Raw genomic sequence first — 72089 nt, forward strand, 5'->3', positions numbered from 1 at the left:
GAAGATGGCAATAGAGTCTCCCTCTCAAAACTGAGTAGTCTGCTGCGGTGTTCGCGAATGCTCACGCGTCATAGCCGTCGATGGCAAAAGTGAGATTGTTGGTCACCATAGCAGCAGTGGCGTTCCGACGGGTGACATCGGCGGAGTGACGGGGGCCCTCCGGCGTTTGTGCAGATGATTTACGTCGCCCATTTACGGGCAACCATACTGCCAGGACTTGCTGTCCTAAGTGTTTCCGGTGATGAGGTGGAGGCGATGGGCCGTCCTGGCGAGACCGGCAGCAGGGTGATGATGGGCGAACGGTGTCCTCGTCGGGAAGACAGCTTAGGGGATGTCGAGTGGCGTAGCTGGCCCTCTATGTCCCGATGTCGCACTTCAAGCTGTGGTCGAGCGTCATTGGGCAGAAGCCCTCACAGAGGAAAATATATTGAACGTTATCTGCTTCGCTGAAATAATAGGAGATGGGTCGTCAATCCACTGTCGTTCATACGGCGGTTTTACTTGGCGCGGGTCGGTCTCGGAGCACGCACTGATGTTGTTTGTTGTGGCGTCGAGAGCTTGGCTTCCTTGTTGGGTCTGGTCACGGCGCCACCGGGTAATGTTCAGATGCTGGCGGCGGTCGTCGGTCAGATTGCCCCGTATTTCAACGTTTGCTCTTTGGGTGCGGCCACGGTAACAGGGGCACCTGGCAGAAATACTCTATGCACCTCATCTCAAACAACCTCCACGATAGAGATCGAGGCCTGGCGCTCAGCAGTCGGGAGGAGCTTATTAAGCTCTTCCCGGACGGCGGCATAAAAGAGCTCATGAATTCCCGTAATATTGTGGCCAACGTGGCAAGCGGACTGAATAACCGCACTGACGCCCGGTAGCCTCTGGTAGTGGCTGACTCTGGCGAGAAGAACACGCTCGATGTCGGTAGCTTCTGTGATAAACCCTTCGATGGTCGAAGGCGGGTTCCGCAAAAGGCCTCCGAAGATAGTTTTCTTCACACCTCTCCTAAGAACCGGCAGCTTCTTTGCTTCAGGGAAGTCAGGATTCCCGCCGTTTTTTAATTCGGCGATCATCTTCGACAAAGCTAACAACGCTCCCTTAGGGGCCTTGAACCCTCGCTTGAACAAGCTCTTTGGCGCGTTCTTTACGCTCTTGGTTGGCGAACGTACCTCGGAGCTCACCCTTGAGCTGGTTTCAAGAGGTGATCGACTCTTAATATTTCATTTTTTTTATTAGGTAGAGGGGTTGCCTTTCGGCATAAAGGTTTCATACGCAAGCGAAAAGCAGGTGGTAGGAATTAATTTCAGCAATGTTTTGTGATATTTCATGAAATGCAACCACGTATGGCAGCTTGTGTTTTCACTGTGCAGTTATAATTAGAAAAGTTCCCCCCGACCATATTATAGGACCAGTTCATATAAGGTGAGGCACATTCACATCCGTCGCGTCTAGGGGACTCTCGGGACATGTCAGCCTTCATGTATCCGGTGGTGAGTTTTAGACGCAGTTTACAGCCATAGTAAGGAACACGCGACCCAGCAGGCTATCAATCACAAACTCAGTTGCACGTTTTGCCTCCAAGGCAAAATAAACGTACTCAAGACTCCTTCTCGGTATCCATCCCTACCGAAAAAAAAACCGTAGAGCTTTCCACTAACAGGAGTATGAAACAGGAAATATAACTGAATTTATTGCTAAAAACCTAGAATCCAGTTTGCAGACCAGTGTCTGCAAACTGGATCCAATTATATTGCCTGTCCCATAATCCTGTTTGCGAAACGTTGTACTGTTTTTTTGGTAGGGCACCCGTTATGGCGGGTCATGTTTTCGTACTACTGGACCCAATCGTCGATATCTTCGCAGTTTTCACCGTTGAAAGGGGTGGATGTCCGGGCGGCAACGAGCATAGAAATGACTGCACGTGTTCTTGTGAACTGCATCATTGTTGTGGTCCTCTTCAGTTCCATCTGCACTGACCCTTCCCGGGAATAACCCAAACTCAGGAGCTTCGTGCTGAAGTCGGCGAACGGCATGGAACTCGGGTACGTCAGCACAAGTCCGTACTTGAATGGGACTCGCTGAACGGGTTCTCGGAGGTGTACGCTTCACGGGTTGCATACCCCGCACCTGCATCATATTTATAGGAATGAAAAGTGATGAGGCGGGGGGTAAATAACGAAAGAAACTAAACATTTAATGTTTAGTTTCTTTCGTTGCCAAAACAAAAGCAAAAGAGGACAACGGAAGGCAACAAGACTATGTCGCGGGCACCGACGGTCGGCGTGAACGCAATGTGTAGCACTGTCGAAAGACTGACTCTGAACGGCGCGGCGCGGATCCTCTTGAGCGTTCCCTCGGAGCCAACAACATTCTACTTAGTTCGTTTTGGAACTATACAATCTAAGCGTGAACAAGCTAGACGGCTCTTCAACTTTCTCCAAGCATGGACTAACATAGTCCATGATTGGAGGTGGCAGGTTGGCAGCAGCGCGGCCGAGATGCCTAATAAGTTGTTCCTTCTTTTCGTTCAGATCACGCTGCTGCCTCATGGAAACTCCACTGATACGACAGGAAATAATCTTTGCTTCGGTGGTACCATCGGTTGCACGCGCGGAAGTTGCGCGGTGACAAGTCAGTACACCTCACCCTACCAAGGCTCGACGACGGCCAGTGACATCTTCGACTACCAGGTGTCGTGGGACACCGAGCGACTACGTGGGACATCGGCGTTGCTGTCCGAGTGTATAAAGGCGTGCCATCTCGACAACTACTTCAGTGGGCAGGTTGGCAGCAGCGCGGCCGAGATGCCTAATACATTTTTCCTTCTTTTCGTTCAGATCACGCTGCTGCCTCATTGAAAATCCACTGATACGACAGCAACTAATCTTTGCTTCGAGAGTACAATCGTTTGCACGCGTGGAAGTTGCGTAGTGACAAGTCAGTACACCTCACCCTACCGTGACTCGACGACGGCCAGTGACATCTCCGACTACCAGCTGTCGTGGGACACCGAGCGACTACGTGGGTCATCGGCGTTGCTGTCCGAGTGTATAAAGGTGTGCCATCTCGATGACTACTTCAGTGGGCAGGTTGGCAGCAGCGCGGCCGAGATGCCTAATACATTGTTCCTTCTTTTCGTTCAGATCACGCTGCTGCCTCATGGAAAATTCACTGATACGACAGCAACTAATCTTTGCTTCGAGGGTACCATCGGTTGCACGCGTGAAAGTTGCGCAGTGACAAGTCAGTACACCTCACCCTACCGTGACTCGACAACGGCCAGTGACATCTTCGACTACCGGGTGTAGTGTTACACGGAGCGACTATGTGGACATCGGCGTTGCTGTCCGAGTGTATAAAGGCGTGCCATCTCGACAACTACTCCAGTGGGCAGGTTGGCAGCAGCGCGGCCGAGATGCCTAATAAGTTGTTCCTTCTTTTCGTTCAGTTACGTTTTAAAATTGACAATTGTTATTCTTTCCATTTGGACTACCGTTTTTTATTGTTGCTGACCTGTTCACGCCACTTGCAGCCTTGTGTTGCGACTTCCGTTTTTTTTATCACTTCTTTGTTGTGGCGACGTTGAACCAAATCCTGGTCTTATGAGTGCAGAGCAGTTGGATGAGTGCAGAGCAGTTGGAGCACACAGATGTTCCGCGTATTGAACGAACTTAATTCTCGGTCACAAAGGTTTGAGACGGGTCAAACAGAGTTAAAAAGTTCCATTGATGATGTAAAACAGGACAAAACTATCGAAGGCAAAATTACAAATATCGGGGAAAGACTTACGTCTGTTAACTATAAAGCGGGAGCAATGGAGAGTCAACTGGATGCACTGCGACGGGAAAACAGAGATCAGAGGAATGTTAATGCCGCCTTGCCCTCACGACTGAATGAAATGGAGGATCAATCCAGGCGAAGAATTCTACTTTTCTACGGAATTCCTGACAGTGTTTCTCAAACGTGGTCGCAAGCGGAAGAAAAGGTTAAAAACACGTTAGCGCTCTGCTTTGACAGGGGTTCAGCTGAGTTGACTGCCAACACGCTGTCATTTGACGTCGAGCGTGCTCATAGATTGGTACAGTTTTTTTGCAAACAAATGTAGACCAGTGATTGTCAAATTTTCGTCTTTTAAAACGAAGTTCCTGGTGATGCAGCTCAGAGCCAAGCTAAAGTTAAACTGCATCGGCATTAGCGAATATTTTTGTTCTGCGACAAGCTTGGCTCGAAGGAACCTAATCGAATTTGGAAAGACTCAGAGTTCCACCTCTAAATTTACTGATAACAAGTTGTATGTAAATGATAAGTGTTATTCTTATAACCAAGAGCTAGACCCAGATCTCAGAGCTCTCTCGACCACGACCCTCCCATAATTTAGTGCAACAACCATAAAGCTCTGAGGGTGCGCCGAGTGCACCCACATCACTTTAGCGTTCGGCGAGGGGTGGTGACCGTAATCTTCCCTCGCCTACTATGTCCATTTCCTCCTTGGTACGTGATTTTTCCTTTCTGCTTTGCAACGTCAGGAGCGTTATCAACAAGCGCGACGCCTTGTCTTCTTTAATTGACGCATGTCTTGCTGATTTTGTGGTCTTGACGGAAACTTGGCTATCCGCAAAAGTAAATAATAGTGAGATTTTAAATTGCCAAAAGAAGTATCGGTTCTACAGATGTGACAGGGGAACTCGGTGTGGGGGTGGCGTTTCGATAGCGGTTTGCGACGAGTTAGTTTCTTTTGGTGTGTCGCTTGCCTCGCCTCTAGAAATAACCTGTGTGCGTATTCGTCTGAACCACAAGGGCGTAATTTTTTGAACTTGTTATCCCCCCCCCCCCCCCCAATTCACCTTCTGGATTTTCTTCTGATCTACCTGATGCTTTGAATACGTTATTCGTAAGGTATCCGTCATCGCCCATTTTTGTTCTTGGTGATATCAATTTCCCTGGCGTTTCCTGGGACGCACCTATTCCCGTAGCAAGCTTCGGCTCTCTTGAGTGCAATTTCTTTCTTACTACATGCTCGGATTTTAACTTGACTCTGCTCGTTAAATGTCCAACCCGTACAACCCCGACAAGTGCCACAGTCCTTGACCTAGTATTCACTACCCATCCAGATATTGTACAATCACTTTCAGTTTTTCCAGGTGTAAGTGATCATTCCGTCATTCACTTTAATATTCCAAACAGTTCGCCTGGCAAATGTGCAGCTTCCAACGTGTCCAGAGACTATAGTAGGGCTGACTACACCGGGATTAATATTGAACTCGAGATATTTTTATCAGATTTTCTTCAGAAGTTTTCTGAGCAATCGTTGGAAGATAATTGATGTATATTTAAATCGAAAGTAACTGAGCTTACTAGCCGTTACATACACCTTCGTAAAATTAGAAATACACAGTCCCACCTTGGTATACACCAACATTAAAACGGTTATCAAACAAAAAAAGCGCCTTTTCCGACGAGCCAAGATATCAATGATCCCTGAGAGATGGGCAGCTTATCATTGTGCAGAGGGTGAGTACGCACGTGCACTGTCTCTCGCCAAATATACCTTTTTAAATCAAACCCTTCCATCACTACTGGAAACTAATCTGCGTAAGTTTTGGCACGTTATGAGCGGAAATGAAAGGAAACCAATTGAACTTCCTACGGATAGCGAATCGTTGGTGCCTAGGGGAAACTGCTGAAATGTTTTTAACTCTGCATTCCCATCGTCGTTTGTTAACAGGAGGCCATGTATGTTTCCCGATGTTCCGGTTTATGATTGTATTCCGATGGACCCAATAGTTATTGACTGGGCAGGCGTAATGACATTCATTCAATATATGAAGCTTCCCTCTTCTCCGGGTGATGATGGCATTAACCCTAAATTTTTGAAGAACACCGAACTGTATTCATCTATAATATTGTCGAAGATTTTTGCACAGTCATTAGAGTCGTGTACGCTCCCGAACGACTGGAAGGTGGGAAAGGTGGTTCCGCTGCAGAAATCAGGTAACACTCAAGGTCCTGATAATTTTAGACCCATTTCATTAACCAGTATACCGTGCAAACTCATGGAACATGTCATATACTGTCATATGGTGTACTTCCTCGAAACTAATTTTTTTTGTATGCATCAACACGGCTTCAAAAAAATATTACTCATGTGAAACTCAACTACTCGCCTTTACTAACGACTTATTCTCTGCTGCAGATCACTTAGTCACTGTTGACTGCATTTTGATCGACTTTTCCAAAGCATTCGAGAGTGTCTGTCATAGTCTGCTCCTCTATAAATTAAGAAAACTTAACATGGACCCTAATATTTTTAAATGGATAGAATGCTTATTGTCTAATCGCACGCAATATGTAACCGCCAATGACCATAACTCCCCTCACTGTCCTGTAACGTCCGGTGTCCCGCAGGGGTCAGTGCTATGGCCCTTGCTTTTTCTTATTTATATTACCGACTTACCTATCTGCATTTCTTCAAGTATAAAGCTTTTTGCTGACGATTGTGTTGTTTATCGCAAAATTCTGGAACCTGCTGATCATCCTGCTCTTCAGTGTGACCTCGATAACATTTCATTTTGGTGACACCTGGCTAATGAAACTTAACCTTGCCAAATGTAAGTCAATGAGAATTTCACGTCATTCAAATCACATCCTACCGTGTGACTACTTACTTAACGGCGTTCGCCTAACGCAAGTCTCGTCCTACAAATACCTTGGCATTATCATTTCTGCTAACCTTTCATGGCAAGATCACGTCGACTACATCACGTGTAATGCTAATCGCGCACTCGGTTACCTACAGCGTAATTTTTCTTTAGCCCCAACTAACCTGGAACTCATACTTTATAAAACTTTAGTGAGGTCAAAGCTTGAATATGCATCATCAATCTGAGGCTCTTATATTGACTCCCTTATTCTTCAAAGAGAAGCCATTCAAAACCGTTCAGCGCGTTTCATCTTCTCAAATTACTTTCGAACTGCCAGTGCCACTTCTATGAAATCTAACCTTAACTTACCCGATCTTTCATTGCGTCGTAAACTATCTCGTGTTTGTCTCTCTCATAAGGTTTGTCATTTCAATTCTCTACTCAGTGACTCTCTCTTTCTACCACCTTCATACATTTCTTCCCGCAGCGGCCATCAGTTCAAGATTGGCGTCCCAAGCAGCCGCACCAATTTGCACTTCCACTCATTCATTCCCAAAACCTGCACAGACTGGAACCACCTCCCCGCCTCTATCGCTTCAATCACTGACACCGACCGTTTCAAAAGTGCCATTTGAAACATTTTTTTGTAATCCCCCTTCTGTGTTTATGTTCATGATGTTTTTTTGTTTTTTTTTCTTTTTCTGCTTCACCAATCCTCTTTGTAATGCTTCGGCCTTGAGGGTAAATAAATGAAATGAAATGAAATGAAAGGTAAAATGACATGCAGTGCCGGGAATGACATGCAGTGCCGGGCGTCCCCGAGCGACCTGCGTGTGAGCCCAGCGTTTTGCCCAATCAGTCAATTAAGCGGGCGGCCTTACAATGCGGCCCAGTGTCATGCACGAGCTGCTCTGTCGTTCCGTCATTTGTTTTTTGTTTCAATCTATACCCACGGTAAATTTTATCGGCTGACAAAAATGGCGTCCCTTTGCAAGCTTCAGCTGCAGGTTGATGTCTGATTCGATGTGCCCGGATATGCACGTCGCGTATAGCTCCGAGAGCGCCGGAGACACGAGCAACGCGATCGTCCTCCATGTCGTCTCCTTCCCAAACTTCAGAAACCAATGTTCTGCAGCGTCGCTTGTGTTATAAATAAACACAATTTTTAATGTATTTTGTGGCTACACATAACGTGCAATGCCTGAAAAACCTTCCAGATTTGGTGTTTATTGCGGAAAAGCAAAGCCAGAAACATGCGCTGCCCAAAACTCGCTGCCATCAGGGCGGCTTTTCTCGTGAATTGTGGGTCTAGTTCGGCACACTTGAGAGCATTTCTTCAAATGCCGATTTCACGGCGATGATAACACGAATTTGATAATCTGGCTTTGCAAGCACAGACCATGCAAGTACTCTAGCCCCATCCTGATCCTGCAGAACCTTCTAAAGGCACTTCGTAGTAATTAGGCGAGATTACTATCGGTGTTTTAGGCCGAGACGTAATCTTGACTCTTGACTACATGCGGCGGGACACTCGCCGTTTCAATGGTACGCACATCCTTGAATAGCTAATTTTCATAATCAAAGAACCGTCCTTGATTGCGTTGAAACAAGAACACACGACAATGAGCATTGCAATCTGCAGTGCAGAGCAATTTCGACGCGTGAATTTGTTCCTATCGACAAGGGTAATATTTAAGTGCCGTATAATGTTTTCCTTGATAAAACACATGGCGCAATGCCAGTGTATTTTATAAAACAAAGACCCTTCTATCAAAATTTTTAATGACGTCAATAGAATAACTAAGCAGAAAATGGCACTAAAATACTCAGCGCCTGCGTCTGCCCGAGTAGTCGCCGCGAAGCCGCGACTTCCTATGAAGGGGCGGCACCGTTTTCGTAGCCCGACTACTCAGGTGGAGAAGGTAAAGGCAGCGCCGTTGTCGGTGATTCACAAAAATAACATTAGTCGCGAATACTAAAAATAACCTAGCCCATTCCTCCCTTTAAACACTGCCCGCATCCGCCGTTACGAGGCACCATAGGTGTCGATCGGTCGTCGCTCCGTCGCTCGTTTTTTTATGCCATGGCTCTACCTACAGCATTTCATACGAGCAATGCACTTAAATAACCTCCCGCATACAAATACAGACGACAAAATAAAAACAGAGCCATCCAGTAATTAACAAATCTACATTAACTATTACGTATCTACACAGAATGTATATGCACATTCCATAGCATTTCACGTTCGAATAAATAAAAAAAAACACAGCCCAAAAAAAATATCTGGCGGAAAACATAAATCGACTACTAACTTACGCTACAATGTTCGCAAATCAAATAATTTACTCCCATTGCTTTTCGTCTTAACGCCCCCTAGCTGTACTATTTAGGGAAAGCACAGTGAGAATATCGAATATTTGACTGAATCAGTAGCACACACGACAAAATGACAAACTACACACAATGCCTTCCAATAATAAACGAAAACAAATGCAGATCATTGCTGGGGGCAGCTATATGGAGGTTTAATAAAGTTTACGCCGCGTTCCACAAAGAAAACAAAACGAGCTATTAAGGTTTTTTTTTAAGCTGTTAGCACATTACGGTGTCTGTTTTTAATCATAGATTCCATGTTCCTTCCCCTATTTTATTTATTTAATTTTACGTCGTCGTATATAAGTCATTTACATACAGTTTCGGTATTGTTAAGATTCGAATAAGTGTCTCATGAATAAAACTGCCAGCTACTGTATCTTTTTTTCTACGAATTTTTTACGAATTTTGGGAATCGTAAAGTCCCAGACACACCGCTCATACGCCACACAAAAGACAGGCTGAAGACACTTCCCGACGCGTTTTTCTGTTATGAAAGTCTGGTTGAATTGGTGATAACACATGTCTGTATAGCTGTTCGAAGCATATAGATGTTTGAAAAAAACGTGCGTCGAGCATGCTTCTAGCGTATCGTAAGAAATTCTGCCATGCCTGTTTGTAGCGAACAACACACCTTCTATATATATATGTATATATAGAGAGAAAAAAACGAAGCGCAGGATGACGAAAAGTATATACGGAAGAAAACGCACCTGAGACGGTTGTTGGAGTTTTTAAAACATATTATTGGTAAAGTTGGTCGACGTTTCGGCCTGAGACAGACCTTTTTCAAGACTGGCACATGAGAGGTCACATTGACGCTCCTTGACCACGTCACGTGGCATTCCACACATCTGGTTTCTCTCAAGAGTTGACGGTACCCCCCGACGCAGGCGTCCCCCCCCCCCCCCCCCCCCCCCGCGTAAACCTGACCCTGGTGAAAGAACTCGCACCATGTCGGAAAATCTAACTGAAGCAAAGCGGTGGAGGAGGGAGGAGGTCCAAGATAACTGCCACTGAGAGCACTGGGAGTCGGCCATGCGGAAAGTCGGGATGTGGGGTCTGCCCACACGTAACACCGAGAAACTCCATAGAGAGTACAAACTCCAACTTCACCTACAAAATTTATGGCAACTTAAATTGCGACACCAGTAATGTAGTATACCTTTTACAGTGTAGCACTTGCGGCGCGCAGTACGTGGGCCAGACAGAGACACCTTTCCGATTGCGGTTTAATAATCACAGATCACATGCAAAATCAAACCCCACACTTCCCGTTTCAAAGCATGTCAGCGATCCAAAACATTCATTTGATGAGCTCCAAGTCACATTTTTACAGTCTGGTTTCAAAAGCAACCGAGATCGCGAACAGAAAGAATCTTACCTTATTCACAAGTTCAAAGCCGCGATCAATAAACATCCCGGCATTATGTCTTTCATTCACGCGGTTAACATTCACGATCCTCCTGTATCAGCGTGAGCGTACACATTCCAAAGACTTTAGGCCATCCACAATTTATTTCATATAGAGTTAGTTCTAATAATATTGTTGACTGAACAGTTGCGAGCAGAGAGAATCGTATCTTATTAACAAATTTAATTCAATCCGGGCAGGTATTAATGAAGATCCCGGCATAATGTCATCTATGCATGCAATCTACCTTAATGAACACCCTGGAATAATGACGTCCATGCTCGCAGTTAACACATCTTGAGCAGTCCTATCGGTTTAAAAATCCAGAACCTCCCCTCGTTGAAGTTTATTATGTGAGAAAAGGGATATGTATGCCTGTGTGTGTTGTTTTTTTACGCACTGAGGAGGCGGCTCGCACACCGCTCGTGCACCGCTTGGTGCAAGTTTCCTCAAAAACTGCAACCGTTTTTTTTGTTTTTTTTTGGCGAGGAGGTTTAGGACCACCCCTCGTCTTCCCTGTCTTGAAGTTCATTACGTGAAGGGGGGATGTGTGGATGTGTGTTTTTTTCACGGACAGAGGGGGCGGCTGGTGCACCGCTCGGACACCGCTCGGGGCATTTTTCTCAATTTTTTTTTCTTTTTTTTTTTTTTTTTGGCGAGAGTTTGCCGTTTGCTGTTCTTGGGGCTACCCCTCCTCCTTCCTCCTCCACCGCTTTGCTTCAGTTAGATTTTCCGACATGGTGCGAGTTCTTTCACCAGGGTCAGGTTTACGCGGGGGGGGGGGGGGGGGGGGGGGACGCCTGCGTCGGGGGTACCGTCAACTCTTGAGAGAAACCAGATGTGTGGAATGCCACGTGACGTGGTCAAGGAGCGTCAATGTGACCTCTCATGTGCCAGTCTTGAAAAAGGTCTGTCTCAGGCCGAAACGTCGACCAACTTTACCAATAATATGTTTTAAATCCTCCAACAACCGTCTCAGGTGCGTTTTCTTCCGTATGTATATATATATATATATATGGGAGAGAAAGATAGACAACAGCGAGCACAGTTAACCGCGGTGCCGTGAAGACACTCTAATGCTGCCCGTGATTTGTTGTTTATTCTTCCCACAGACTTGCATAAAGAACCGTATGAAAAAATTGCAACAGGTTGACGGACTCAAAGAACCAATACTCTCGGAGCCAGAGAAGGAGGGTCGCAGATAAAAGTTGTTTTTAATGCTCCGGCAAATAAAATGGTTCAAGCGTAAGAGCACTGTGGCCAGTCGGTACCAGTGCTAAACTGCAAATAAAATAAAATTTCCCGTAACAAGCTCGTGTTTGTAGCTTCATTTTTTCTTACTGTTTATTATTAGAGTATATTTGGTGTTACATTTTAAATCAATATATAAGAAGACGAACATTTTTTTGCCATAATGTTCATATATAATCAGCCGAACGAATTAGGATTGAAAACTGTGATTCTTAGTAATCACAAAGAGCCTACGAAATGAAAAGCTCATTCTGTTCCCAATTGTTGTAAGGCGATCGGTTCCTTGGCGCTCATATCTGCTGACGAAACAATCTTGTTGCAGCGGGCAGGTAATGCTCAAAACGTGCCCCGCTCTGCCTTTTTTTTATCTTGTCGGCGACTCTAGACGTTTTGCTCACGCACGAGGTTACAGCTGCATTTTCTGACCTTCTCTCGTCCTGCTGACATACAGAGCCACTGTACCCGGCGTTGTAGGGCCTTCCCAAAGGCCAATGCTCGGGGCAGGACACGATCCAATCTAAAATAGGATGTAATAGAACCTTCAAACGTTCCTCAGGTAAAACTGAACGATTACTTCGTGCTGCTATGTTCACAACACGTTAACAACTTTGGAGAAATACAAACCTGCAGCTGAGCTAGACAGAAAAAAAAAAAAATCAGTATGCCAAGTTTCAATATTGTAAGCGTAAGCAACCAAATATAATAATTAAGGACCCCAAGCAATTTTGAAATATTATTACAAACATATCAAATCATTCACTCGCGGCACTTGTATGCCACTTGTAGCGTGCGCTAATATTTTTATAGCAGTCCTTGCTGAATCAATATTTTCATGTGATGATGGCCATGAATGCCCAGTACTGCGTATCTTTGAGTTTTTGCCCTCTGTCCCTTTTCTGTTTGATTATGTTGGGGTTTAACATGTCCCTCAGGGGTTAAAGTTGTCGTCTCCTTGATTAGCGTTTTTTTTATCAATACTGAGATTTTGAAAAATACCAAAGTCTATTCGTCAATTATACTAACCAAACTGTTTGATCAATTTGTGCAAGAGTCCGTTATCCTTTTAGACTGGAAAGTAGGGAAGGTGTGTTTTATTTATATGGCAGGTGAGAAAGGCCCCCCTCTTAATTATCGGCCAATTTTCATTATTAGTATTACCAGCGAAATTCTCGAGCATATATTTCCTCGCCTTGTAATTTTCTTGGAAATTAACAGCTCTCCCTACCTATCTCAACATGGATTTCGAAATACATTTTTATTTGAAACTCAACCTTTATCATTAAGTCATGACTTTCATTTAGTTTTAGACGGGGATCCTAATCTGACTGCAGATCTTCGGACTTTTCCAAATATTTCTATTAAGTCTCTCATTCATTTCTTCGTAAACTTTTAAAGCTGAATATAGCCTCTAATATTCTCGCACGAATTCTATATTTCTTAAAAAACAACAATCAATCCGTATCTGTCAATAATTTAAATTCTTCCCTCCCATTCGTTTGTTCCGTTGTTCCTCGGGATCTGTCTTAGGACCATCAATAGTACTAGATATAGGGATCGCACACTTTACACCTCCTCATCTTTATTATTATTTTCTGATTACTCTGTGATCTACCGTGAAATGATTTACCATCGTAAAAGATGTGCGCTCCAGTTAGATTTTAACAGTATTGTTCAGTAATGTGACTGATGGCCTATCAGCCATATTCCTAAAAAAGTTAGATATCTGTGCCTGTCCCGTCAGTTATTTGAAAATTATAATTACCTTCTTAATCAAGCCACCTATAAAAATGTTACATTTTTTTAAATTTTATACGGCCCTCAAAGGACGTATGCAAAGGTTAAAAAAAGTCTAAACAGCCTGGAGTAGAAGAAAAACTAATAAAACAAATTTACAAAAAAAACATTTAGAGCTCTATTTACGGCGCTGCACAAATGTGCATTTCGCGTCGGAGCGCGGAAAGGTGTCCGCGATGGTCACGTGACTGGCCGCTATGATCACGTGGTTCAGCGTGACCATAGTTGATTTAAAAAGTATGAGCGAACTAGTATCACGGAGCACAAACGCCTAGAACGCATATGGGTGATGTCAAAATTTTGACCGTACCTTAATAGCACCCTATTTAGATATGTCAAAGATGATGACGCCCTATACTACTTAGCCAAATTTAACGATCCGTCCGGCCGCCTGGGACCATGGTCATGAAACATTTACGACTGCAGTTAAAGCTTTGTACACACATTTTTAAAACTGCTATCTCGATGCCAAAGCGATGTCGTACTGTCCCTTTTTCAGTGGCATTTCTGCTCAAGCTTCAAGCGAGCACACTGCTTCCATCGCCGTATTAGACGGAATTGGCGTCGCAGAATCCCAAGCGTCCAATCAATCTTTCAGGTTATTGACTTAATGCTTAAGATGATTTATTAATCTACCACAAGGCACATTGAGCAGCGAGGCCGTCTCTTCACCCTTCTTGATAGAGTCCAGTTCAGAAGCTATGTGCCATGTGGACAGCCTTTTTAGAGCGCAGCTCTTAGGGGCCCGTTCCCGGCTTGAGCGGCGTCGCCGTCGCCGTCGGCGTAACCAAGGTCATCCCAAGGTCACGTGACCCCTCCCAAGGTCACCTCAAGGTCACGTGACCCCCTGAAGGTCACGTGACCCCTCCCAAGGTCATCTCAAGGTCACGTGACCCCAAGATGACCCCACGTGACCCTTTGAAGGTCACGTGACCCCCAAGGTCACGTGACTCCCAAGTCACGTGACCCCTCTGAGGTCACGTGCCCCGAGGTCACGTGGTCTCCTCCCCAAGGTCACGTGACCTTGAGGTCACATGACCTCTCCCAAGGTCATCTCAAGGTCACGTGACCCCAAGGTGACCCCCACGTGACCCCCCAGGTCACGTGACCCCTGTGAGGTCACGTGACCCCTCTGAGGTCACGTGACCCCTCTGAGGTCACGTGACCCCCCGAGGTCACGTGACCCCTCCAGGTCACGTGACCCCCAAGGTCACGTGACCCCCTGAGGTCACGTGGGGGTCACCTTGGGGGTCACGTGACCTTGAGGTGACCCCCATGTGACACCCAAGGTCACGTGACCCCCAGGTCACGCCTCCCCGAGGTCACGTGACCCCCCTCCCCGAAGTCACGTGACACCCCCCCCCCCCCCCCGAGGTCACGTGACCCCCCCGGAGCATATTAAAGAATGAGGGGAGGAGGAGGAGAAGGGGTAGGGGTCTACCCTCCCCTCAGTACCCTTCACTCCTCCTCCTCAAGAGCTGCGCTCCAATTCGGCGTTACAGGGATTTGTAAACGGCTTTCACTTTTTTCCCATTGTTTCTTGATGCCTTCAGTAAGACATACTCCAAGCACACCACCACGACCCCTTGGAGAGGCACCTCGACTTTGATAAAAAGACATAATTCCGCTCACGTTCAAGCTACTTCCGGAATGGCGTGTGTCGCACCATCAATAAGTATGTTAGCGCATGTCATCGATGTCAACTGCACAAAACCGGAACCACCCATTTGTAGAGCTCTCTGCAGTTTATTACACCTCCTGACCGACCCTTCCAGACGTTTGTAATTGATATTATTGATCCTTTTTTTATTTGCGAACAAATCACTAGCGGTTCATAATTATCACCGTTTATTACCTCACCAGACACGCCAAAACGTCTTCTGTTCCAGCCTCCTCAGCCAAAGAAGGTGCGAATTTCATTTTCCCAACATAATGCTGCACCACGGAATCTCTCATTTTACAAGCCATTTGTGCACTTGATTTATGTGTAAGCTTCCCGGGAACGTTTTGTGCCTTGCTAACACCACTCAAAAATTTGCCAGCGACTGTCACCCCAAACTGCCGGGTTGACAGAACGTCTCAACCGTACATTATAACAAATGATGTCTATGTAATTTGCAAAGAAAAAAAACACAAAAAAAACTAAGACGTTATCGTCCGAGTTTTGCTTAAATTTCCTTACAATACAACCTGTCAGGCCACGACACCACAAGCTTCTCGCCTTATTGGTTTTTATTTGCGTTGAACCCTTTACCATCCATGGCACCATATTCCCTTCAGCCAATGAACTCCAAAATTCACAACCTTCGGAAATTCTCGTCCGCGTGGAGGATGACGGAACAACTGCAGGCTTCCAATTTCTGCAATCTGAAGAACAAAAACATTTCTGTCACGTAGAGACTCATGGCGAAAGTTTTGAAAAGTTGACTTTAAAGATCATCTCGGCCACACTGCTCTGAGCGTAAAAAACGAAAGATTTAAAAACTATGTTGGAAATACGTTGCTACATTTTGAAATCTCCGTCGGCTCTGTCCTACATACTACAAAGGGAGGCGAGTCGCACATTCACGAGATCGCCGCACTAAGTCTCGTGACACTCTTCATGTCTCAAGTCTCAAGCCTTTTCACGCGGACCATGTATAAAGACATCAATCCCGGTATACCGTCTCCAATCCTACACGGAGGAAGTGTTTAGGTAAAACCACACTCTCACTTAGTGTGATTATAACATAAGAGATGGCGCTGGCATCGTCATTCAGGCCTAGACATGAGCAGATAAAGTAGCGTATATTGGCGCCTTGATAGGATATGCAATTCCCCTTCTCTCTGATATTGCCATTCCTGGTCCTTGTTTTGTTTATCCAAACACGAACGTTCTACGAAATGGATCGGGTTGTTTGCGCTGTCAAGCAGATGAAGGATTTCATAACCGACGGCACCATGCGTGCAAGCGCGTCACTTTCTTTAACTTTTTTATTGTATTAGTAACCACTCCATTTGAATAATGCTTTGATCATTATCTTGAAAACCTGTATGAAAAAAATTAGTTTGTTTATTGTTTTTGGCATTGACGCAACGCGCTTTTTTTTTTCTCGGCGAATCTGCCTGCAAATGAATTGCGTGCCCCAGCAAGGAGCCTCCCTTTGTCAAAGTCGACAGACTACGCCGGCTTTCATGCAACAGAAGCATCCGTTCAACTGAGACAAAAATAAACTGCAACAAAAGTGTCAGGAAGTCGTGAACAAGTGCAAAATGTCCCACTGCCATAGCTCTGGTGGTTCGGCATTAATAAAAAAATCATGTTACAATAAATCTGTTGTTTTTTTTCTTCTGTGTTTGCTGTCGTGGTGTGTGCCAGCTATTACATTTTATTATTATACCGCCAGTTGTCTAGACTTGCAAATTACAGATGCTCTTTTTTAATTGATAATACACCAATAATTGGCACAAAATGATTTTTTTTTTGTTTTGTCTGGAGCCTGGTTCAAAGCCTCTTAGCTGTTTATTTTTTACAAAACGCTGATGGTGAAGGAGCACCTATCGACATAAAAGTTTTATGGTACCATATTAGGTCAAAATGAGCTCCAGAATAGCTCGAAGTACTTCTTTTTAGCAAGAGAAATTCTACGTTTAATGTTGCATTGTTTACTTCCGCAATTTTGAGTTTGGCTAAAGGGCTGGAGAAGCTGTCGCATGCTTTACAGCAGAGAAATAAAAAGAAACGATCTCAAAATAACTCGGGACACAATATTATTCAGCATGATTTGATTACCTGTAGGCGGCTCGTCAAAGATAAAGAAATACTGTTGGATTAATCAGTGTAGCATTTGTTAGGGCTTGTATTTTCGTAGACCACTAAGGAGTTCGCACATACACAAGCAGCACGTAAAAATGAATGGCAAGGTTAGAAAAATTAGTTTACACATTTCGCACAACTGCTGAAGAGGTGCGCGACACCAGCTCTCAGTTTTTTACGCTACCTCTGAGCGCATGGAAGGTCAAGGACACGAAGTCAAAGCTGTGGAAGGTAGTGAAGGAATATGTGGTGTTGATTTTCGCTTCTCAGGAGTGAGCCGGACAAGTTAAGTATCTGCAGACAACTAAAAGAAGGCGCCCTCACCCATCTACTTTGACAACACAGATGGTTCAAATGAAGCAGCAAAAAACTCACAAGTGTCGGGCATGGGCTTAATCGCTGTAGCACTTTGAATAACCATCGGACACGAATACTTCATCACAACCTGCGATGAGCTAAACCCTAAGCTGCGGCCCGTCAGTTGCAATCACGAGATAATAAAATACATGGGGTTTGTGGTTTTGTGGATACGCAGGTCTTACCAATATATCACGTGGCTTCTAATGGGCTCGGGGTTGGAAAGGCAGTCCGTAGCCTGGAGGCCGTGTAGTACATCGCTGGGGCAGACGAACTATAAATGTGTTATTTGAGTCCACGGTGAGATCTTGACAACTCACGAATGCCGCAGATGGCGACGTTCAGTCGGGCCCGTCTTTCCGAGGCGAGCTTCTCGTTCGTGACACGTCACGCGCGGCACTTGACTGGCAAAATGTTTTTTATTAGTTTTCTGTGGGCTGCATAGCGCAACGCTTTGTTTTAAGACTGATGCCCTGTTATCGAGTACCGTCACTTTTGAAGCCATTTGAAATGCAAATGTCGTGGCGATGAGCATTTTACCACGTGCTGTACAGTACGTTTTTGGATGTCAGCTGCGTCATAATGTTATGTTTTTATCCGTAATGACTCTTGGCGTAGCAACAGGTAAAAGCCATTTTTGGGCGGCATGGTTCTTCGGAAGATTTGCAAGATAATACATGTATTTAACTTCTTTCTTTTCAATGTGTATTGCCAGTGTCGATTATATGTTACTCATTATAGTTTTGTGTTATATGCAGAGTAGCGCATTTTAGCGTATTTTGTTTGCTTGGCTATAATGATATGCTGGAAGTAAACTACGTCGTTTCATTCTTTCATGCGTTTTGTTTGTTATACCTCGCAAGCGTTTTAACTCGTTGCTAAAACTACAGACTATAAACATAAACTTCCGATCTGTCCTGTTCCACGTTCACAGCATAATTAAGGGCTTTCATGTGCAATTGTTATAAAAATTTCAAATGGCACTTCCAAAAAACGTATACAATTCACTTAGCATAACAAAAAAAAACTAATTATTTGCATGCTTGGAATGTGCCGACTTGTACATTATTGGCTCTAGCTGACAGACACCAGATTTCATAAAGAAGACGTGAAACAATTTTTTTCTCTTTTCTTTCAAAAACCACTTAGAAATAATCGTTGACGCTTTAACCTAAGCGATGCAATCGTTTTTTTTTTTCTTCACACGTAGACACTTATTAAATAAAAAAAGAATAGGTGATCACCCAGGCAGCACCGAGTTCTGGGCCAAAACTTGGCTTGCGTCTGGCAGTTTAGGGCATTAAAAAGCCCAAAGAAGCCAAAGTAGTGCCAAACCTGACCTCCCATGGCAACAGTCTGGGTATCTTGGCCCTAATTTGCCAAACAAGTGCCAAACTTAGGCTTCGCTGCCGGGTAGTTCGGCTGTCGTCTGGCATCTTCGGGCCTAAATCGCCTAAAAAATGCCAGATTTAGGCTTACTGCCCGGTAGTTCGGCAGATCTTTGGCATTTTTGGGCCAAAATCGCCAAACTAATGCCAAAGTTAGGCTTCAATTTTCGATAGTTCGGATATCACCTGGCGCATTCGGGCCAAAATCGCCACAGATGTGCCAGAGTTAGGCTTACTACCTTGCAGTTCGGCAGAGCTTTGGCATTTTTGGGACGAAATCGCCGAACTAATGCCAAAGTTAAGGCCACGGTCCCACTGAATGTGGCAGTTTAGGTACTTTTTGGCAGGTCATTACTCATCTCCTTTTAAATACTGTTTTGTGGGATTAATGTCATTCGAAAGGCAATCCAATCCTCTTTCATTTGATATTATGTATGCCTTGGTTTTTACTGTTCATGCGTGTTTGTAGCGTTGCGAATATGATGGCGCGGACCCTCACTTGCTCCGCTAGTTCATGTTTTATGAACAATCCATTAAAGATGGCACGGTTCCAATATAGCAGTTTTGTTAAGATGATGTCGGAGCAGAATGTAACGATACACTTTTTCAGTATTTGCACTACTTTGTTTTTTTCATCCCTCCAAATATTGCCCTAAAATTGACATTTTTCAGCACAAATATATTTTTAATGACAAGTGCTAGGGCAATGAAATTAGCTACAGATGTAGTGCTTATAATTGGTAATATGAAAAAAAAAATTTAATGTTGTGTAAAATTTTTTTGTTTAGACATTTTATATCAAACGTTGCACTTTTTAGTGCTTCGAGTCATGGTACTTCAAATGCCGCTGAGGAAATAATTAAGCTATGACAAAATATTTTATAAACTTTAGAGCTACAATGGTTGCCCAAGAGGTGGACGATGGCTTTTTTTCATTTTCAAAGTCATAACGCTCCAGGAGCCCTTCAAACTTACCTGTTTTTTATGCATATCTTTTTTGGACATCAAACAGATTTATTGGCATCTAATAACATTTATTGCTTGGAATAGATATACACTCCGATGTATTCAATTTTCACAATGATCTTGCTTTGGTTTCTTAATAGGTGTAGAGCTTAGCTAATTTTAAAAACAATTAAAAAGTGATAATGTAGTGATTGCGCAGGCGAGCTGGTGGATGTTAACCATTTTGTTCTTAGCCCGAGACTGAGGCAGGAAAAGAGGAAAGTTTCGAAGTAGAAGCGGATGGCAGACAAACTGCTGATTTCTAGTGTTCAAAACATTTCCGAGGGCGGCGTTGGCGTCTGTATCATCATCAGTCTCCGTGTCTTTTTACCTTCACATTTAAAAAATATATTGGAAGATTTACTATCGATAAATGAATGGTTTAAGTACTGGGTCCGATTAATAAATCTAAGACAAATAATTACACACGTGTAGCGTGATATAATGTGTTCATTATTCTATATGATTGAAATCAATAAACAATAAAGGCGAAGAGGAAAATAATACACCCGAGTTCACTTCATGTTTAGAGTCACTAAATGAGCTTTAAAGTATCGGCATTCCGTTCCCCAAAATTGTTTTCGGCGCCGCCATTTTGGGTCTTGTTCAGAGCAAACGCAACTGCCGATCGTCATGTTCCAAAAGTACGACTTCCTCAGCATTAGATGCGGTGCTAGGAAGCTGATGCAATATTGCAATGCTCTCTCGCGGGTTGTTTAAACATTTGTGGGGTACGGAAAAGCGTTTCCGGTGATTTTAGATAAAGCTTCGGGTAACTGGCAACCATGATTTTAAGCCACAATATGGCCAAGTGTCGTTACTCTGAACCGTAGCTAATTTATACCCGTTACACGAGCATCCTTAACAGTGGTTAACTCAGCTTTAACTGATGTTACGTGGCACCACAGTTACCGCACTATACTCTCGGACAGCTATTTCAGAAGAAGTGGAGAGCGCTCGTGCACTGCTTCGATGTGTGCTCAAGATGCTCAAGCGCACGTTCGCCCATAGCTTTGACTGCATAGTCAAAGAATGTTGTCGGCTAGTATTGTGCGCTAACTGCGGCTTAGCGTAACTGCAGTCAAGTGCGCCCGTATAACAAAAGTCTTACTGGCACAAGCGGGAACAATGAGGAAGAGGCAGGTGTCAAAAGGTAGTGGCTTGTGGAATCCACGGGGCTTACGTCATGGCCCCTCCAGGTTTTTACAAGCCTCTTGAACAAGAGTATGAATAGTGTCATTAAATAAGCTACGCGTCAGAGTAGCGACACTTGGCCATATTGTGGCTTAAAATCATGTTTGCCAGTTATTTGAAGCTTTATCTGAAATCGCAAGAAGCGCTTTTCCGTCCTCAACTTTAAACAGTGTGCGACAAAGCAAAGCAACATTACGTGAGCTTCCTAACACCAAATATAATGCTGAGGATGTCGCACTTTTAAATCTTGACGATCGGCAGTTGCGCCTGCACTGCACTGCACAAGCACCAGAATGGCGGCGTTCACAACACTGACGGGGAAGAGAGTGCCGATACTCCAAGCACAGCTCATTTATTTGCTCTAGTTCCCGCAAAACTCCTTCTCCCTGACTGAAACTGAAAGTAAATATGAATAATACACTATTATTATAGCTTATTTAGTTATAAACAACTACACATAATGAGAGGAGGAAGCGGCCGGGTAGGTGAAACGTGGGTTTTATGTGCGACCGTACTAACCGTCTCAAAAGAGAGAACGCGCGAGCTTGCGCTGGTTTAAAAAGAGGCATCCAAAGAAAGAGGCGGCACGCTGTGCTCTTTGTTATTATGCGTCTAATTGGAAATTGTTGTGTGTATGTTTATACAGCTGGAGGTTAGTCGGCCTTAGTGGGCGTTTGACTCTCATCTGTAGATGAGCAGTTTAGCCAGTGCGGTACAACCGCAAACCTGGCGTCTTTAACGTGCACCACGCAGTACTGATACACACGACCGCACGCCGGTACGCTGCTCTTCCAGATCGAAACGGGCAGGGGCGGGGTGGCTTCTGCAGCGCGAGCTTTCGCTCCAAGTGCTCCGAGCTGGTGTGCGCTAGACCATGCATTCGGCCACCGCCCCCCCCCCCCCCCCCCGCCTTGTGCGTCTAATTTATATACAGGTATAAGCATATGAAGATCGACGATGGACGTCGATCGTCTCGAGGTAATGTAACGTAATAGCATTATATAAATAATAAACTTGTTGAAGGACTGAACAACCCAATTTTTCAATTCTTGGATTGTAATATTGCCGCGCCCAGGGCTGAGAAAGCAACGCTCGGTCACGGACCTCCAGAAAGTTCTCGTTTATTCATGTACCGCATGTAACTTCTATCATTTATTCCTGCTTTTGTTTTCTAGAAAGTGCGTGTTCATTCTCGCCCGATCACGCGACGCTCGAGCCGCTTTCGCCGAATCTTCGAGATAGTGACTCACTCTAGATAAGAGGCCGCCCGCGACCTTGTCGAGTCAGTCTCGCCTCAGCGTTTGATCGTGCTGCTTCGCCGCCTTCGACGCCCGCGACGCTCTGTTGTTATCTTTCTTTTGTACCCTTTTATTTTTGGCACAAGTTCGCCACATTAAACGTTTATTTATTCCTGTTTATTTCTTGATTATTAGTCACCACCCGTGACATTTTGGTGGAGGTGCGGGGTACCGCAGGTCCGTGCAGCGCAGCCCTCCGAGTTCCCGCAGTACAAGTCCAAACCCCAGCTCCGGAGGACCCGACGAAGACCAGATCGAGACCCGGTCAAGTCGCCGCATCCGAGGTCTACCCCCGGAACACGGACTTCTGCCACCCACGACCAAGCCGAAGACGACGATGGCCATCCAGGCGCAGACCCCGGCCGCTTCTGCCGTTGTGTACCTGCCGATCGCACCCCGGACTCCAACGCCTTTCCACGGAGACGTCCACGAGGACGTTGAAGACTGGCTGCAACACTACGAGCGTGTAGCCCGCCACAACGGATGGACGACTGAACAATACCTCCACAATCTCTACTTCGCGCTTGAAGGAACTGCGAGGCATTGGTTTGAAAACCACGAAGCGTCCTTCACAACGTGGGAGTCCTGCGCCGCGGAGTTGAAGCGAACGTTCCTCAACCACCACCGTCGGCAGCGAGCGGAGGACCTTCTCCAAACAAGGGTGCAGGGCCCCAACGAAAGCGTGACCAGCTTCGTAGAGGATGTCATGCGCCTATGTGCCCGAGCCGATCCGGAGGCAGCCGATGAGAAGAAGCTCCGCGTCCTCATGCGTGGCGTGAAGGCTGAAATTTTTGGAGGCCTTGTCCGCCATCCCCCGACAACCGTCGACGGTTTTGTGGCTGAAGCTACTAACATTGAGCGAGCGCTGTCGGCCCGAGCAAGCCATTACCATCGACTCGCCGGCGTGCCTGCTCCTCGAACCGCCGCATCTTGCCGACTAGACCTGAACGCCACCGGTGTCGACGGCCTTCGGGAAATCGTCCGCGACATCGTCCGGGAGGAGCTCCGCAAGCTGCTGCCTGCTGCCAACCAGCCGGCTGAGCTGTCGATCGCCGAAGTGGTGCGCGAAGAAGTCCAGCGGGCAATTCAACCGGAGGCTCCTGCCTGCGTAGCACCACCCGAAGAGCCCGCCCTGACCTACGCCGCAGTGGCCCGACGGCCACCGCCTCCTCGCCGCACCTATGTCACGCCGCCCCGACGTCAGTCTCCTGCGCCGCAGCACGACCGACGCCACGACGACCAGGTCCAGTACGCCTGTCCGGAGCCTCGCGCACCCCGCAAGACCGACCTGTGGCGAACGCCCGACCGACGCCCTCTGTGCTTCCATTGCGGGGAAGCGGACCACTCCTACCGCCGATGCCCATACCGACGACTCGGGCTACGCGGGTTCCACCCGAACGACCCGCGCCCCCGTCATGGTGAACGCCCTATCGAGATCGACGAGTACCTGCGACGACCTCAGTCCCCCGAGCCTGCGTCCCGCCGAGAGTTCCGGTCGCCGTCACCGCGATGTCCAGCTTCGCCGATGCACCGACCGCGACGTGAAAGCCTGTCCCCCCTCGCTCCTCGCCGGGGAAACTAGGCGCGGCAACCCCTGGAGGTGGAGTTGCCGAAGACGACCGACGCCAAGATCCTCCACGAACGTCGGGGGGCCCCCACTCGAACGCCACCAGAGACCAAAACGACGCCGCTGCAGTAGTGTCCAATACCCTAAACGTCGTCATCGACGGCCACGACGCATCCGCACTCGTGGACACCGGAGCAGACTACTCAGTCTTGAGTGGGAGGCTCTCCCGCCGCCTTCGAAAAGTCATGACGCCGTGGGATGGACCACAAATAAGAACCGCCGGAGGACACCTCATTACACCAGTCGGGAGATGCACCGCTCGCGTCGAGATTCACGGCGAAACATGCCCTGTGAAGTTCGTCGTTCTGCAAGACTGTTCGAGGGACGTCATTCTCGGAATGGACTTCCTGTGTGAATACGGCGCCATCATCGACCTTGCGGAGAACAAGCTGACGCTTCGGAAGCCTGCCCCATCGGTGGAAAATACCAAACCGACGTTAGCTGCAGTGCGAGTCCTCGCCAGCCACGTAAACCTGCCGCCGCTGTCGAGTGTCTTTGTGCCCGTCGGGACCGAAGGAGCCACCTGCGGTGTAGCACTGCTGGAAGGAAGCGTCCAACTTCTCCTCGGACGAGGGATTGGCATTGCAAGAGCCGTAACCGAGCTCCAGGACGGGCGTACAGTAGCCCTTGTCACCAATTTCCGGCAAGAGTCGCAGCACCTTACAAAGGGTACAACTGTGGGCTACGTCGAGGAAATTGAAGACTCAGCCGCGATCGCCGTGATCTCAGAAGACGCCTCTCCGACGCAGAACAAGACAATCACGTCCTCAGAGCTCGACATCGACCCATCCCTCCCAGCCCCACAACGACGACAACTTCGTGACCTTCTCGCCGAGTTCAGTGAGTGCTTCTCCACGTCGTCGAAAGTGCGCCAAACGACGGTTGCGAAACATCGGATAATTACTGATGACGACGCACTCCCTGTGCATCGGCCGCCGTACAGGGTCTCCGTGAAAGAAAGGGAAGCCATCCAGCAGCAGGTACAAGAAATGCTTGACGACGACATTATCCAGCCCTCAAGCAGTCCGTGGGCTTCACCGGTAGTCCTGGTGAAAAAGAAAGACGGGACTCTTCGGTTCTGCGTGGACTATCGCCGACTGAACGCCGTAACAAAAAAGGACGTCTACCCACTGCCACGCATCGACGATACCCTGGACCGACTACGCCACGCCCGATACTTTTCGTCGATGGACTTAAAGAGCGGGTACTGGCAGATTGAGGTCGACGAACGAGATCGTGAGAAGACGGCCTTCGTCACGCCGGACGGACTGTATGAGTTTAAAGTAATGCAATTCGGGCTGTGCACAGCGCCGGCAACCTTCCAGCGCGTTATGGACACCGTCCTTGCCGGCTTGAAATGGCAAAGCTGTCTCGTCTACCTCGACGATGTTGTGGTCTTCGCAAGCGAATTCGACAAGCACCTGAGATGACTGCGAGCCGTTCTACAGGCCTTCAAAGCTGCTGGGCTGACCCTCAAGCCTTCCAAGTGTCGGATCGCCTATGGTGAGCTCAAATTCTTGGGCCACGTCGTGAGTGCTCAGGGTGTAAGCCCTGATCCCGCCAAGACGTCCGCTGTCGCCGAGTTCCCGAAGCCATCGGACAAGAAGACCGTTCGAAGATTCCTTGGGCTGTGCGCCTATTACAGACGTTTCGTTCGTGATTTTGCGCAAATTTCTGCACCGCTGACGCATCTGACGAAAGACGACGTGCAGTTCCAGTGGGGAGAGGAGCAAGAGCAAGCATTCGACGAACTCAAGCGAAGGCTCCAGTCGCCCCCTATCCTCGGACATTTTGACCAGTTGGCGGAGACTGAAATCCACACGGACGCCAGCAATACCGGTCTCGGTGCGGTACTCGTTCAGCGACAAGAAGGGGCAGAGAGAGTAATCGCTTACGCAAGCCGGGCGCTGTCTAAGGCAGAACAAAATTATTCAACGACCGACAAAGAATGTCTTGCTGTCGTCTGGGCGATAACCAAGTTCCGCCCGTACTTGTACGGGATCCCGTTTCGCGTGGTCACAGACCACCACGCCCTCTGCTGGCTCGCAAACCTCAAGGATCCGTCCGGACGCCTCGCCCGCTGGAGCCTTCGACTGCAGGAATTCGACGTAACCATTGTGCATAAGTCCGGCCGCAAGCATAATGACGCTGACTGTTTGTCTAGGGCTCCAGTCGAACCTCCAATCTCCGGCGCGGACGACGATGACGACTCCCGTTTTCTAGGCGCAGTTGACGCTACCGACATGAGGGCACTGCAACGCGACGACGCGGAACTTAGCTCCGTGATCGACAGCCTCGAAGGTCGAGGAGGCTCTGTCCCACGGGTCTTTTCTCGGGACCTACCGAGCTTTGTCCTGCGGCGAGGCGTGCTCTTCAGAAAGAATTTCAGAACCAGCGAAACCCCCTGGCTACTGGTTGTCCCCGCCAGCCTCCGAGAAGAAATTTTTCAAGCGTGCCACGACGACCCAACGGCCGGACATCTCGGCTACAGCAGGACCCTTGCCCGGATTCGTGACAAGTACTACTGGCCAAAGCTTCCGAAGACCGTCCATCTCTACACACGATCGTGCCATGAGTGCCAGCGACGCAAGAAACCACCGTCAAAGCCAGCAGGTCTCCTTCAGCCGATTACCCCGCCAACCAAGCCCTTCCAGCAAATTGGAACGGATTTGCTGGGTCCTTTTCCACCGTCGACGAAGGGGAACCGCTGGATAATCGTCGCCACCGATTATCTTACTCGTTACGCCGAGACGAAAGCCCTTCCTTCGGGGACTGCTGTCGAAGTCGCCAAGTTCTTCATCGAGTCCATCGTCCTCCGCCATGGCGCCCCCGAAGTACTGATCACAGACCGAGGGTCATCGTTTATGGCACAGTTGACCCAAGAGATCCTGCGTCTAAGCCACACGGAACACCGTCGAACAACGGCATACCATCCGCAGACCAACGGGTTGACGGAGCGGCTCAACAAAACAATCGCCGACATGGTCTCTATGTACGTCGACGTGGAGCACAAGACCTGGGACGAAGTGCTGCCCTACGTCACGTTCGCCTACAACACAGCATTGCAAGAGACCACAGGAGTGACGCCCTTCCAGCTGGTGTATGGCCGGGCAGTGACGACTATGCTAGACTCTATGTTGCCGCACGAGTCAGTCAACGACGGGAGCGATGACGCCCAGGTGGTTGCTCAACGGGCAGAAGAGGTCCGCCAGCTAGTCAGACTACGAATTCAAGACCAGCAACATTTCGACGCTCGCCGGTATAATCTTCGCCGCCGCGACGTCCACTTCCAGCCCGGAGACAGAGTTTGGGTGTGGACGCCGATTCGTCGTCGCGGTCTCAGTGAAAAACTCCTGAAGCGCTACTTTGGGCCCTACAAGATCATCCGACGCCTCGGCGATCTGAACTACGAAGTTCTACCCGACGGAACGCGCCCATCTGCAAGACGTCAGCCGCGACCCGAGGTGGTGCATGTCGTCCGGCTGAAGCCGTATTACGAACGATAGGACTCTCCATTCTCGTCGACGAGTGAACTGTGGACTGTGAACTCCGGCTAGCAATTCTGCTGTCCTTTTGTTTTTTTGTTTTCCGTTTTCGTGCTGCATCGGGACGATGCACTTTTAAAGGGGGGGATAATGCCGCGCCCAGGGCTGAGAAAGCAACGCTCGGTCACGAACCTCCAGAAAGTTCTCGTTTATTCATGTACCGCATGTAACTTCTATCATTTATTCCTGCTTTTGTTTTCTAGAAAGTGCGTGTTCATTCTCGCCCGATCACGCGACGCTCGAGCCGCTTTCGCCGAATCTTTGAGATAGTGACTCACTCTAGATAAGAGGCCGCCCGCGACCTTGTCGAGTCAGTCTCGCCTCAGCGTTTGATCGTGCTGCTTCGCCGCCTTCGACGCCCGCGACGCTCTGTTGTTATCTTTCTTTTGTACCCGTTTATTTTTGGCACAAGTTCGCCACATTAAACGTTTATTTATTCCTGTTTATTTCTTGTTTATTAGTCACCACCCGTGACAATATGGCGATAGCCTATTGTACTTACTATTGATGAAGAGCAATATGAGGCGATGAGGTCATGATTAAATGATGAGGCTCTATGGGGACGACGACATTAGTGGGTGTCGAACCACAACGTACAGTGCCAGACTTGTTTCAAGTATCGTGTACCCAAAGACTTTCTTCACTCGCAACAGAATATGGTAGAATCAATGAGGATGCTGCTTTACAACTGCACTGTGCAGAAGTGCGGCTTATTCGTTAAAAGAAGGGATGAATTTCTAGGAGAATTCCCTGATTGACTACTTGGAACAAATGGCCTCGTTGACGTAAAGTGTCCCCGTTCCAAAAGATTCTTGAAGCATACTTAAATCGCAAAGGAGTATGAGGCGAAAAATAAGAAAATGGAGCCTGGTGCGTAAGGTCCAAATCACCACCATAGCTTCTTCTATGAAATACAAGGGCAGTTACACAATACACAAAGAGAATTTTGTGATTTAGTTATATTTACACTCAAGGGCATTGATATCCAACGTATTCAGAGAGATGACACCACCTGGTCAACCAACATAGAGCCTTTTCTACTCAAGTTTTACATGGAAGGCCCGACTTTCGATGAAATTCCTTACGTAGACGAGTTGTCCGACCGAATAAACTGCAATTACTCCCGATCTGGGAATCTTTCGATCTTTGTTCGTAAGCCATGGTATCATGAGATCAAGGGGTGTGGCTCTTCGTCGGCTGAATATTGCTTCGGCGGGTGTTTTTACCGTGTAAGATGAGACCGTCGCTTGCTCCTGGAACAACAACCTGGCGATTCTTCACTGAACTGCTTCTTCCGTGAGCTTCAAAAGGGCTTTTTTATTTTTTTTTTATTTCGCACACTATCTATTTTTCATGCCCGTTAGTTGCAGGATGGTATGGTGCACTAATGTCATGCCTGATGCCGTTTTTTTTTTTCTTGAAAAACTTGTTTATTTTGTTTGAAGCAAGATTTGGCGCGTTATCAGAGAAAAGTATTTTCGTTATTGCAAAAGTAGGTAAAACAGACCGTAGAACGTCAATGACGTGTTTGGACGTCGTGGCAGGCATCGTGTAAACTTCCAACCACACAGAGTACGCATCGTCCATGACTCCGCAGATGCGGATACGTTTCGCCGCCCACCGACTGAATAGTGGATCGTTTTCAGTTACTGTTCATGATGGCGTTGGACTCAAGGAAGACTTCGAGTCTTTCCAGAAAGTTAGCCCAGGTGGCAGGACTTTTGTCAAAAGCGGTAAGTGTTCGAAACGTCGACAACGTCGGTAGCCACGTGTTGTGCTTGGCACTGGACACTTACGATTCGCTGAGAAGAAACTTGCATATTCGTTTGCCTCGAGTCGTCCGATATCAGGCCATTACCGCAACACCATCTCCCGACAAAAACGCATGTCCATAGTTAGCAATCACGTGAACTTATAAATTCCCAAACGCTCATAACTTGCCGTCGCTAAATGCCGTTCATTCATAGCGTCAGCATTGCAAATAAACGTCTTCCTATTTCTTCTGAGGGTTTTCATCATATTCCTCCTAAGCTGTACTTACAACATCATGTGTGTCGGTACTTCCGAAAATATTGAAGCGGCGTTTGTTTTCTGGGAACCTATAATGTAACAACCTTTACAAAATCTGCCGGACCCCGTGAAACACAATATTTCGTGACGTTATTTTAGTCGTCATTAAAATGCTGAGGTAAGCACCGTAAATCGCGACTTGACGTCCGCTTCCACTGGTGTCTTGAAAGATTGGGTCTACTGAGCGTGCATTCCTGCAGAAGAAATTTTCATTGATACAATATTAACACGTCAATCAACATTTGATTCCTTTTTGGTAAGATTTGTTGCGAAAGCCCGTTAAGGGGTATTCACACAAGGGAGAAATCCCGGAGATTTCTCCCCGGCACGCGCGCATCACGAGATGAAAACGCGAGGCTTTTGCACATCGCAAAGCCTGGCGTTTTCGTCGTGGGATGCGCGTGCCGGGGAGAAATCTCCGGGATTTCTCCCTCGTGTGAATACCCCTTTACAACCGCCGAACCGCATCTCCGCATACATCCGTTTGCTGGGCCACGCTACTTGAGCTAGCTGAGCACAGCTGGCAGCGGCGCGAGCAAGGCCACGAGGGGAACAGGATGGTGCTCGAGCCATCCCACTGTGAACCAATGTTTCGGCCACCCCCCACGGGTGCGTGTCGCCATCTATTGGTTGAACTAAAGCCGTGTTCAAGATGGCTGCCGTGGGACCGCAGCCTTAAGCCTCACTTTTCGACAGTTCGGCTTTCACCTGGCACATTCGGGCCAAAATCGCCACAGATGTGCCAGAGTTAAGCTTACTACCTTGTAGTTCGGTTGAGATCTGGCATCTTTGGGCCCAAGTCGCCAAACGAGCGCCCAAGTTAGGCTTCGCTTCCCGATAGTTTGGCTGTGATCTTGCAGCTGCGGGCCAAAGTTGCCAAACAAGTGCCAGAACTAGGCTTACTGCCTGGAGTTCGGCTGATGAGGTATTTAATGTACGCGGGTGGTCTTCATCTTAATTAAATAGAAATCAAGTTTTATTCGGCGGGCAACTTTATCTTATTTTGGGTGTCTCTTGATTTCTGCAGTCCAAAGGTTGGCTGAATGTTTCGACGCGGCTGGAGCAGGCTTTCCAAACGCAAATTGTGCCAGATGTTGCACTCGCGCGTAGGTACACAAGCCAATATCGGGACGCGCCGTAAGACTGGTTTGACATTATGGCGCGTTCACACCGGCAATGCGATCTAGTCGCGCCATAACTTTCATCGGAAAAGCGACCATCGCGGACAAAAAGTGACGGGATTTGAGCAGTCGCTTGCTGACCCGACTTTTTGCGATGCACTCTAGTCGCGAAGAGGCCGAGCCAACCAACGGCGTTCGGAGCGAGAGTTTTTGAGAAGCGACTCGCCAACGAAGGCGTTGGACTCGCTTATGGCGCACGCCAAACTAACCAACTAATTAATTTTTTTTTTGCAATGCGATTTAGTTGGATCGCGCGACTGCTTACATCCCCGGTGTGAATCCGCCTTTACAGAAAGTGCTGCCATTGAGCTAACACTGCGCAAGACGGATGTACGCCCGTTTCCACAAGAGATATCATTATTAGGCGGCGCATTGCAAAAGCGAGCGTGGCTCTGTGCGTGTCTTGCATTGTGATTGAGCACTGTCAAATCCTAGCGATAACAAAGAGCGGAAACGACAGGGGCTCTGTGGCGCGGCTCCCGCATCACACTTGGGGAATGAAAATAAAATCCCGGAAATTGTACTATTTTAGTGTGTTGATACTTCGGAAATTAAAAACAGCGCGGAAAGACGAGGACCAGACAAAGAAGTGACACGGACGTAGCGCTGACTTACAACCTAGTTTATTGAACGCAAACTCGCAATATTTATTTGCGGTCCTCGTCTTTCCGCGCTGTTTTTAATTTCCGAAGTATGTACCAATTCGCCCAAGCCTCAACTTTAGTGTTGATACTTTTTAAACATTAAAAGTGGAGACACAAGAGGGACGATACAGGCAGGACAATCTGAACTTTCAAGGCCGCTGTACAAACGGGACGTTCTACAGAGAAGAACCTTCTCTCCCGAAGCTGGAGGACGGGGAGGGAAAGGGCCATCGTTGGGTGGAAAGAGCGTCTAGAGAATGGCATTAGCCTCGGGGCGAGCCATCCTCTCGAGAGGGAGTGGGGACGGAACAAAGCTGCCGTGGGGGTTCCGGCTAAAAGGTGGAAGAAAGCTAAGCTTGTCAAACGGCGACCTCGAATCTGAGGACGGGCACGTTAGAGAATTTGAAAGAAGCTGCTTGATTAGCCGGACGACACAGTGCGGCTAGAAGGTGACTCAGATGAAGAGAACTCGTTTTGCTCGAAAACTCTAAAAGCATTCTGGACGTGAACTCTTGCCACAAATAAAAATAACACATGCATGAAAAACTACGAAGGCAACTAAGCTTTCTCCTACGATGGGAGAATGCGTGAGCATTACAGGCGGAGTTATGTTGGCGCAACTTGCTATAAAGAAAGAAAAAGAAAGTTATGTTGGTGCAACGGACAGCGCGATAGTTTCACGATGAAAAGGGCCTAGCTTCAAAACCGGGCAGAGGATGTTTTTTTTTCTCATGTTCTTTTTTTTATTTCGTTTATTTATTTTTTTTGTTTGGTCACGTAACAAGAAAAATCACATGAACAGAATTTTTTTTTGGCCACGTCACCAGAGATTTTTTTCTTATTTCTCCTTTCCTTCAGCCTTTCTTTTTTTTTTTCCTTTTTTTTGGTTTACGCTTCCTATCGCAAAACGTTTTGCACCTATTTCGCGTTACATTGGCGTTAGCCAAATCATTTTATTTATGGCAGAGAACTCTGAAGTACGTACCTTATGTTACTACTACCAACCCTGGCTTGCAATTTCTGCTATCCAGAAGACTAGACTATGCCCTTGCTCCACGGTACGTTCCAAAACGTGACTTCATAATTGAATTTGAAGAGAAACTCAGATGTGTGCACGATGTCACAGGGGTAAATCTCGCGAGAAGCCGCGTTGTCAGTGTTTTGAAATATGCGAAACCGGCCGGGTCAAATTTAGATTAAAAAGAACGCATTGCTCTTAATGAGTTGAAGTCAGACAACTCCATCATGATTTTAAAGGCCGACAGAGGAAAAGGAACCGTTGTGCTTGATAGGGATTGCTACATGAAGAAGATGTATGAAGTTATAAATGACAGTCGATATTTCATGAGGCTATCAAGACATCCCGCTGCTAAGTCCGAAAGAGAGTTAGTTGACCACCTTCGAGAGCTGAAAAAGAAAGGACGCATCAGTGACGACCTATACCGTCGTCTCTTCTCCTTTGAATCCGCGACACCCAAGATGGATGGACTCCCCAAAATTCACAAACCGGGTTGCCCCCTACGCCCGATTGTATATGTTATTGGTTCATCCACTTACAGCCTTTCCAAATATCTGGGTTTGATTCTGAGCCCTCTTACGGGAAACAATGAGTTTAGTGTGATGATCGCTACCGGAGGTAGCGGTTACACCACCCTTGGGGTCCCTTTTGGGGTAGAGAGGAGAAGAAATGCCACGAGACTCGGATTTAAATTAGGACGTTTATTGCCCGACTGGGGACGTAAGGTGTCCGCTCACCCGCTTGGGCCGGCGCTTGGAACCTGGCAGGTTGCACGTCATTCTCTCGTGTCGTGGCCTCTTGTCACACGGCACGGGCTGGTGAGGTCTGGCTGTGGCTGCTTGTCAGCAGGCACGGGCCGGTGAGGTCTGGCTGTGGCTCCTTGTCAGCAGGCACGGGCTGGTGAGGTCTGACTGTGGCTGCTTGTCAGCAGGCACAGGTCGGTGAGGTCTGACTGTGGCTGCTTGTCAGCAGGCACGGGTCGGTGAGGTCTGACTGTGGCTGCTTGTCAGCAGGTCGCTCGCCGACGTCCGTCCCGGGACAAGCTTCAGTCGCCGAGCCCTGACGGCCGATGCCTTTCAGTCCTTCGTTTCGTTCCCTCCCTGGCAATCGGGGCAGGCCTCGATTGGGACGCTCTTGATCTCCTCCTCGTTCTCGAGCCTTTTTCCCCTTCCGGAACCTCCGTGACGCTCTTAATCTCCTCCTCGTTCTCGAGCCTTTTCCCCCTTCCGGAACCTTGACGGACGCCAACCTCTAAACCCGTCAGGGTCACCAATTTTTACAGTCCCCGGAGACGCCACCCGTCGAAGATGATCCGCACGTGCAACACAAAAAGTGCGGAAACGCGCCAGACAAAAATAAGCCTCGCGTCGCCAGACAGCCGAAAGTTAGCCCTCTCCTTGACCCCATACCTCGTCTCCTTGGAACGGAGGGCGCGCTGAGGATTAAGATTAGCCACGGTGTCCCCACGTCCGGTCACGGATAATCCACCAAAGTGGTTCTCGGGGAAGGTCCCCAGTTTGTGCGCACTTCACAATCGCCACCACTTTTTTTTTTTTTTTTTTAAAAGCAGTGTAGTCAAGCTTTTGTTCAGGTGACAACAACAACAAAAAAAAAAACACATCACTGCACGTCGCTTCGCTGGTTTTTCCCCTTCTTTTGTAAGAGCGGAGACACACAAAGTCCCCAGTCTGACTCAGAATCCAAAGAAAAGGAACACGTTTGGTCAGGTGCATTAAAAGAAAGAAATACGCTCTAAACATACAAACATGCTCTATAAAACTATCATGCCTGCATCCGAGTAATGAATCTTGAAGAATATGCGCAAACGGGCATAGACACCCTCCATGTACTTCTCTATTGTGGAGTATAACTCAGTTCCCAAACATTCGGATCGATCGCGACTGCGTGACCCTGTGGCTGCTCCAAAGACTCTGGAGCTCCTTCCGTCTGATTCGCCGTCGGACTTCCCTGCTCCTGAGACAAATGCGCTCGCCGCAGCTCACGCTCGAACTCCTCGACGGCCTCAAAAAACTCCCGGTCTGATGAACGCGGAGGGCTCTCGTCGGGTAATGTTGGCTGTTCCCGCTGAAAATCTAGCTGCCTTGTTCTTGGCCAGTCGGCCGCGGGCGCTTCTCCGTCGGCCTGAGGGTACGGGCCCTCATACATCATTCTCTTTAACCTGTTGGCGTGAACGGTGAATGTACCCCTTCCCCCATTACTACACCTCAAACGGTAGACAACTGAGCTCAACTGTTCCACCACCCGATAAGGACCTTTCCACTTTGGGGCAAGTTTTCGGGACAGGCCCTGACCGGTTTGCTCCACGCGAAGGTAAACTCTTTCTCCAACCTCGAAATCGGCATCTGCCGAGCGCTTGTCATATTGCCCCTTCCGACTCTCTGCTGCCATGGAGGAGACCTCGCGAGCCAGCTCATGAGACACCCGCAGACGAAGTTCAAGCTCCTCCCTGTAGTTCTCGAGTGTGCCGTAGTAAGGAAGCTGAGGGCGCGTCAACAGCTCCTGCGGGAGATCCGGGTCTCTGCCATACACAAGGTAGAATGGAGTCTCGTTGGTACTCTCGTGTGTAGCGGTATTGTACGCAAACATTACATAGGGAAGCCAAACGTCCCAGTCTTTTTGGTCCTTTGCGACCAGATGTGAAAGCAACCCCTTTACGGTCTGGTTCAGCCTCTCGACTGCTCCGTTAGCTTCGGTATGGTAGGGGGTTGTCCGAAGCCTCTCTACCCCAAGAAGCTTGCAGACCTCTGTCATTAATCCCGACACGAAGTTACTGCCTTGATCAGTCAGAAGCTGGTGCAGTACCCCATGCTTTAGCACGATCCTTTCAACAAAAGCCCTCGCCACCGTCTCCGCTTTCTGATCAAACAAAGGGAGGGCCTCGGCGAATCTCGTGAGGTGGTCGACGAACATGAGGATGTATCGGTGACCATCGGCCGTACAGGGCAACGGTCCCACAATATCCATTGCCGTTCTCTCAAACGGCCGAGTCACCTCACCGAACACCTGCAGAGGCGCCCTCTTTCTCTGTTTCGAGGTCTTCCGGAGTTGGCAGGATTCGCAGCATGCGCAATAGTGCTTAATTTCCCTCCTCATGTCACTCCAGAAGAATGACTTTTCGATCTTTTGTCGTGTTTTCTTTTCTCCAAAGTGACCTGCGTACGGGGCATTGTGAAATGCCTTCAATACGTCAGGCACCATACATGCTGGCACAACGAATCTCTCCGAGAGGCACCCTCGGCGACTGCCCTCTCGCTCTTGGGAAGTCTTGCAAAGCAAGCCCTGGTCATTCATTTTGTACTCCGATTGGAGTGCTGGCTCCGAGGGAAGTCGCCTGAGCAAGGCCTCAAGAGAGGGATCATTTTGTTGTTCCTCCCTTAGCCTCTCTTCGCTTATGGTTGGGACGTAAGATGTTACCAACTTAACGTGGGCCGGAGGGTCACGCTCGGGAGTTCTGCGGCTCAGGGCGTCTGCATTAGTGTGCGCTTTTCCCGCTTTGTGCTCTACCTCGAAGTTGTATTCCTGAAGCTGCAGGTTCCACCTCGCCAGCCGAGAACTCGGGTCTCGCATTTTCATTAGCCATTTTAGAGGGCGGCAATCCGTGGTGATCTTAAAATCGCGACCATACAAGTAGCATCGAAAATGCCGGACCGCCCATACCAATGCTAAACATTCTTTTTCAGTCGCGCTGTACGACTGCTCGGCCTTGTTCAGCTGGCGACTTGCGAATGCCACCGGGTGCTCGTGCCCATTGTGTCTCTGGGACAGAACCGCCCCAAGGGCGTACTGTGACGCGTCTGTGGCGAGAACAAACGGAATACGGAAGTCGGGGTACCTCAGGATCGGAGCCTCGACCAGTCTCTGCTTTAAACTTTGAAAGGCGCCCTCGGCATCGTCAGTCCCCTCGAACTTTACATTTTTGGCCGTCAGGCGTGTGAGTGGTTTCGCTTCCCTAGAGAACTGGTTGATGTGTCGGCGGTAGTACCCGATAAGGCCCAAGAACTCCCGGACCTCTCGCAGGTTCGTCGGGCGAGGAAAGCTCTGCACGGAGCTTACCTTCTCTGGGTCCGGTCGAACTCCCGCCGCGGACACCATGTGTCCGAGGTATTTCACCTCCGCCTTCAGGAACTGACATTTTCTTGGCTTTAGTTTTAAGCCCGCGCCCCTAAGACGCCGAAGCACACTTTCGACATCTTTCATGTGCTGATCAAAGGTCTCGCTGTATATGACAATGTCGTCCATGTACACGTGGCAGACCTGACCCACCAGCCCTTCTAGCACCACGTCCGCAGTTCGCTGCCACACCGCGGGGCTATTTACGAGCCCCATAGGCATCCTGGTCCACTGGTAGTGCCCGTTAGTCGTGTTGAACGCTGTCTTTTCTTTGTCAGTGGGATCCATTTCAATCTGCCAAAATCCAGAGGCCATGTCTACCACAGAGAAATATCTGGCCGACCCCAACTGAGACAGCGTCTCCTGGATATTTGGCAGAGGGTATGAGTCCTCACGTGTCACGCTGTTCAACTTCCGGTAGTCGACGACAAATCGAAACGATCCGTCCGCCTTCTCGACCAAGAGCGCCGGCGACCCCCAGGGCGACTTGGAATGCTCCACTATGCCCGCCTTCATCATGCCTCCCACCTGGCGATCCATCTCCTCCCTCTGTGAATACGGAATACGGTACGCCCGCTGATACACAGGCGTGGCGTCACCGGTGTTAATCCGGTGCTTGATCTCCCCGCACTGCCCTAGGTCTAGATTGGTCCTGGCAAAGACGCCCGCATATCGTCTTATCACCTGCCGGAGCTCGTCCAACTCCTCTCTGGTCACATGAGCAATGTCGAAAAGGGAATCAATCTCCGCGTCTGAGAATGCCTCGGCGGTCTTTTGAACTGCACGAACGCATTCCACCTCAGCACTGAGCTCCGCGCCATGAAACAGTGCTACATTCTTGTTCCGAGGCAGTGTCAACTCTTCCAACGTGAAATTGGCTATCCGCACAGGTACCCGGAGGTTTTCAGTTACGTGGACCAGCGCCGATGCTCCCGCGAGTCCGTGTACCGATAGCGGGCCGGTCTCCACAACGCCCAGCTCTCCCGCAGCGATTGGTTTGGCCAGTTTGGCCCAACACACGACTTCAGACATCGCAGGTATAGTGCAAGGACTGGCAAGGCGCACCGAAACGCCCGCTGGAGTAACCCGCCCCGCACCAACACTGTCGCCATGCTCAGTCGCAGGAGCAGTCCGCCAATTCCAGATGGGAATCTCGTTTTCACCGACCCTCAAAACTTTTCGCGTTGTGAGAAGGTCGATGCGCTGACTCGAAAGGACGTCCTGACCCAAAATCCCGTCAACGGGAACGGCCGGGCCGTCCGCAACCACGTAGCATGCGTGATCAAATCGGTGCTCCCCCAAAGCGAACTGCATCAAGAAACACCCTCTGATGTCAATTTCCTCCCCGGTTATTCCTACTAATGGCCCGTGGCTCATGTTCGCAACGGCCGGAGATTTTTCATTTGCCTCAGTTACCTTCTGCAGCACGCTCTCACGAATCAAAGTCACCCGTGATCCAGTGTCAACGAGCAAGTTAACGCCGAAACCATTAACACTGCACGCGATCACGGGGCTCGTCTCCCTTGAATACCGGATGACAGCTACCGGCTTCGCGACCACCTTGGGCGCCGGTTCCCCGCGCCCTCCTGCCCTGTCTTTCGCCCTTTTTGCGCCTTTCCCTTTCCGACTACTAACGGCTGCCGCCCCCTCTTCCTCCCTAGCAGAGGGGACGTCTATACGTTTTTTGGACACGTTTGTGAACGATCCTCTGCGGGTCGCTCTCCACAGCTGCGAGCCATGTGCCCGACCCTGCCGCACGCATAACAGGTTGGAGGGCCGGTCGACCTGCCTGGGCGTCTGTTGAACGACGGCAATCGCGTTTGTTCCATCAACATCTTCTCGATGTTACTTAGCCTTTCTTTGAGTTCCTGCAACTCGGTTTTCTCCTTTCCGTCACCCTCACTCACTAGCCGGATTCCCGCGATGCCGTTGCTCAACGACTCGTTCGCCTCCTCCCTAGCAGCAAAGTCTACCGCGTCGTCGAAACTCTTAGGGTCCCGTGACATGACAAACCTCCGAACGGGATCCCGGAGCCCAGCCACAAACTGAGAGCGCACCTGCTCGAGCAACAATTCTTGTCTCATTTTCGACTTCCCGTCCGGAGAGCCGTCCGAATCCATCGCCGTAGCCTGAGCGAGTATCTGAACGCGAGTCGCGAACGTTCGCACGTCTTCACTCGGGAGCTGCCTAACCCCCGTAAACCTCTGCACGCGAATCGTTAGCGGTTCGGTGTCGAAACGGCTCAGGAGAACCTGTTTGTCGTGTGGCTTTTTTGGGGTTTTGATGCCAATAAATGACGCAGTATTATTTGCAGTTTGAGCTTCGTGAACGTCTTAGCCGACCTGGCCTTCGCGTCATTCCATACGAATTCTTTCGCAGCCCCCAACATCTTACATTTACATAAGCACAGCGTGGTGGCGTCATTCCACAGTCCCATAGTAGCCACTTGCTCCACAACAGTCAAAAACTCTTTAACTGAGCCGTCACCCCCAAAACTTGGGATTAGGTTGCTTAATGCAAGCAGACTAGGAGCCATTGCACTACTGCTTGCGGCAGAATTCCCGGAAAGAGCCATGCCGGCCAACACACAGACCAAACGTGCTCGAAATCCCGTGGCACTCCTCCAGCTCTCTCCGGCAAAGGGGATCCAGACAAGTCGGGTCAATGCCAACCGCCAAAAGTTAAATGGATTCCACCGCTGCCACCAATGTGATGATCGCTACCGGAGGTAGCGGTTACACCACCCTTGGGGTCCCTTTTGGGGTAGAGAGGAGAAGAAATGCCACGAGACTCGGATTTAAATTAGGACGTTTATTGTCCGACTGGGGACGTAAGGTGTCCGCTCACCCGCTTGGGCCGGCGCTTGGAACCTGGCAGGTTGCACGTCATTCTCTCGTGTCGTGGCCTCTTGTCACACGGCACGGGCTGGTGAGGTCTGGCTGTGGCTGCTTGTCAGCAGGCACGGGCCGGTGAGGTCTGGCTGTGGCTCCTTGTCAGCAGGCACGGGCTGGTGAGGTCTGACTGTGGCTGCTTGTCAGCAGGCACAGGTCGGTGAGGTCTGACTGTGGCTGCTTGTCAGCAGGCACGGGTCGGTGAGGTCTGACTGTGGCTGCTTGTTAGCAGGTCGCTCGCCGACGTCCGTCCCGGGACAAGCTTCAGTCGCCGAGCCCTGACGGCCGATGCCTTTCAGTCCTTCGTTTCGTTCCCTCCCTGGCAATCGGGGCAGGCCTCGATTGGGACGCTCTTGATCTCCTCCTCGTTCTCGAGCCTTTTTCCCCTTCCGGAACCTCCGTGACGCTCTTAATCTCCTCCTCGTTCTCGAGCCTTTTCCCCCTTCCGGAACCTTGACGGACGCCAACCTCTAAACCCGTCAGGGTCACCAATTTTTACAGTCCCCGGAGACGCCACCCGTCGAAGATGATCCGCACGTGCAACACAAAAAGTGCGGAAACGCGCCAGACAAAAATAAGCCTCGCGTCGCCAGACAGCCGAAAGTTAGCCCTCTCCTTGACCCCATACCTCGTCTCCTTGGAACGGAGGGCGCGCTGAGGATTAAGATTAGCCACGGTGTCCCCACGTCCGGTCACGGATAATCCACCAAAGTTGTTCTCGGGGAAGGTCCCCAGTTTGTGCGCACTTCACATTAGCGTCCGGAACTCCCGTGACTTTGTTGAACTTATACGCGCTCAGACCCTGCTACCGCGCGAGGCTATGGCATCCTTTGATGTGATTTATTATTTACGAATGTCCCCAACGCCCTGGCGGTTGATGTCGCCCGTGACCGGTTGTTGGCAGACCAGTCGTTGTCCACTCGCACAACCCTCCTTTTTGATGACGTTATACTCCTTTTGCGTTTTTGTCTCAACCAGTGTAATTTTAGTTTTAATGCGGACATATATCATCGGGTCAGCGGATGCCCTATGGGGAGTCCAGTTTCCGTAACCGTCTCGAATCTCGTCATAGAATATGTTGAGGAAAAGGTAATGTCTGGCTTTGATTTCCCCGTGAAGTTCTACCGTCGCTATGTCGATGACACTTTTGTAATAGTTAACACAGAGAACGTAACCGATTTTCACCGCAATTTCAATAGTGTCCACCCCTCAATTCAGTTCACCTGCGAACATGAAACCGATAGTACCTTGCCGTTTTTGTATGTACGTGTCCATAGAACTAGTGAATCTTTCTTTAAGATGCAGATATTCGTATATGGTAAACCATGTGACAGACAAAACTTTCTTGACTACCACTCTCATCACCCTACTCAACACAAAAGCTCAGTTGTAAGATCGTTGCCTTCATCGTTCAGAAACAGTCCCATCTAACTCAACACTTAGCGATCAAGAACTTAGCCATGTGCGGGAGGCTTTGAAGAAACGTAACTACCCCGACCGGTTTATCAATCGCGTTAAAAAACAAATGTCCCGTCGGCGCCCGGATCGAGCCGAACGAACACGTGACGTCGTGTGTATCCCGTACGTTAAGGGGGTTTCGGAGGCATTGGGACGCGCCCTTAGGCCGTTGGGGGTGCGAACTGTATACAAACCCTACAGAACAATTGCCAATGTTATCTCCAAGCCAAAAGACCCGACCCCGCCAGAGGCAGAAAGGGTCCTGATCTACCAGGTGCAGTGCAAGGAATGTGACGCTTCCTACATTGGAGAGACGGAACGAAAAAGAAAAACAAGGCTAAAAGAACACGCACGGGATGTCGCCAATTCCACGAACGCCACCCGCTTCAAGTCCGAACTGGTCGACCATGCATGGACGTCAGGACACCAAGTTGACTTTCACAAGGCGAGGGATAAAAGGTGGGGACCGAGGAAGCTGCTGGAATCTTGGTTCATCCAGAACGACAAACGCGGAAGTGATTCATCGCTGGTAAACAAGAACCGTGGCCCCCTGCCGGACGTGTACACAAACTTTATGCGTAAATAGCCGAACTTTTTTGTGCGACTCTCACTCGCTCTGCGCTCTACTGAAGATGCCTCCCGCATGGGAGGCGAAACGTTTAATTAAATTGTTATTTTTGTTATGTCAAGCCGTTTTTGTTATTACATTTATCATGTCTTCGCCCGGCTTCTGGAGTATTTTTGCGCTCCTAATTTCACCGGCACCACAGCCATGGGAGGCCACTACGAGCGAGTGGGGACAGAAATAATTGAGGCCTATCGGATGGCGACAAGCCCGAATAACATAACCACCCCGTCCATTTCGCTCTCAAGAAAGGAGATTATCTTTTTGAGGCCCTCAATGGAATCCGAACGCTGACAGACTAGGTAAGGCGACAAGGTCATCGGCAGAAGCGGCCTTTCCTTTTATGCGTTGTTGATTCCCCTTCGACCTCGCCTTTTGCAAATCCTCCCCACCCGCTTTTGTGTCTTCGTGTGGCTGTCAGCGAGCGCGACAGCCGCTTTAAGCAAATCAAAAGGGTGAAGCGAAACGCATGACCCAGCGTGACCTCTCTACGTAGGACGCGGGGGACAAAAACGTTTGGACGAAAATTTTTCACTTGACTTTCTCTGTCACGTTGATGGGATCTCTGGGGCTGTCGTTTTCGCCGTTTGCCTAGTTATAGAAATAAGCGGGCTACGTAGGTCCGGTTTTCGAACTGCTCTTCAGTGTTCTGTTGCTTTCGTGCGTTGCAGACGCGGCCGTGTTTTTTCGTCGTAAACGGTCGGAATACGTTCATGCCAATTTTTCGGTAACAGCCATTTTTTGCACCTGAGTTCGTGGAATACTTGTGATGTGTTGGTTGGACACGCTTCGACAAAAACTGCTCTTCGCCGACGACGAGACGTCAGCCCTCGAATCCTAGAATGTGTTTGTGGGGTGCCTGAGTTGGATTATGCATCTATCAAGGATTACATGATATCGCTCTTTTATTAGTAAGCGCACTGCAAGCATGATTCTTATAGTCGTCCTGCTTTCCTCTCAATCTCCGCGGTTTTCGTGTGATGAGTTTTGCTTGGCATGAGGACAGTGCTAATCGTATTTTATAATTTGCTTTTCGTTTTACAGAGAAGTGTGGCATTGTAAATATGTGGAGAATACACTGTGTGCAATGATAGTTGTTTAATAAACTTCTGGGAGCGATCGAAAAATATTTGTTTGTCCGTATAAGTGATTGGATGTGCAACAATTGACATGCAACGCACACATACTTGCACGACGTTCGGCCAATACGAAGCAGACGCATCGTAGAGTTTTCGCACAATATTCCGTGAACGGTAGGCCGGGGCAAAACAGCTGTATGGCAATACCTGCCGGGTATCAAACGGTGGTGCAAAACTGGACAGTTGAGCGATATTGGAACCAACTTTCGGCCCGCACTGGCACGATACTGCAAAGTATTGCCGTGCTGCTTGGGAACGGAGGGGATGACATCTTACCATCGTGTTTCCAACGCTTATTTAATTTATTTCTCTTCTGCGACGCGTGATAGAGCGCTTTTGTGACACACCAAAAATATTTGAAACTTGAGCTGGCCTCTCGGCTTTCTTTGCCACTTTTGACACTTATTTGGCACTTCAGTGGGTAGCCAGAGAAAAGCCAAACTTCGGCATGCCCCGAATTGACAAATTAAGATTTACTGCGGAAGTTATGGCTAAAGTCTGGCACTTACTTTGGCACAACTGTGGCGGTCCAGAGAAAAGCCAAACTCGGCGAGGCCGAAATACCAAAATTAGGCGTTGCTTTGGTAGTTATGGCTCAAGTATGGCACACTTTGGCACTCCTTTGGCGTACCAGAGAAACGCCAAATTTTGGCGTGTCCGAAATACCCAAATTAGGCGTTGCTCTGGCAGTTATGGCTGAATTATGGCGCCAACTTTGGCGCTCCTCTGGCGGACCAGAGAAACGCCAAACATTGGCACGTCCCAAATACCGAAATTAGGTGTTTCTCTGGCAGCTATGGTTGAAGTATGGCACCAACTTTGGCGCTCCTCTGGCGGACCAGAGAAACGCCAAACCTTGGCATGCCCCGAATTCCCAGATTAGGATTTACTATGGCAGTTATGGCTCAAATCTGGCACCAACTTTGGCGCTCCTCTGGCGGACCCAAGAATAGCCAAACTTTGGCACGTCCAAAATACCGAAATTAGGCGTTACTGTGGCAGCTATGGCTGAAGTATGGCATTAACTTTGGCACTCCTCTGGCGGACCAGAGAAACGCCAAACCTTGGCACGTCCCAAATACCGAAATTAGGCGTTGCTCTGGCAGTTATGGCTGAAGTATGGCACCAACTTTGGCGCTCCTCTGGCGGACCAGAAAAACGCCAAACCTTGGCATGCCCCGCATTCCCAGATTAGGATTTACTATGGCAGTTATGGCTCAAGTATGGCAGCAACTTTGGCACTCCTCTGGTGTACGAGAGAAGAGCCAAACTTTGGCATGCCCTAGGATCGCCCAACTAAGGCTATACTTAGGCACCGTACTTTGGCACTGATGAGTGCCATGGTGCAAAAACCTAACTGCGCCAAAGTTGGGCCCTTATGTTTGCCAGACCTTTGCCCAAGTTGGGCATTCCTCTGGCGTGCTACCTGGGCGAACTTAACCCCACCCCTCTCCACATTCGTAACCTGAACGGGTGGCCAAGTTATCCGCTGCCGCCAAGGTACACCCCATGCCTATGTCAACACAGCAATACAAGCGATTGAATCATCAACCTTTGTGAAGACAATGACAAAAATGGTCCTTTTTTATCTTTGAAATTACCCCCGGAATGACTCTGCTGAGTCAGTGGCCTGCTGTGTGACTTTTGTTAGTATGCTTATGTAAAGTGAGAATTATTGCAGCCCAGTATCGTCGCATAGCCTCTCCTTGAGATATAGCCAATAAATTGCTGCGAGAATATGATTAGACGGGGCTGAATATTCATACTCCTCGCGTATTGAACACCGAACTGTCATAGACGTTTGCGAGCTTAGGTTAAGGCATAATACTGCTACTATAAAAATAAATAAATAATTATATTAATATTATTACACACTGTTCACCTTTAGGAAAAAAACAATTGACGGAATATTTTCAAGATATCATCACCTTGACAAAATAAAAGAGCGGAAAAGCCTGTTGCCGCGTCTCTTTCTAATCGAAAAGCTACCGATGCACTGCGGAACGCATGGGCGTATACGCCTGCATCCACATGCAGCGTCAAACTTGTTCTGATATCGCGAGCCCGCGCTCCGCGCAAGAATTCAGACGTCTGCCACCCGGCCCTTGGAGCTATATTGGCTTTCATGAAGCGCTGCAAGCGCTGCGCGTCTAAAACACGATTAAAAACCATTCGTGGTCAGGTTGCGCCATTTGTGTATGTTATCACGAAACTGTGGCTTGTTGTAACTCAATGTGAAAAGTTTGATGTCCTATAATGAAATAGGCGTGCAACCCATCGATTTGTATTTTTCGTCAATGCAATATCAAGGTACTTTTCCACTTTAATGTCTCAAAATTTCCTTTGATTCACAAACAAACGTTTTTTATAATGCACAGAAGTCATCCTCCTTTTAACTTTATTTTTATTTTGAAACTTGACGAGTTTATTTATATAAATACTTACGTTTTCTCACTATAACGATCTTTAGGTTGTGCATATAAAGTTTCACATGAATTTGAGAAATGTGGCTCGACAAAAAAAATTTTTAAATTTAGGAGTGAGGTCAACTAGAATTTAAATGAAGAAAAGGCTGCTAAAGATAACCTTAACTTCTACACAATAAGCTGTTGATGAATGGCAGATCTTTAATTTGGTATAAGGTATATAATTATAATTCGCATACATGAAAAGTTTAAGGCTCTCAAAAACAAACAAATTAACATGATCGGTGGGGTTGCACCTTAAGGAGAAGACAATGAAGCCGAAGCTGAAGGAGGCCGTAGTAAAACTGCGAGGTCTGCCGACCGCGTCGGTTTCTCCACAGGAGTTCTCCTAGTCGAAATGCCCACAGAGCTGTAGTGTGCCATCAAGAAGCTAAATGGCGCAAGAAGTCATGGTGTGTCGCGCTGCAACTAGATGGCGCCACTTGTCTGTGTTGATTTCCGCGGATCTGAATGTTTGTATGCTGGTTACGAGAATAAGACAGTCTTCACAAAAACTCCGAGCTGGTTTGACGATATCTTTATTTCGACGGGGTTCCCGCCTTGGGCCCCGCACCTCGGCCCTCCGCGGTCCACGCGCCGGCAATGGGCGCGTTCAGTAGCGCCTCCCTTGCCTCCGAACGGAGTGCCTCGAGTTGGAGTCATCGGAGCGCCTACTCAACAGCAAAAAAACCCGCGGCTCCAAACCTGCTTCTACGCAACTTCCGCTTCCTCCCCTGTGCCAGACAGTCTCCGAATAAACTGGAAGCAGACGATCGCGAGCACGACCGCTTTTATTTGACGCCGGTATTGAAGAAGTCTTGACAAAGTCGTCGAAGAAAAAGCGGGTGAATGCACACATGAGCGCTGCTGTTCGAAGCGATGCAACACGATCGAGCCCTTCGCTTGGTGGTGCAAAGGCAGCTACTGTTACAAAAGCCGACAAAAAACGTCGTCAACACACGCAAAATACAGAGTTCAGCGAATCTACCCCGCCGGTTGCGATACTTTTATACGGCCATAAGTTCGTTCTGCACTTCGTAACGAACTTCATATAAAATGTATTCGGATACAGACGGGAAGTTCGGCCGCGCTCGGCGATCAAGGTTTTGTCGACCGAAGCGAGCCTCAGCCAACGTGCACCCCGATTTAGCTACGCAAACAAAACATTAATCGGTATCATGCACTGCGTGGGTGTCCAACCGGCTTCCAAAGTCGCGTTCATACCCTGTTTTGCTCTGTTGAGCGCGGACAGGACTATCGTTAATATTACCGAGTTTCCATGCAACGGTGATCAGGACACGGCGTCAAATGAACATTTGCGCTGTTTATTAGCATAATTAGCATATTCAAACAAACAAAATACGGTCCAATGCATTTTCCAAAAGAGCCTTACCTGAAAAAGATATTCAACCGCGTTATTCGTCTTACCTTGGGCACTTTTCATTAACAAAAGCGAGCAAACCGCGCACCCACGACAGAACCGAAGCAGCTTATCCCGCCATATTGTTTTCTTTTTCCTCTTTTAGCGCCGGAGATTGTCACCACTCAGGAAATGACGTCATTTTAGCTCCTTTGACTCTACGTGCACCGTCTCCGGACTCGGTGCTTCGGAGCTTGTCTCCGAAGCCCCGGAGTTAAAGTGCAACTCCACTGCATTTTTACAGTTTTTGGGTTATGATCTATTTAGTCGAAGTCGGTGGCCGTGAATCACGAGATACAATTTGTTTTTCGGTAGTGTGTATAGTTTTGTAGATAACGCGAATACAAGTATCGTTACGGCGGCACAGCGAAACCGAAACTACCGGCTGAAGCAGCCTGGCAACATTGATACTAGTGGCGCGTCGTCGGCATGACCTAGTTTTGGTCCCGCGCTCCCGTGCCGACACACCGACAATGTCGGCTCAGTCGCACAAGGTAAGTTGCACATTTTCTTTTTTACCGCTTCACTTTGTTAAAATGCACCAAATGTAGTAAGTTTTAGTGTGCATTTATAAATTTGACGTCCAAAAAGCGAATCCGACTGTTATAAATATGACGCGGCCAGTGCCGGCGCAGCGTGACTGTATTTGTTTCTTGCTCGCGGACCGAGAGAAAAAGGAATAATGGGAGATATAGGGACATATGTATCCAAAAGCGGTCTAAGTTGCTAAGGTAAGGTGCGCCTTTATGTGCACGCTACTTAGATCAGCCGCGACCTGCTGCGTCCGGCCGCTCGTGCTGGAGCAACCGGCGGACGGTACGCGAACAGCGACGGCACCGCATCGTTCTTCGAAGACGCGTGTTTCGTGGAGAAACACGCAACAGTCAGCAGCCGCAGATCCCGTGTATAGACAATTGCAAGCATGCAGCCACAAGTGGTGCCCCATGCGTGCAAGCGCGTGCAACGCGCGGGTGAACGTAGCTTTGGCAAGCTCGTAATCGCACGGGCGTGCCTGCTCGAGCAGACACATGGCGGCGGCAGGTCGCCCAGCTTGCAATCGTCTATAGGTGTCTGACGCAAAGTGCTGGGACCAGAGCTTCGCGTTGGAGCTCGAAGTCGATGGTCTTCCGAAGTCTATCCTGCGAACGGCACCGACCCACACCTTGCGCCTCTTCCGGTCTCTTGGGAACTTGTGAAACCGCAGCTCCGGGTTGCGCACCGGATTGTTGGTGCAACCCACAGCACTACAAGTCATGCTCGACATTGCCCAACGCGAGTCCGGCGAGTCTCTCCGGCTCCACGACACGCGCGTGAGCGAGCAGCACCGCTTCGCTCTCTTCCACGCTGTCGCAGAAGCAATGGTGGAGTTAAATGAACTGCCTGGACGCTAATAAAAATAGGAGAACACAGTATAACGTGGGTAAGCACCTCTTGAAGTCAGCAGAATCGTAAAATGCCACGGGAAACGAAGCGTCCGCGTCGTCCGTACGATAGCGGAGGACTAAACCTACGTCATTGCCCAGTGTTGCTTCACTAGCTCACCCGGTGCCAGCGTTGCTTACCCGCTTTCGGGCAGCTAACCGAGCCGGGAGAACATTTTTTTATATTGGTTTTAATCGGTAACGCGGCGTCGGTTTGACGTGATATTTTGCGTATGACCGTATTTTGCCCCCCTAAAGCGATATCAGTCATTTTGATAGGGTCAATTTTCTGAATGGAGTTGCCCTTTAAGTACACTGGAAGTGACTTTTGGCCGTCCAGTGGAAGGAGTCAGTGACTCTTTGACTCCAAGGCCGCTACTGAACGCGCCCAATGCAAGCATTTTCAGCATCTTTACAGCCCTATCGGGGCGCTGTCTTTATTGTAGCTTTTCCTGTCTCTTTCCACCCCTTCATAATGGCCCTCCGCGACCATTATATTTTGGCGACGAGGTGTGTCTTGCATTTTTTTTTAATTTTCGCCCTGGTGAGTTTTTGGTGAGATTCCGTGCCGGAGATGAGTGGTGGCAGCACCGGCATGTATAGTTTTCTTTTGTGTGTTAGGTAATATTGTAACGTCCGAAATGTAACGAGCTCCTTTTGAATATTTCTATCCACCACATCTTGTGCATATGTAGTACTTAAAAATACTGTCGACGCATAGCGACATTCAACATTTCATTTAGAACGTCAACGTTCCATTTCGAACGTCAATAGGGGTTAGGGGTAACGCCATCCTTTGTTCTTTCTTCGAACGTCGTAATGGCCGTTCGAATGGTTCTTTTCCTTTCACGCATGTAGTCGGCATCGCACTGAAGCGTCATTTTCAATTTTCCAAGACTCGACGAAACTTTCTCGTTTCCATTTCGGTGGAATTTTTCGAATTTTCACCTTTGTTTCAACTTTGTCTCTTAGCCATAGCGGATGATAGCGTCGCTATGTTTCATGTCCATGTATACATCCCAAGTAATTTTTGGAAGGGGGAGTGAATAGATATTTTAGTTTCAAAAATGACAACGGCTCCTTTTCCGACGCCTCCACCACTTCTTCCCACGCCAGGTGCCCCTGTGCAGCCTTGGCCAAGTTGGAAAACATCGTTTTTCAATTATCCTGTGGTCATAGAGGCCGATGAATGCTCGCCGAAGCGTAAGCGCGCGTTGTTATGGTCTCTGCATGGTCTCGAAGGCCAAAGAGTAGTTTCGACGTTTCCATCCACGGCCCTCGCCCATAGCGAGGCCGTTTCCAAATTTGACGTTCTCATAACCGTGCCTGATCAGCACTTCGATGCCAAAAGAATGTTGTTGTCGAATGGAGGTTGTTCCTCACCCGTGTCCAGTCGCTAAGAGAAAGTGTCCTTGAGTACCTTGGTGCCCTACGGCACCTCAGCTCTTTTTTTTTTTCTGATTTTGGGCAGTCGCTTGAAACCCGCATCGCGGAAGTTTTTTCGGCCGGTTTATTATCATCAGAGGTGCAAGATCGGGTAATCCAAGAGTCTGCGGGAGCTGGACTACCCAGCCTCGAACGTGTCGTGTTTCTGGCATAACAGTTCGAACGGACTGCTCGAGATTGGGATCGGTACCGCCAAGTTTCGTCATGTGTTCCGCGTTCCGAGACTGTACAGGTCGTTGAGGTGATACAAAGGGTTGCCGTTGAGCGTGGACAAGATGACCGCTAATCATATTCAAATTCGGCCGTTCAACGTCAAAATGGAGGACGGCCTCCTACCGGTTCCTCCTTTTTCGGAAATGTTTCCTCCTCACCTTCCAAGATTTTCTTCTCGCCGCGCTACCAGTCTCGCGGACATACCCGCGTTTTCACCAGTCGAGTACCGCGTGATGCGCCTCCGGGCGCGCCCGCTCTTGGGCGCGGAGTGGAATCGTGCCAGTTTTGCGGTCGCCGACCCCATCCGCGCGAGGAGTGTCCAGCATCCGGGATGACATGTTTTTCTTGTGGCAAGATAGGACATTTCTCAAATGTTTGCCGGATTCGCCTTCATCGTCTGAAGTCATCGACCCCCGTCGCCTGGCGTTTCCGCAGGGACTTGGCCGCGCCGCCGGTCGCCGGTACCAGCGGCTTGGAGCTGGTCGTAAGCAGACGCCGATCCATGCAATCGTGACGTTTCCCGACGACGACGACGACGATGAGGAGGAACAACCGCCAAACAACGTCTTCACCGTCGGATCCCCGGAGCTCCTCCCCGACGGACGTGCGGACCGGCGTCCACGGAATTTCACCGCTGATGTTCAGGGGAATCGATTTACCATAACCTTACTCATTGATACTGGCTCAAAAGTGTCAATAATTTCCGAGAGCATGTTTACCAAGATCAACTCCAACTAGCAAATCCGGCTAAGGAAACCGCCACGCACACTTGTGCACTACCCATGAGGGTCGAGCTCAGTCATGGGATGTTTCCAGACCAAGGTCGGTTTCAAAGACCACTCCGCCGACATTTTTTTTTACGTTGTTCGCACTGGCCGATCCCTGCTTGGGACAGATACCGTGCATGGACTGCGTCTAATTTTATCGGGCGTGCCACTCAAGCGCTTCCATGTCAATGCAGCTGACCCTCGTTCGGCCATCCCGGGACATGTAAAGTCGGCTGGAGTCCCGCAGCCCCCATGTACGGTGGAGCCCAGTCCTCCACCGCATCCTTCAATTGCTCCCTGCAAGCACACTCCATCATTGTCCACTGTTCACGGCACTCAGCCGTCCACGTCATCCGAGTACTATTCAAGTAAACGCGTCTTCGGAGACCAGCCTTCAAGAGATCCGTAGACGTCGGGACCATTTTTGCAACCTTCATCGGCGAGCGATGCATCGAAATTACCTTCTGGTTTCGAAGAATTCCAGAATCTCTTTTCACCTGAGTTAGGGTTAGTTAAAAACCAAACTCATACAATCACTGTCCGACACCATGTCCCGCCGGTGCAGGCTAAACTTCGCCGCTTACCGATCACGTTGCGTGATGCCGTCAGCGCAGAAATTCAGAAACTCTAGTGCCAAGGCGTTATCAAGCGCTCTAAACGCGTCGAAGTGGGTGTCTCCCATTATAGTAGTTAAGAAGAAAGACGGTGGAATACGTATGTGTGTCGATCTGCGGGCGCCAAACCAGGCTGTCGTTATAGATTCGTTTCCGCTTCCGCACATTGATGAGCTTCTGAACTCCCTCAGTGGAGCTTCCCATTTTTTTTAACTTAGACCTTGCATCTGCTTTTCATCAGGTCCGTCTCGACCCCAAGAGTCGTGAATTAACGGCATTCATTACCCATGAAGGACTGTTTCGTTTCAAAGGAGTTTGTTTCGGTCTGGCGTCTGCACGAGCGGTCTTCCAGCAAGTCATGTCAAAGATATTAAAACATTGTCCGGGAGTCCAGTTTTATGTGGATGGTGTCATTGTCGATGGTTCCTCACAGAAGGAACATGATCATAACCTCAGACAAGTCCACAAATATACTAGAGAGGCCGGCATAAAACTAAATAGAAAAACCGTTTTCAATGTTTCTGAACTGTCATTCCTTGGTCACCGTCTGTCTGCGAAGGGTCTAGCACCCCTTTCGTCGAAGACAGGCACTGTCCTTAATTTTCCAGTTCTATCGGAACCTTCGGAGTTCCGATAGGTCCTTCCTAGGTCTAGTAGAATATTACAGTAAGTTTGTCCCTCACTGTGCTACTATCGTAGAGCTCCTCGAAAAGGCTTCTGCGCAAGGGAGTATCTTTAGTTTAGTTGTTCGACGCAGAGGCCAGTTTCCAAAGTGTAAAGTCCAGTCTTCGACAGCCACCCATTCTTGCAATGTTTGATCCAAATCTTCCAGTTGTCGTCTCCACAGACGCGTTCAATTACGGACTAGGTGCTGTTCTTCAGCAACAGCACAAGAAGCTACTAAAGACTGTTGCCTTCGCTTCCCGCTCTCTCTCTCTGAAGCGGACCGGATGTACTCAGCAGGAGAGAAAGAAGCTCTGGCAATCATCCGGGCTTGCGAGAGATGGCACGTTTATGTTTGGGGTCGACATTTCGAAATTCAGACAGATCATCAAGCTCTCGTCACACTAATGTCCACCCAAGGGAGAGGTGTCCGTCCACGACGCATCAGTCGCTGAAGTGCTAGACTTTTCAACTTTAATTTCACAATGAAGTATCGTAGAGGCAGGGGTAACGTAGTTGCCGACGCTCTATCTTGCCTTCCGGTCCCAGATACCGAAGGAGGTAAGTCTTTTGAAGAAGAGGTAGTTTCGATTGTCTGTGCCTGTCTCACACAGAAGGAATTCAAGGAAGAAACTCTAAAAGATCCTATATTACCAGTTGTCATGACATATCTTTCAAACACATGGCCCTCAGAGGACAAGTTGCCTCCTTAATTCAAGCCGTATTTCGTTGTACGAGACCAGCTCTCTGTCACCGATGCATTTTTGTTCCAAGGAGAGAAGATGGTGGTTCCGTCCACTCACCGTGATCAAGTTATTGATGTTGCACACGAAACACACCAATGTTGCTCTATCACCACCAGCATCATTGAGGAGCTTTACTGGTGGCCGCATCTAAATCCACATTTCAGGACCAAAGTGCAGAACTGTTCGGTATGTCAGGCGACAGACAAGCCTGCAAAGGCACCTCCTGCACCTCTTCAACCAGTCATATTCCCCACTTGTCCATGGGTAAAACTGCGCATGGATATAGAAGGTCGCTTTGAACGAGCCCCTGCTCTAGAGAGGTTTTTCATTACACTTGTAGACTACCACAGTATGTGGTCTGAAGTGGCACCAGCCCAGAACGGCACGACTGCTACAGACATAAAGTTCTTGAAGTCTCTTTTTGCCCGCGAAGTTCTGCCGCAGGAGATCACGAGAGATAATGGTCCCCAATTCATTTCAAAGAAATTCATCGAGTTCTTAAAGATGCATGGCATCAAACATGCGAAGTCATCCCTCTACCATCCCCAAGCTAATGGGCAGGCAGGAGATCTTATAGAGTTCTTAAGTCTGTCATTCAGTTGGCTCCCGTCCAACATCGTCCGCTTTCCAAAGCCATTACAGAATTTCTCGGTGTATACCGGAGTACGCGACACGCCGCGACTGGAGAAACGCCAGCTTTTCTTTTACATGGTCGCACCCACTGGATGCGACTGCACCTCCAAAGGCGAGGGACCCTAGAGTCCGCCGTTCCTTCACATGTCGTTAAGGAAGAGCTTCCTGATAGTCAAGGAATATCAAATGAAGATGAAAAAGTGTTCCGATGCCAGGCGAGCAGTCAAGCACCCTGCTTTTGCTCCTGGGCAATCAGTAAACGTTTTGAAACCCAATATTAGAGGGAAAATGCGCAACAAATATGCTCCACCACAACGTATAGACGCTTTGCAGCAGCTGTGCATGGGCGCCGTCATAACTGACCTTCAGTTTTTGTTCCCCCTTATCACGTTTACTTCACTTCATTATTATCATAGCAGGTTAGGTTATTGACATCTTAGATTTTATTATGCCTTGCTGCCCAGCATTGGCCTTTGTGGAGGCTCGTCCTCACCAATTTCAGTGGCTCGGTATCACAGTAAAACAAGAGAAGGTCAGCAATGGCGCCTGTATTCTGGCGCGTGCGTAAAGCGTCTATACATGAGCAACTAGGACCAGCCACGTATAGATTAGATTTATTTATTTATTTATTTATTCGGTTACCTACAGCGCCCTTAATAGGGCATTATTGTAGGGGGGAAGACAGTACAAGATATACACAGATGCATAGTACATAATAAACAGCAGACTGTGTGACGCGGGAACAATGACAATGACAGCAATAGCAAACTATGTAGGTGATACCACCACAGCAATTTTACAACAAAAACACCAAGAAAAAGATGATACGAGATTGACAGCAAAAACTAATTTAACAGAAAATTTTGCAGCGTTGTAAAAAATGAGAAACATGGAGCAGAGACAATTTCAGCTGGTAAGTTGTTCCAATCATGTACTGTACGGGGAAAGAAACTATACTTAAATATGTTTATTCTGCACCTGTATTCGTGGACTTTCAGAGGGTGATCTGTACGGGGAGACACATAAGTTGGTTCTTTTATGTATTGTTCTTTATTAATGCCATTTCTGTTATTAAATGTGTTGTAAAATAAGGACAGTCTAAGATATTTTCGGCGGTCAGCAAGCGAAGGCCACCCTAATTTAGTACACATAGCAGACGAGCTTTTTGAGAAATCATAATCGCCAGTCACAAACCGCGCTGCACGTTTTTGTATGCGTTCGAGCTCATCTATACTTGTCTTAGTGTAAAGATCCCACGCGGTGCAAGCATATTCTAAAATCGGACGCACGTTTGCCATATATAAAGTTTCTTTGAGTTTTGCAGGCGCTTGCCTAAAGTTGCGTTTAAGGAAGTTTAATGTGCGGCTGGCTTTAGAGGACAGGTAATTAACATGAGAGTTCCAGGATAGTTCGCTGGAAAAGAGAACGCCTAGATATTTATATTGTAAAACAACAGATAAGCTTGTGCCACCAAGAAAATATTCCGTGAGAAGCGGTCGTCGTTTGTTAGTAAACCTGACCAGATTGCATTTGTTTAGGTTCAGAGTCATCTGCCATGTTTGACACCAGGATAGAATAGAGCTTAGGTCATTTTGCAAAAGTTCAGAGTCCGCTTCACATGTTATGTCACGGTAAACGCAGCAATCATCGGCATATAATCTGACGGAACTAGAAATATTCACAGCTAAATCATTTATGTATATCAAAAAAAGAAGGGGACCGAGCACAGATCCTTGTGGGACACCTGATAAGACGCTTACATATGACGAATTCAAACCGTCGAGGACAACATTTTGCTTCCTGCCAACGAGATAGGCTTCAAGCCATTTAAGGAGTGTATTTGGAATATGAATGGTAGATAATTTTTGCAGCAATAGAGTGTGTGATACTGAATCAAATGCCTTTCGGAAGTCTAAAAAGACACAATCAACTTGGCTACCATGGTTTATCGACGTAGCGATATCATGGGTAAACTCTACTAATTGTGTATCGCAAGAATATCCAGTCCTAAAGCCATGTTGCGTTGGGTGAAAAAAATTATTACCTTGTAGGTGACTAATTAAGTTAGTGTAAATAATGTGTTCTAGTGTCTTGCAGGAAACGCTTGTTAGAGATGGATTCATATGGAATGCAGCCCAATTGACACGTACAACGTTGAGACCACCCCAACGTCAGCCTTTGTGACTTATGGACGATGACATATTCCCCACTTCAACTAATGCGGCTCCAGCTGTAAGCCTGGGCCATGTGACACCTGAGGATGCGGCACCTGCAATTTTGCGTGCTGCGATTTCTGTTTTTGAGGCCCCTGCTGCCGTTCCCGTTTTTGCGGCCTCTGCTGAGGTTCCTGTCCATGCGGAACCTGCTGTCGGTCCTGTTTTAGTGGCTCCTGCTGCCGGTCCTGTTCTTGTGGCCCCTGATGCCGGTCCTATCCGACGGCCCCTGTTGCCGCCCATGCTTCTACGGCACCCGGTCCTGGCCATGTAGCTGAGGTACCTGGTGCTGCCCATGTACCGGCAGTACCCGGTGCTCTTCCCGTTCATGTGCCTGCGGCACCCTGTGCCGTGCAAGATGCGGTGGTCTTCGGTGGCCTCCTCGCCACCACAGTCCCATGTGCCGTTCCTGATTCCGGTTTCCAAGCGGCCTTCCGCGCCGCCGTACCAGCCACTCAAGCCAGCAGCCAGCCACCAGTCCCGCCGGCTGCCCCGGCTGCAGTCTTCCAAGAGGCCACCAGGGTCGCTGTCCAGGAGGGTCCTGAACCGTCTGTTCCTTCAAGCGGTGCAATAGCGAGCACCGCCTCAAGTCCATCCCAACTGGGACTCGGGTATTCCAGCGAGCTGCCGTCATCCAGCTCCGCAACGATCTCGGCGGAGTCCCTGAACTTGGTGGGGCCAGAGGTTGCTACACCTTCCGAGCGTTCAGTGGCTCATGATTTAGCAGAGGACCCGGAATCAAGTCCCGAGGCAACTCAAGAATCGACTCCTACATCAGGTAACGGTGGTGCAGACACACCACCGACGACATATCGTACTCATCCAGTATCCCCATCGGACACTCCACAACGCCCCACGCGGGTTAGACGACTTCCTGGAAATTTCTGTGATTTTCTAGTGGAATGTACTCCAAGGATTCCCCTTAAAAATAACTCTGGGACTTAAGTCATAATGGTTTGCAATTTTATAGAGTGCAGTGTATTTTTATAGGATAGATGTGAACAAATAGGGGGTTATCTTTGCATTTTTCATGTGTGTTCAAATGTCAAATTTTCGTGTTTTGCACATGGAGGTTTTGGACAAACTGCCTCAGATATCTTTTTATACGTTGTGTAGTTACCATCGAGTGAGCTATTATAGTTTAATTTTCTTACATTCAAACAAGTCACGCTGTTTACCTGTCAAGATTTTCCAACCATTTTTCTCCCAATTACCCATGCACTGGGCATTTTCAGGTGAGAGGTTGTCGAAGTTTTCCAGCCGTTTTGTTGCCAGTTGCCCATGCACTGGGTAGTCTTCAGCTAAACGGAAATCAGTGGAATGGACGCATGGTCGTTTATCCGTTATCCTTGTGAGCCGCCGAGCTCGGGCTTCATTTTCATACATGGGCGTGATGCGCTATACGTTACCAGATAATAACGGAAATAACCATATGTTAACAAACCTTCTAAAATGATAAATGGTGAGTGATAAGTGATAAAATACTGAGTGATACAAATGCTAAACCCACATTTCCATATATAGTAAACTGCTTCATTGCCATAGTCATAAGTTGCCGGAGTATGGATGTTTATTTTCAGTTATGTACTATCCCTGGTATTTATCTTTTTTGCCTGAGGTCCAAACCTTCCTCATTGTCAAGCAGGTCCACAGTGCGAAGGGACACACCAGCTACAAGTCTTTCTAAAGGATCAGGGTTTCCAGCAGCGGGACTAGAGTTCACTAGATTTGTGTCTTGTTCAAACAGGTTTTCTACAATAATAGTCCGATCTCCTTTATCGATATCAAGGATGAGTGCGTCTTGATATGGTTGGTACCACTTTTTGTCTTAGGTCTAAGTCTTCTTCATTGTATCAGCATTCCTGATACAAATCATTTGGTCATAAGTTTAAGACATTCTTTTGGTACTGAGTTGTCGCTTCCAGCAAGTCTTCATTTCTGAAGAATTCAGTTTATCGTCCTCATCACATCAAGGACGAGGGTGATGGATGGAACATGTCTGTGACTTTTTCATGAATTGTGACTGCTGAAGTCTTTCCATTTTAAATGTTCATTTCAGTAGTGGCAGTCGGTCGGACTAATGTAATGCCACATTTCTTTCATATTGTGGAATTGTCCCTGACAATGCTAATTAAGGTTCCAGTCTGTTACCTGTCAGTGCAAAATGGCTGGTACTGTGGTAGATTCCATACTTTATTTCCCGATAGTACACCGAGGGTGTACACGTCAGTCAATATGAGAGCGAGGCACGTTCGATTCGTCATAATCCTTACGCAATTAAAAAAAGTAAATGACATAGGTAGACCTTAATCATGCAAAGTAAATGACATAGGTAGACATTAACCATGCAAAGTAAATGACATAGTTGGAGGCATCTAAAAGTAAATTACATAGCCGATGGTCCTTTCACGTGTATATTTATGTTGTGAGTGTCATTACAAAGGTAGAAAGTGATTTGTTATATCATGCATATGTAAAAGGAGTGTACAAGTTTGACAGAGTGTAATTTTTTGTTTTACATCCAACGAATGCCGGATTTTGAACTTTATTGGTGCACTGGCGTCGGCAAAGGAGACTGCTGACGACAGAGAGTTCAGTGAAATGTGAATGCCAAAATAGTTCCTAAACTGTTTATCACCACAGGACATATACAGGATGGTGCAGTGTATGAGTTGCCATAAGAACACTCCTGAAAGTGCAGATACTATTTCTTATGTTTTCAGGAACTGTCCAGTTGAATTCACTCGTGAAAGTGAAAGCTTTATTCTTTATGTTTCTAAGGACTAGTGATTTATTTCACTTGTGGAGGTGAAAGTGTTATTCTTGTCTCAAAGGACTCGTCATACAGTGAGATTTTTTTTAAGTGCTCTTTGTTTAATAGGAATCGTCAGTGACATTTTTGGTTGCAGTGAAAAAAGCACTTTTCAGCCAAACCGAATTATGCTCGACATAGTACAAAGCATAGCATGAATGATCATACCTTCAAAATGTATTTCTTCTAAATCTTATTTTCTCCGACCACTTCATAATTATTTTTGCTTGTAGTGAGTGGTCAGTAGGATTTCGTGTGCGCGTGATTTTCCTTGTAGCTAAAAAGGGTAAGCTGTTCTTTTCGGTCTGGTACGGAAATATCTAAGAGTCATTTTCTTCTAAGGGGGGAAAAGATGTAGTGTGGCATCAGCAAGCTGGATGGCGCCAGAAGTCATGGTGTGTGGCGCTGCAACTAGATGGCGCCACTTGTCTGTGTTGATCCCCGCGGATCTGAATGTTTGTATGTTGGTGGCGACAATAAGACAGTCTTCACGAAAACTCCAAGCTGGTGGGACGTCTCTTTATTTCGTCGGGGTACCCGCCTTGGGCCCCGCACCTTGGCACCCCGCGGTCCAGGCGCCGGCAATGTAAGCCTTTTCAGCATCTTTACAGGCCTTTTGGGGCGGTGTCTTTATCGTAGCCTTTCCTGTCTCTTTCTAACCCTTCATAATGGCCCTCCGCGACCATTACAAGAGCACCTATAGAAAATGTGTGTGCGGTCCTACAGGCATCTCTAGGGCACCCCTCCGGTTGTATGGGTGTCCTTAAATCTCCGTGGGGTCAAGGCTACGCGCCCATGGGACATGTCTTGACCCTGCCGACTCCTTCGAGGTTACCCACACAGTCTCTAAGAATAGGACCGTGGCGTACATCACGGTATATGGGACATGTGGATGATTGTCTGGGCTGCTGTAGGACCCCGGCCTCCTGTGAAAAGAAACTTTTGGGTTTCATAGGACGAGTACGACATTGCGTGGGTGTAGGGAGTTTATCAGGGATCCTATTGGTGGTGATATTTAAGACATATGTGTTGTCTATGGGAAGTCTATGGATGTGCAGAGAACCTCCAGATGTCCTACAGAAGTCATGCGAAATAAGTTAAGTAAACATTGTTCTAAGCTTGTTTGTTTCATGTTCTGTGTTCTGGCCTCATCAGTTTTGTGTATTCTCCATTCGTGCGAAAGAGCCAAGATGTTGCCAAATATGCAGAGTAATATATGCATATACCACACGCAGAAAACGATTATACTGCAGAACTTATATAGTGTCTCATTAGGTTCATTTTACAGACATCCAATTGACCGTTAACAAAACAATAAGAGAAACAGCTAGTACAGTGACAAAAGCACATGAAGAAATGCAATGATTTAAGTGCAGAATGTTGATTGGGTCTGAGAGAAGGACATTTGCAATCACAGAATATGAGACCGATAAACTTTAAAAAAAATAGAAGCAAAGTGGTTTTGTTTTGTGAAACACGTGTATATATGCCAAATATAAGAGAAGAGATTGCAATAGTAAACAGGTCAATCAAGAATATATCCTCGCAATAATAAACAAATGCTACAAGAAGTCCTGCTTTTATATATATATATACAAGGCGTTTCACGAAAGGTGGACAAATTCGATATTGCGAAAACTACGCGTGGCAACAAAAAAAGGCTTGTGTCGTTTTGGTCCTGGGCGAGGGCCCTATTTAGGAAAATAAAGTCCAAGATAATTATATTGTTAATTATTTTTGCGTAAATAACTTTTTTCTATTGGGTTTAAGGGCATATGGTTTCAATTAGAAAATTGCTCAGCATCATCAAAAACACTAAATCAACAAATTGCAGAACGATAGATGGCACGTGAAGCATTTTTCAGCTTTCTGAAAAAACGTACAAATTCAACGGGGTTTTTAAGTTTCGGCCTGTTATCGGAGCGCATCTCAGCCCCGTCGGCGCCGCGCCTCGTGGAGAGATAGTGCAACCAGCCTCTGCTGTGCTGTCATCGTGTGCTGTCATAATGTGCAGCAGAGGCTGGTTGCACTACCTCTCCAGGGGGCGCGGTGCCGCCGGGGCTGAAATCCGCTCCGATAGCAGACTTAAAAAACCGTCGAATTTGTGCGGTTTTGCAGAAAGCCGTAAAATGCTTCGCTTGCCTTCTATCATTCTGCACTTTGTTGATTTAGTGTTTTGATGATGCTGAGCAATTTTCTAATTGAAACCATTCCCTTAAACCCAATATTAGAAGATTTAATTACGCAAAAATAATTAACAATAAAATTATCTCCGATTTTAATAATTTTCCTAAATAGGCCCCTGGCCAAGGACCAAGACGACACAAGCCTTTATTTGTTGTTACGCGTAGTTTTCAACATATTGAATTTGTCCACCTTTTGTGAAACACCCTGTATACACCGTGTGTTTTTTTTTTCTATTCTTACAGATCTGTTTAAAAAAGAAAAGGCCATGAAAGCTAAACTTATACGGCTTGTACGACTGAGTTATACGCCCAGGGGGACATTATAGGGCTTGCTAATTTTCATGATAAGTCGGATAATTAATTAAAATTCGCTTTAAATTTTTAATTTGTGAAAATAGTCATATGGTTCCAATTATACATTTGCTGAGCGTCTTTAAGACCGCTAAATCATTAACTTTTAGAACGACTTTGACCGCGTGACAAGCGCAGTAGTGCGCTGAAGTTACCACTCGTCGAGCAGGTACAAGGCTGGTGCTAGATAATAGACGGAAAAATCGAGCGGGCGCCTTACCGCAACCTTGCCGCAGCCTTGTACGTGCTCCACGCGTGGCAACTTTAATGCACTACTACGCCTCTCACGCGCTAAACGTATTTCTGAAAATGACTGATTTAGTGGTTTTCGATAACTTTTAGCAAGTTTCTAGTCGGAACCATATGCATATTTTCACTAATATAAAATGTTAATTAACGAATTTTAATTAATTAGCCGACTTATCGCTAACATTGGCCACCCACATAATATCCCCCTAGGCGTATAACTGACTCGCTCAGACCACATAAGTGCAGCTTTCATGGCTTTCTTTAAACAAATCTGTAAGAATAAAAACCGAACACCTTGTATACATACATATATATATATATATATATATATATATATATATATATATATATATATATATATATTTATATATGGGTGATTTAATTTGGAATCGAACACGCTTGTCGGGGTGGGTCCTTTGATTTTTTTATATATGTAATTACCCCATTTGTGGAAAAAACAAAACCGCTTTCCAAATTTTATTAAAATATATTTCGCTTCACAAAAAATTATTGAGTGGAGCACGGTTAGAATCTGTTTTTTACTCCGTGATTTTTCTACCCTGTTCTGTACGCTGGTATAAATACGGGAAACATACAAAACTCACAGTAATTTTTTCTGCTCTTGTATTTTATTTGTTCTATTTCTAGTTCAAAGGAAAATACTTTTGTAGTTTTGTTTATTGAGGCAAATATGCCAAACATAGTCTCTTTGACAATCCGGTGACATCTCCAGAGCCTTGTAACTCATGAGTTATTATATTTGTCACTTATTAAATACTAGGTGGGTGTTTCCCTATACATGGGCTATCGACGGGCATAAGTCTAGTTTATTTTATTTTCACTGAATTGTTTATATAAAATTTGAAATATCGTCGAAAATGAAATTAACCGATAATTTGATCTCACTTTATCAAAAAAGGATATTTTTTATTTTGTTCAATTTTTTTTATTATTTCTGACGATCATATGAGCTTTCCATTGGCTTGATGCAATTTCCCACTTTTTTGTTGTATCTTCACTAGAAGTAATCGAAATCGCTCCCACGAGACAATGCGGAGACAACTTCAGAGCCTTGTAACTCATGAGTTATTTATTATATTTGTCGCTTACCAAATACATGCGGGTCTAGCCCTACACATGGAATATCGACGGGCATAAGTTTAGTTTATTTTATTTTCACTGAATTTTTTATATAAAATTTGAAATATCGTCGAAAATGAAATTAACCGATATTTTAAATTCATTTTATCGAAAAAGGCCATTTAATATTTCGTTAAATTTTTTTTATTATTGCTGCCGATCTTATGAAATTTCAATTGGCTTGGTGCGATTTCCCCTTTTTTTTTGTATCTTCTGTAGAAGTGATCGAAATCGCTCCCACGTTTTCAGAAGAGCCAAACGCACTTTCCGCAGGTCGCCCTCGTTGCAAAGACTGTACTGCTTATTTGTGTGTTCCAATGCAGCGGTTAAATTCATTTTGATTGAGAACACTCGTGCTTGGCTACATTGTATTTTACTATTTTTTAATGACGGCAAATGACATTCCTTAGTCTGATATTTAACGGTGCAGTGGATGTTCCATTATCCTATGTTTAAAGCCAGGGAACAAAGGGCGGAGAAAACGGAACGAGCTCTTTATATAGCCAGACAAAGGTCATATATCTTTTTGTGCTATACACAGCTTGTAAGGCACGTACAGCACGCCCGGCCCTTTTCGCTATAGGCCCATCTCCGTTACAACCAGGAAGCATCCGGCACGGGCGCCAATTCATGATGTGTCTTGTCGCGTGCGATCAACCATGTCATTGCCTGTTCTTTATTGTCAGTGTGCATATCAAAAATATGTAATATCACATGCCCGTCTTTAAGAAGGAAAAGCAGTTTGCAGAAAAAAGTGAGGAAAACGGACTGAGTTTACATGAAGCGAAGACAATTTTTTACAGAACGCAAACGCAAATTGGCGATAAATAGTCACTTTTATTAATTAACGCTAATATATTTAGGATGCAATTGTAAAACAATATGTTGTTGTGCTTTAAAAAGTCCAGTTCACGAGCAATGCAATATTGAAACATTTTGACAACGGCATCGGCTTGCCTGTGGAGACGATCGAGCGCGCGGGCGACCTGAACTTTGTACCACAGTGGTCGGATGCACCCGAGAAGTTAAACAGCGTGTTAAGTCGAGACGGACAGAACGAAAACTGGAGCCAAAGCGAGTGAGTGGTGAACCCGAGACGGTGGCCCTTCTGTTTGAACGAGTGTGTTCAGTTAAAAATAAAAGTGTTGGGTTTTCAAGACTGGTCGTTATCTCTGATGTCCAGGAACAAGGATTCCCACATGCTCAAAAGGCAGCGAAAGCAGTCGCTTAATGTCTCTGTAGACTTTTAGTGTCTCCACTTTGTCGCACCGAGCTTATTGCAAAGATTGTACAGGTATATGACCCCGGTCTGGTTAAATGAAGAGCTCGTTCCGTTTTCTCCGCCCTTTGTGCCCTGGCTTTAAAATTCGGATAATGGGACATCCGCTGCACCGCTAAATATCAGACTGAGGAATGTAAGTTGCCATCATTAAAAATGAATAAAATACAATGTAGCCAAGCACGAGTTCTCAATCAAAATGAATTTAACCGCTGCATTGGAACACACAAATAAGCAGTATAGTCTTTGCAGCGAAGGCGACCTGCGGAAACTGCGTTTGGCTGTTCTGAGAACGTGGGAGCGATTTCGATCACTTCTACAGAAGATACAACAAAAAAGGGGGAAATCTCATCAAGCCAATTGAAATTTCATATGATCGGCAGCAATAATAAAAATATTGAACGAAATATTATTGGCCTTTTTCGATAAAGTGGGTTCAAAATACCGGTTAATTTCATTTTCGACGATATTTCAAATTTTATATAAAACATTCAGTGAAAATAATATAAACTAAACTTATGCCCGTCGATATTTTATGTGTAGGGCTACACCCGCATAGTATTTAATAGGTGACAAATATAATAACTCATGAGTTACAAGGCTCTGAAGATGTCACCGGATTGTCAAAGAGACTATGTTCGGCATTTTTCACCCCAATAAAGAAAACTACAAAAGTATTGTAATTTCAACAAAAAAATAGTACAAAAAACATACAAGAGCACAAACAATTACTGTGAGTTTTGTATGCTTCCCGTATTTATACCAGCGTACAGAACTGGGTAGAAAAATCACGGAGTAAAAAACAGATTTTTACCCTGCTCCACTCAATAATTTTTTGTGAAGCGAAATATTTTTTTTAAAAATTTTCGAAAGTGGTTTCGTTCTTTCCAGAAATGGGGAAATTGCATATATTTTTTTAAACAAAATCGAAAGACCACCGCGACAAGCGTGTTCGATTTGAAATGAAACCACCTATATATATGCATATTTATATATACGGCAGAAAAACACACTTAAAACGATAATTTGGAGTTCTAAAACATATTATTGGTAAAGTTCGTCGACGCCTCGGCCTGAGACAGACCTTTGAAAAAGGTCTGTCTCAGGCCGAAACGTCGACGGACCTTACTAATAATATGTTTTAGAACTCCAAACAACCATCTAAAGCGCGTTTCTCTGCCGTATATACTTTTTGGCATCCTGCGCTACGTTTTTCTCTCTTTCTCTTTCTCTACATATATATATATATATATATATATATATATTTACATATGCATGATTTTTGTTTTATTTTCGTCCTAATGAGAACATATCAATCAAGCTCATATCTTCATCATATTCATAATATACTACAATCTTTCGTGCAATAAATATGTGTTAAGGAGGCAAAATGACGGTGGAAGCATAGGGTGATTCTTTATTATTTTTTTCTTTTTTGTGTCCAGGAACAGCCGAAGCCTCAATGCTGGTACACACAAATACATTCTTTGTACAAAAAGGAAACACAAAAACACATCCTAATGAAGCTGAAGGCTTATGGCCTTTTTAAACGAGCGATAAATGTCGAAGATATCAATCTCCGCGCTGAGTATATTAAAACTATTTTGAATACACAACATGGGGGAAAGTGAACAAAGGTCTTGCACATAAACGTGTTGGGGTTACGACTGCTCACAAGTGGAACGGATAAAGAGAGCAGAGACAGAAGTTTAGAACAACTTAATGTTTCATGCACAGCTTCGTGCAAAAATACATAATCTCGAGAATTTCGCCGAGCTACTAATGTCTGCAAATTCATCCTGTGTAACATTGACTCGTGACTGAAAAAAATCCGGCGACTGTAATAACGGTCATACACAAGGCGTGCCAGCTTCCTCTGAATCTGTTCTAACCTCTCAGAGCCTGCCACACTTAAACAGTTCCGGACCACGGAGCCGAACTCAAGTTTTAAACGCATAATAGAGGTGTAAAGCCTGACAAGACACCAGGGCTCCATAAAATTGCGGGTTATTCTCGAAAAGAAACCTAATAGTCGGAAGCATGAACTCCCCAAATTTGACAAATGTGAATCAAAACTGAGGGTGGAACCCACACAAACGCCCAAATACCGCACACAATCCACTCGACGTAATGGTTCAATATTTAGCTTACACATAAGTTTAGAACATATTTTTTGCGTGATAAAGAGATGACAAGCGTTTTTTCTCTCCTATTTAAACGCAAGTTTTGCATCTCACACCTAACGAGATTGCAGATATGTCTTTTTGCAAAAGTTCGCAACAGCACCCGATTTTCTGTCTGTAGATCTTAACGTCATCGGCGAACTGAAGCAATTTGGAATGTTTTAAGCAGCGATACAGGTCGTTAACAAAACAATTAAATAGCAAAAGTCCCAGAGTTGAACCCTGGGGAACACCAGAAGGACATGTGTATGATCTTGATAACTCACCGCTAACACGATCTCTGTTAATGCGCCCAGTCAAGTATGTTTTGAACCGCACATATGATGGCAAAAACACTCCATATTCTGACAACTTGTAAAGTAAAACTTGTAAAGTAAAGTGCATCACGCTCATGATGCACAAGGTCAAATTCCTTGCTCAGGTCGAAATAAAGGGTGTCGACCTGACCACGGTTGGCGACGAAAGGACCAACGCGACTGAAATAGTTGGCCAAGTTCGTTTCAACGTACCTAGACTTAATAAAGCCATGTTGTGATTCGTTTAAAACTATTATGAAAGCGCATTTGCATTCAAATTCGGAATCGCTGGCCAAGTGTGTTATCCACGACAACCAGTATGGTGCCTTAAAGGTATACTGCAACTAAGCTCCAGCGCCAATATTATTATCTAAATATGAACAACGCGGTGGCAACACCACGGAGACACCGATCTTAGAGCGCAGCTCTTTGGCGCGCATTTACGGCTTGAGCGGAGTCGCCGTCACCGCCGACGTAATAGCGCGGTGCATCATGGGATACTCCCATGATGCAACGCGCGGGTCTCACTCGTGACCAGCGCGTTGCATTATGGGACGTTTCCCATCATGACGTCGCACGTGACGCCACGAGTGATGTTTTGAGGTTCACGGGGGTCCCGGGCGTTGCATCATGGGACGTTTGCAATTATGACATCCCACGTGATCACACGGGCACTCGTGAAGGTCACGATAAAGCTGTGCCTCCCCCCGTACCCTCCCCTCCTCTTCCTCAAGAGCTGCGCTCTAATTCGGCACTGCAAGAGATTGTGAACGTCTTAATTTGTTTCTTCAAACTACACAAACACAACATTTCAAAAGAATAAACCTAATGTCGTTAAATCACTACACACTTAAGAAAGCAGCGTTGCTCTGAGGATGTGCCGCGGCAAGCAGAGTGCACGCGACCCCTGTTGAGCCGGATTTTCGTTCCATATTGGCCTATGCAACTCTTGCTGGGAGCCTGGAGCGGCAACTATAAAACGACCAGGTTGTAATGTGTTAAACGTAACGGAGATTTTGTTGTGCAGACTTCGAATTAAACATTAGCCGATAAAAAACTTATTCCTAGAAAATGCAATTTCTGGTGCGTTTATATGTTTTATTGTTTATTTTTTTATTTTTGAACACAGTAAGTTTGGAAACACAGAGTTAACTGGATCAAAAATAAACGATAAAGACGAAATTGGTTTCTGATTTAAATAACGATGTTATTGTCAATTAGATATTATTTTAGAGAAAAGCGGCCTCTGAATACGAAAGGGAATATTGTTTCCATTATTTCTCGCAATCTGTTTGTTTCGGAAAAAGGAAAACATTTTTCATCCTGGTTATGAGCCCATACTCGCGCATTCCATCACCATCGCTAGAATTAAGCTCAAGAAGTGTACCGATTTATGCAACACATAAGTAGTTGATATTGCATGCGTGACAGGGATATAAATTTTTATGATTGAACTCATAAAATACTAAGGGCTTAACACGAAAAGCAATTTCAAAGGGCAAAAAAAAATATCCTCGATTACCTTTAAACTTGGTATTTTCTATTCATAGCTTTTCAATAGTATACAAAAAATGTTTTAATTGTTTATTGACAATAATTTCTAAGGAGGATTTATACCATTTTGTGATATTCTCTACCAGGATTTAGATTTTTTCTCGATAATGGCGCGGACGTCACTAATTCTATTTGCGTTCTTGCCCAACATTTCCTGCGCGTTCTTCGCCACCTAATAGAACCCCATCGATAGCATTACATTAGTTGGATATCAATATGTTTCAGAGAGAGAGAAAGAGAAATAACTTTGCTGGGAGATCAAAACAGGAAACCGCAGGATAAGCGTTCACCTGCAGCGGCTTCCTAAAAAAAAAATGGAAAAAAATATTATTTTTTTTAATAAGAGAAGGAATGCATTCGAGGCAGTGTTTCTCAGTTCTGAAAAGGATGCACGCGCACGGATGTTCACGCCGGGTCGAACGTCGGACGCTCGTTCGCTTCTTGTCCGGACGTCGTGGTTTCCGTCGCGATCTTATCCGCTCGGGAGACCACATCGGCTGGGATGTGTGGGTCCCAGCTTCGGAGAAGCACGGTAATAGGAAGATCCAATGGGTCATCGTTTTCTTCTCGAGGGTGGGCGACGAAGTCCCATAGAGTAAATGAGGGAGGGTCGAAGGGACATTCCCAAAACAAGTGTACGATGGTGGCCACGGTCCAGCTAGTCCATCAGGCCGCAAGGTCCGATGGTGGGCACCGGGCGCACCTCCCGTCGAAGACGGTGAGATATATATGCCGCAGGAAAGCCCAGCAGGGGAGGGCATTCGTCTGCAGCTTTCTCCACCTCAGGGCCCAGAACTTGGTGAGACGTTTGTCGGGTGGTGGGTACACATTGCGCTCAAAGCGGTAATGTTGGAAGAGGACTTGAAACACCGTCAGGCAGAACTTGGACATCGAAAGGTGGTATATTCTTTTAGATATATGGCTTCAAACATGTTCGCGTTAGTTGACAATTGATAGGATGGTATCTAGTTCCACCATATTCGACAATCAATTTATACTATCAATAGTAGTATCCATAGTTTTACGATAGTCAACTATCGATAGCACTATTTGTGTTATTTTTCACTATGGACAGTTAAATTTGACTTCCACTATCGGCTGTTCGGAGTTTTGCATGACTACATGTGTGTCGTCGTCATTTGCTGGGGACATATCTGGGCTATTGAACATATACCGTGACGCCAAAGCTTAACTTGGCGCGTAATTAAAAAAAAAGGAATACACACCTGGCAGATAACGCAGCAGGTCCACTAATTACCGTCCAGTCACGACGTCTCCGTATAGAGACGCAACTAGTTCCGTTTTGCTGCTGCCGGTAGCGACACAAAAACACCGGAAAAATGGTGCATCTTATATTCGGAACTCATTTAAAACCGTCCCATAGCGACATCTCGTTTAAAGGGCAATTAAGCACACCAAGGGAACCACTTTTAAGATGGACGTGAGCACATTTTACGGGAGTGCCGGTGAGTGTGTGTTCAAATTATCCCATTGCGACAGTTTGAAGACGCTGAGTGAAGTTAAATGTTGTAATTCATATGAACAAGGATCTCTTTTTTCACCAAACAACCATATTCTTAGCGAAGATTTCGGGTTTTAGATAATAGGAAGCCCTCGTGGTGCGCGTGTACAAATGAGTACAGCGTGACGCAGTTAGCCTGGTGAACATAAAAATGGCGCAGCGATTCAGTTCATTCACTACTTGCCGAACAGTCCTCTTTTTTTTCTTTACTCAGATATTGGGAGACGTAGTAGAAATAGACAGTTGGTCCAGGTATCCGCTGCAGAACGAATTTTCGAAGCAATTGCCGATGGCAACGTATCAGACGCCAACCTCTCGGACGATGACGATGAGACCGAAGTTTCCGACGACTTGGCTCCGTTAATATGGTCCCGTTACAAAAAAAAAAAAAAAAAAAAAAAAAAAAAGCATTATGGGAGGTTTTAAAGGGTGGCTTACGGAAACCTGCTATCCTTTTTTTTTAGGATCACAATTTTGGTCAGCCAAACGATGCTTCAACAGCTTCTTCTTCGCGAACAAGTGAGTGTAATGAAGACGAAGATGTCATGGAGGCCTTGAAAAAGCGCAAGAAAGTGACTAAGTGGTTGAAGAAAACCTTCGATATAGGAAACGTAGCTTGTATACATGCCTTCCCCAACAACGAAGCACCATATGAACCCATCGAGTACTTTGCGAGGTATATACCATAGCGCATTTTTTAGATGCTTACCCTTTTCTCTAACCTCCATTACCTTCAAGCGACTGCTACTGAGCTGGGCACCACGCCACAAGAAACGAAGCTGTTCTGGGGAGTCATGATATACATGGCCGCACTGAAAGTTTTGAGAATCAGAGTGCATTGACAACAAAGAACGCTGATCGCCGTGGTGGCAGACACAATTTAGCTGAAGAGATTTTTCAAGCTGCGTTCAGCTGTACATGTTACTGACGCAAAATATCGAGATTCCAAGAGCCCAGACAAACTCTGGAGAGTGCGGCCACTAATGAACACTGTTAGGAAACGATGTTAGGAACTTGATACCGCTGAGAATTCAAGCATTGACGAACAGATGATCCCTTTACTGGTAAAGCGCCTGCCAAACAGGTGATCAAGTCCAAACCGAACTCCGAGGGGGAGAAAGGGCTTGTGCGGTGTAGCCATGACGAACTCGCACGTGACTACGAAATCTACTCAGGAAAAGGAACCGGTATTGACATCAGCTACGCTCACTTAGGACCAGGTGCCTCAGTAGTCCTCAGGATCTGCCAGACACTCCCAAAGCAAGAAAACTTCAAGTGTTTTTTTTTTTTTTTTTACAATTATTTGACGTCTATCGCTTTGCTTCGAGAGTTGCGAGCAGTTGGCATACTTGCCACAGGTACAATCAGAGGAAATAGGCTGATGGGTTGCCACCTCAAAAGCGAAAAAGAACTGAAAAAAGTGAAAGCCGTTTACAACTCCCTGTAACGCCGAATTTGAGCGCAGCTCTTGAGGAAGAGGAGGGAAGGGTACTCGGGGGTGGGTCAAGTGACCTCGGGGGGGGGGGGGGGGGGGGGGGGGGGCGGGGGGGTCACGCGACAGCCAGGTCACGTGACACCCCCTGAGGTCACTTGACGATGCGGATGACGTCATCAGTGACGTCCCTGATGACGTCTTAAGTGACGATGACGATGCGAATGCCGATGACATCATCAGCGACGTCCCTGATGACGTAATCACTGATTATGACGATGCGGATGCTTATGACGTCATCCGTGACGATGACCATGCGGATGCCGATGACTTCATGAGTGACGTAACTGATGACGTCATCAGCGACGTCGCGCGTCCCATAATGCACCGCGAGGTTACGCCGACGGCGACGCCGACGCCGACGCAGCTCAAGCCGGAAACGGGCGCCTAAGAGCTGCGCTCTAAAAGGAGGGAAGAAGGACGATGGATATGAAAGTGACAGAGGATGGTGACGTCGTTTTTGCGCAATGGCTTGACAATGGAGTTATGAATATTGCATCGACGCAGGCCGGTTTTGGTGCTGTTGGTGTAGCCGCCAGGTGGAGTGACGCCGCTCAGAGGATAGTGGAGATCCCCTCTTCAGAAGCTGCACTTCAATACAAACCGCTTTATGGGAGGGGTAGACAAGCTTGATTTTGTGATGGCCCTTTAATCCAATGATAGCGAAAACTAGCAAGTGGCCTCTGAGAGTGATGTCGCACTTTATAACATTAGCAGTGGTCAATTCATGGCTGGAATACTTGAGCGACGCCAGCAGCCAAGGGCTTTCACGAAAAAAAAAAACATGACATGCTCTCCTTCCAAACTGAGGTGGCACTGAGCCCAGTTCAATCAAACAAATATGCACAAAGAAAAAGGGAGGCCGAGTACTAAGTGGTTCTATGTAGGATAACGAAATGTGCACAACGCGAGACTTGCCCCGCTAAGTGCTGTGAGGCATGACAAGGACCACTGGCCTTAGCATGTCCAAGCACCATTTCCACAAAGGTCCAAGTATGAGCGCTGAATGTCTAAAACTAGAGTACGCTGCGGAAAATGTGATGCGTTTTTGTGCGTCAGCTATACTAACGACTGTTTTTTTCTTTACCACAATACCTGAACCTAGTGCATGAGCTTATGTGCCATGTTGAATAAAAACAATTTGTTCGTTTTTGGGTAATATCTAAACAATGTTCATCATTACCACAGCAGGTTTGAGTCGCAGTACGTACATTTGAGGACCCAACAAAAATCCGAACAATATCCATACCAGAAAGCTTATATATTTTCTGAGCAGTCTATACCACTGTAGAATAAAAATAACAAAAAATGAAAGACGTTTACAATCCCCAGTAATGCCGAATTAGAGCGCAGCTCTTGAGGAGGAGGAGGGAAGGGTACTGATGGAAAATATATACCCCTCCTCTTACCTCCTCACCTCCCTGCTACTCCTCCTCCCCTCCTCCGTCCCCTTCCTCCTCCTCGCCCTCCTCCCGTCTTCCTCCTCCTTCACCTCTCCTCCCCTGATCCTTCAAGCTCCTTCCCCCCTCTCCTCCCCCTCCCTCCTCTCCTCCTCCTCCCTTCTTCCATCCCCCTCTTCCCCCTCCC

The sequence above is a fragment of the Ixodes scapularis genome, unplaced genomic scaffold, assembly GCF_016920785.2.
Source record: "Ixodes scapularis isolate PalLabHiFi unplaced genomic scaffold, ASM1692078v2 PGA_scaffold24__2_contigs__length_7659602, whole genome shotgun sequence".
NCBI classification, from domain to species: Eukaryota; Metazoa; Arthropoda; class Arachnida; order Ixodida; family Ixodidae; genus Ixodes; species Ixodes scapularis.